Source organism: Carya illinoinensis, chromosome 11, assembly GCF_018687715.1.
Source record: "Carya illinoinensis cultivar Pawnee chromosome 11, C.illinoinensisPawnee_v1, whole genome shotgun sequence".
NCBI lineage: Eukaryota > Viridiplantae > Streptophyta > Magnoliopsida > Fagales > Juglandaceae > Carya > Carya illinoinensis.
This window is the reverse complement of record NC_056762.1, coordinates 5,017,419-5,089,507: the sequence shown is the minus strand read 5'-3', so window position 1 is coordinate 5,089,507 and position 72,089 is coordinate 5,017,419. Positions and strand designations below refer to the sequence as shown.

At 34.8% G+C, this 72,089-nt stretch overlaps 5 protein-coding genes and 1 long non-coding RNA gene across 14 annotated transcripts in view; 2 read left to right on the top strand and 4 right to left on the bottom strand.

The window, feature by feature from the left end:
• Positions 1-6,333, bottom strand: part of LOC122280504 (probable alpha,alpha-trehalose-phosphate synthase [UDP-forming] 9) — a 6,553-nt gene extending 220 nt beyond the window's left edge. The window contains exons 1-6 of one of the 6 annotated variants that reach the window (XM_043091427.1): positions 6,205-6,333; positions 5,679-5,750; positions 1,336-3,344; positions 743-1,016; positions 371-651; positions 1-161 (exon numbers count right to left, since the gene is read on the bottom strand). The exon at positions 1-161 is cut by the window's left edge and continues 220 nt beyond it. In XM_043091427.1, the coding sequence (XP_042947361.1) occupies positions 68-161; positions 371-651; positions 743-1,016; positions 1,336-3,320 (2,634 nt within the window). In that variant the 5' untranslated portion in view covers positions 3,321-3,344; positions 5,679-5,750; positions 6,205-6,333 and the 3' untranslated portion in view covers positions 1-67. Of the gene's footprint in view, positions 652-742; positions 1,017-1,335; positions 3,345-5,678; positions 5,751-5,902; positions 6,135-6,204 lie in introns of those variants that run through there. The other 5 variants (XM_043091426.1, XM_043091425.1, XM_043091424.1 and 2 more) reach the window with 5 other exon arrangements.
• A 10,689-nt stretch (positions 6,334-17,022) lies between these two features.
• LOC122281882 lies at positions 17,023-22,407 on the top strand. Of its 4 annotated transcripts, none has more exons than XM_043093732.1 (6): positions 17,076-17,610; positions 17,897-17,939; positions 19,581-19,720; positions 19,818-21,031; positions 21,760-21,899; positions 21,986-22,407. In XM_043093732.1, the coding sequence occupies exons 1-4, from the start codon at positions 17,296-17,298 to the stop codon at positions 19,950-19,952; spliced, it is 633 nt and encodes a 210-aa protein (XP_042949666.1). In that variant the 5' UTR covers positions 17,076-17,295; the 3' UTR covers positions 19,953-21,031; positions 21,760-21,899; positions 21,986-22,407. The 4 variants fall into 4 exon arrangements, with proteins under 4 accessions (XP_042949665.1, XP_042949667.1, XP_042949666.1 ...); XM_043093730.1 differs by having other exon boundaries at positions 17,092-17,610; positions 17,897-17,977; XM_043093731.1 differs by lacking the exons at positions 19,581-19,720; positions 19,818-21,031 and having other exon boundaries at positions 17,023-17,610; positions 17,897-17,977.
• Positions 22,408-23,659: 1,252 nt separating this feature from the next.
• Positions 23,660-25,238, bottom strand: LOC122281883. Its single transcript, XR_006230337.1, has 3 exons — positions 25,082-25,238; positions 24,080-24,180; positions 23,660-23,956 (listed from the first exon to the last, which is right to left on the bottom strand). It is a non-coding gene; the product is annotated as an uncharacterized LOC122281883 (long non-coding RNA).
• Positions 25,239-39,813: 14,575 nt separating this feature from the next.
• On the bottom strand, positions 39,814-44,212 carry LOC122280891 (spermidine synthase 1-like). Its single transcript, XM_043091996.1, has 9 exons — positions 43,664-44,212; positions 42,460-42,536; positions 42,207-42,329; positions 41,873-41,977; positions 41,551-41,623; positions 41,379-41,450; positions 41,035-41,233; positions 40,315-40,450; positions 39,814-40,192 (listed from the first exon to the last, which is right to left on the bottom strand). The coding sequence occupies exons 1-9, from the start codon at positions 43,980-43,982 to the stop codon at positions 40,124-40,126; spliced, it is 1,173 nt and encodes a 390-aa protein (XP_042947930.1). The 5' UTR covers positions 43,983-44,212; the 3' UTR covers positions 39,814-40,123.
• Positions 44,213-52,690: 8,478 nt separating this feature from the next.
• LOC122280890 (probable cyclic nucleotide-gated ion channel 16) lies at positions 52,691-61,579 on the top strand. The gene is made up of 6 exons (XM_043091995.1): positions 52,691-53,145; positions 53,305-53,520; positions 53,614-53,924; positions 54,916-55,027; positions 55,246-55,482; positions 60,500-61,579. The coding sequence occupies exons 1-6, from the start codon at positions 52,702-52,704 to the stop codon at positions 61,259-61,261; spliced, it is 2,082 nt and encodes a 693-aa protein (XP_042947929.1). The 5' UTR covers positions 52,691-52,701; the 3' UTR covers positions 61,262-61,579.
• A 581-nt stretch (positions 61,580-62,160) lies between these two features.
• On the bottom strand, positions 62,161-70,925 carry LOC122282141 (protein FAR1-RELATED SEQUENCE 5-like). Its single transcript, XM_043094099.1, has 7 exons — positions 70,041-70,925; positions 69,576-69,881; positions 69,238-69,476; positions 68,813-69,105; positions 68,507-68,691; positions 68,242-68,376; positions 62,161-62,250 (listed from the first exon to the last, which is right to left on the bottom strand). Exons 1-7 carry the CDS (start codon positions 70,923-70,925, stop codon positions 62,161-62,163), a joined length of 2,133 nt encoding a protein of 710 aa, XP_042950033.1.
• Positions 70,926-72,089: the final 1,164 nt, after the last annotated feature.

The window sequence follows — 72,089 nt, the reverse complement described above, 5'->3', positions numbered from 1 at the left end:
ATGGTGCCCAATAAGCGCTGATGGTACGCAGACCGGCCCACCTTTCAAGTAAACGAAAAATTCTATGTCAGTCAGTCGGTGACGATTCCAGACGACCATAATCCCAAGTGCTCATCCGCCCCTCTGAAGGAACCATGAGTTGCATCAAGCAGCCCCCCAACCTTGTAACAAATAAGTTAAAATGTCAAAAGCAAAAACCAATCCCAAATTGCTGTAGTATGTCGGTCTATATCACATGAAGGGAAACACCATTTAAGAGAGTAATCCTTTTCAACACGTCCATATCCACGCCGTTGCCTCTCAACCCTACATAAGGCTGTGCGCATTTCAAGCAGAATTTTGGAAGGAAACTTGAGTTTCTGAACTACACCTTGGCTTGGTATTTGAAGCAGTGGCAAGACCTTGAAGCAATATCACAACATCCACAGTATCATCAAGATAGTACCTAGCTTTGCTTGGTTTTTGGCCAACAGTGCATGCAAAGATCTCTGGAGCTGCCGGTAAACATAAGCTATAAGACGTGGTTGATATGCTTTCAAACATGTCCTCGTCGGATCTATCATCCCCAATGCACATCACAAAATCTGGTGGTTTGCCATTACTGATCATTGTGGAGAGAACTTTCTCTGCAACCAATCCTTTAGTAACTCCCTGCAACGTAGATGGCAATGTTAAACCCTATGAGAAACAACAGATGCATGGAAAAGAGAGAGAGAGAGAGAGAGAGAGAGAACATATATACCTGTGGCTTTACTTCAACAATATGCTGGCCCCTCTTAACAACTACAGGCTCATTTGCAAGGACATTTTCAAGATGATCCAAAAGCTCCTTGGCCTGGCAAGATCCAAAGTCCGGATCAGCATCTTGATGGTGCCACACCAAGGCACTCTCCTTGGACTCTATATAGGAGCCATCAGTTGTCTCGGTATATGATGTCATTACAGGTTCAGCAATTCTTTTCCAATCAAAATCTGTGGCAATGGGATTGGTTTCCCACTTGGATGTCCTACTCCACCTATGGGAAGAATCACAGCAACTGTTAAATTAATAAAAGTTGTTGCTAATTATCTGAAGACTATTATGTTGATTTGATAAAGGGGACAACTTCAAATATGCACTTAAAATTAACCTTCATTATACGGAAGAAAACAACTACTAAGAAAAAGATGATATGATCTTCAAACCATTGAGGAACTCCCATTTCTTTCAGAAAAACACATTTAAAAGTTTGACAGACAACTAGCCACGGTTATTAAACAACTTTCATCATATGACACCATTTTTTTTTTTTTTTTTTTTGAGAGAGAGAGAGAGAGAGGACATGACACAGGCACCTTATGAAGTATCCATGCTCAGCCGCAATACCCAGATTCTCACATTGATCAAACCATTCACCAAGTGAATTTTTCCCCCTACCACTAACTATAAAAACAGTGTTCTCAGGGTTATTACACAGGTTGTTCAGAACAGAGATGACTTCAGGTGTTGGGGTTTTAATAATTGAAGCTTGGGACACAACTGTTCCATCATAATCCAAAAAAATTGCCCTTCTTTTCGTCCTCTTATATGCAGAGACAATATGGTCAACCGAAAGCTTCCGAAAACTGGGAGATAGGGACAAAATTCTGAAACTAAGACCAAAACCAATGCCCCAGGATCGTTTACTATAGTGATCTTTGCAGGCCCTCTCCAGATCCTGCAGGAAGCTGCAAGACCAATAAGCCACATCATGAGAACTAATGTAGCGAAAGTGCTTCTCATGCCGCAACTGCTTCTCTAAATCAGGCATCGTGATGGCCAAATTTAGCGCATCGGCCACAGCATCAATATCCCATGGGTTCACCCTAATTGCCCCACTTAGGGATGGTGAGCATCCAATGAACTCAGAAACAACAAGTGTACTAGCACGAGGGGATGCAGAGGCAATTCCCAAAGCTTCATCCATTTTTGCAGTCCCTTGCCTACAAACAATGTACTTGTATGGGACTAGGTTCATACCATCCCTCACAGCATTGACAATGCAACATTCTGCCAAAGCATAATAGGCCGTCTTCTCATATGTAGGCATCTTACAATCAATAAGGATAACTGGTTCATAACCTGGAAAACCAAAAACCGCATTTATCCTTCTGGTAGTCATATATGTCTCCCTTTTTGCCTCCTGAACATCCTTTCCTGTGCTCCTTGCAGGATTTATGATTTGCACCAGAACAAGTTTTCCCCTTAACTCTTGATTCTGCAGCAAAAGCTGCTCCATGGCTAACAATTTTAGACTAATGCCTTTGAAAATGTCCATGTCATCAGCACCAATAATAAGCTTTTTCCCCTTGAATTGCTCTGCGATCTCTTTGGCCTTGATGGAAGAAGAAGGGTGATTCAATGCAGATTCAAGTCGACCCATATGAATGCCCACGGGCAAAATTTTGATATAAATTGTGCGTCCAAAATATTCAAGTCCAATGTGGCCCCGCTTAGATTTATACTCCAAGCCCAGCATTCTACTGCAACAAGAGAGAAAGTGGCGAGCATAGTCGAATGTGTGAAAACCAATCAAGTCTGCATTAAGCAGTGCTTTCAGAATCTCATCTCTGACAGGCAGAGTCCTGTAGATTTCTGATGAGGGAAATGGGCTATGAAGGAAGAAGCCAAGCTTAACTCGATTGAAACGCTTTCTCAAAAATGTAGGGAGAACCATGAGATGATAGTCATGAACCCACACATAATGATCTTCAGTATTGATGACCTCCATAACCTTATCTGCAAATATTTTATTCGCAGAAACATAGGCATGCCAAAGCATCTGGTCAAAGCGATTACCGTGGTCCGGGCAGAGGGGCAGCATGTAGTGAAAAAGGGTCCACAAATATTGCTTGCAGAACCCATGATAGAACTTTTTCTGGAGGTCAGGAGGGAGGAATGTGGGCACACAATTAAACTCCTCCAGCAGTCTTTGTGAAATTTCTTCTTGCTCTCTGGCATCGATGTCAACCTTCAGAGATCCCACATAAACAACATCACTATCAGATGAGAAACCATCCTTCAGTTGCAATAAAAGTGCATCCTCGTCAAAACTAAAGCACCATCTGCCAGATTCTGGGTCCTTTTGAGCATGTAGAGGGAGAAAATTTGCCACTATAATTATCTTTTCACGGATTTTAGAGGGAACATCAAAATCTTCATTACTACTTGCACCTCTGTCTACATCAGAAATGATTCCAGGAACAGTCATCACCCTTGGAAGGGTTCTAGGAGTCTGAGGGAAATTTAACATGTCCCCAGATGCAAATTCCAACAAGCTCATGTAAGACCTTGATACCATGATTGCCGGTAGGAGTTCATATATCTGTTTATTGAACAAAAAGTTTTAGCATATAAAAGACAGACCTTTCCACCAAAAGGATTGTGAAATGGTAACCCAATTACAGAGAACCTAATACACACAGGAATGCAGGTAAAGACTGTTAAAACTATCCTGCACAATACAATGCCAACCAAACTATGCAATCAAATAAACTATATAAACAAAACATTCGATTAATTGTAATGGATAAATAAACATTTTACAGATGATTAGCTAGGGACCAAAATCTATATCAGGACTTTTTGTTCCAAGATGTGTCGCATCCTACTTTTTGCAAAAAAAGTTTCTCCACCAGCAAAAGTCACACAAACAGCCAAACTCACACTAGGCAAATCTTTCGCATGTTTCTAATATGGCATGTATACCAAATATCCCATATATTTGCTACCATAACGAATTGAGCTCTCAATCTGGCACATGCTCAGCTAGGAACTCATCAGATTTAGAGTGCAATCATAAGGAATTTAACACTTAAGAATGAAAAATGCAGGTGCCGGGGAAACTTGAGATTTTTTCAACCTAGGAAGCAAGAAAAACAAACTCTGAGTCCCAAACCATAGTAATAATAGAAGCAAGGCATGCTTAGCTGCTATTGAAATTTGATAACCAAACAGAACCATGCCAAACTAACCTGAAAACGGGAAAGAGATAATGAAGAATGAAAGAAAGGCAAAGACAGAACCTTGGATGCTTTCTAAATTATAGAAAACGAAAACAAAAAGGCATGGATGATCTTGCTTGTGATACCATCAAAATTTCAAGCCTTTTTCTTTTATCGCCGATAAACAATTTCTATTCAGAAAAAATATAACAGCATCTCCAATTTGACATGAAATGTACTCTGATGCTTGATTGTATATCAAGATTTTCAAAAGGCAAAGAAGCCAAATGCTCTTTCACTTCATGTCTTCAAATCGCATGGTTATAAAGTCCACCTCATTTGTTAAGATAATTGTGGCATGGAGGAAGTGCATAAGTCAAAATATGGATAGAGATGTGAAGTGCAAAGGACAAAATTTGTAGTTTCGGAATAAATAGAAATAAGCAGATTACAACGGTAACTACCACAACCATAGTTTCAATAGCATCAAACTTGCAGTGATTGAAATGTTTTATCTTATTTTCCATTGAAGTCTTGACAAAAAGAAGTTGCATTTATTTCTCCATGATAAGATAACTTCAAACCAGTGAATGGTCAGAGACTCAACCAAGAGGTGACTATCCAAGCCAACCCAAAAAATTCACATCGTCCATGGTTTAAGCACCAACCAAAAAAAGGAGTCAGTATGGTATAAATTTATTGACAGTTAACACAGACGATCATGTATGTATGTACATACCTAGCTTTTAGGTCAGACAACTGATGGGATTGTTTCATCGGTCTCTATGGTTCATAGTCTTTTTATGGGGAAGTGCCAATTTACTCTTGCACACCCCTGAACCGGTTTTCTATAAATTTAGGATCAGGACAAGATTTTATGGAAGGAGTGGAATGGACAAGAATATTTTTTCAAAAATGTCAGTAAATTCCATCAATATAATACTTAAAAAGCATCCCCTGGCTGCCACCAAAAGCAGTAAATCACCTTGTCCGACTTCTAATCATAGATAAGGGAATATATTCAATTCAACGAATGAGATTTGATATATGTAATTAATGATTAGATTTAGCCAATGATCTAGTTATTAGTATTCAATATGGATCGGAATATGCCATCAACCAGCCTACAAATAGAAAGAAAGATCTTTTCCATGGAGAAGTTTTATTTCGCTGATCTCGTCACGAGGCCTCTCGTTTTTAGCAGAAAATAACTCCTTGAAAAAAATTAATGAATCATCATTAAATCTGCTTATCCGTCTGCTAATTATGGATAAAAGGAATAATCTTCAATTAGAGCAATAGATAGTGTAAAAAAAAAAAAAAATTACAGCAATAGATGAGCATTCTTGGCTCCACCCTTATCTTCAACAGTAATTGAAATCTTTACTGAGCATGCCACAAAAAGCAAAATGCAGAAGAAAACCATTACCCTAATCAGCTTATTCGATGTCTAAATTTAATATTCCAAAGAATTCACGTGCAATATGTTTGTTTCGGTGGAAAATAGTTCGTTGACATTTTCTCGATATGCTTTTCCCTTCAAGGTTGCATTTATCTCGACCCCGTATTTTCTGTGCAGAAGAATATCTCTCATGTCCCTTCAGCTAGCCTTAGAGACATTCATATATGTTCAACATAGGTACAAACAAACTTGGTGTAATACCCAGAGGACCGTAAGAACGGGGAGAGAGAGAGAGAGAGAGAGAGAGAATCACCTGAACTGAGATCAAAATGATCCAACAATAGAGCTTCCAGTAAGCAACGCGATGACAGTAACGATCAATTTTCTGAGAAGAAATCAAACAAAAATCAGATAACAATGCGAGTTCTGTCTAGTCACCAAGAAATCAGGGAAACAACACGCAAAAGGATTTTTTTTTTTTTTTTTTTTTTTTTAAAACTGCATCATCTCCCAGAAGCAAATTCAACGTAGCTGTGCCTATACCTATACCTACAAAAAAAAGAATCCCGAGCACCCACTTCTCGGCAACCAAACAGGCCCCTTGTTGCAGCAATGAGAAGGAGCTTAAAAAGAGAGGAAAAAAAAAGTAGGGAAAAGAATCACAGCGTGAAAGAAAAGAAACGGTGAGAGTATATTAGGTTCGAAACTGGTGAGATTTGTGAGGAGCTTTAATGGGTTCAAAACGGACTGAGAAAAAGTGCGAGAAAATATATTATTAAAAAATATATATATATGTGTACGTATGGATAGAGGTTCCGTTCGAGTCGGTGTGTGCTTACTTTGTCATTGATAATGGTTGGTTCAACAAAGGAAGCTCTGCGACAGATAAAAACGTACAAAGTCAAGAAAAAAATATATATATATCCGAAGGAGAGATAGAGAGAAAGAGAGAGAGAGATAGAGATAGAGCGTGATACAGTTGGATTGCAACTCGGGTTGGTCTTACGTTATAGTCTTGTGGATTTGGTCACCCACAAATGCCCCTGGACTTCAACTTTATTTGGTGTGGTACCCTCTCTTTTTTCTTTTTTCTTTTTTATAATTATAAAAGTTCCCCACGTGATTTGTGGTATTTTGAAAAAAAAAAAAAAGCCCAATGGAGAGCAAATATGACTGAGGAAAATATATTTTTTTCTAAAAAAAATGACTAAAAAAATAATTTTAAAAGATAAACAAGATGGTTGTGAAATTAGAGAACTATCTCATTTCCATTGTATATAGAGAAAGAGAAAAGATATTGGAGTAGAAGATAACAAATAAAAATAATTTTTTTTTTTTCAAGTTGGTGTGACATTTTTTTTTTTTTATACAGAGATTTGGAGGGATTTGAAAAATCAGATTATATACCATCAGGTCATTAAGCTCTCGGATGTGTAACATTTAGTAAAGTGTTTATAAAGCATGATTTAATAATTCAAATCGTATAATTTAAATAATGTAAATGATATGTTCTACACACTAATAACTCAAAAAAATAAATTAATAATAACCTAACAAATAAATTAGTGGACTGAAGATTACAAAAAAGTATACATATGGAGCCAACATGAAGGGGCTAAATAGGCATTTGGATATAATAAAATGTCAATCTACCTAAAACCTAATTCCTTAGGTGAAAAATACGGGTCTTCAGCACTATCATTAACAATATAAGCCTAAGGATAAACATGCATTAATGGGCCCACAAAAAGTCTCATCGTGACCTTATTTTTTTTAATTAATTAATTTTATTTTATTTTTGGTCGGTCCAAAATCAAATTTCTTAGTTTTAGCTCTTGTGGTTAAGGTAGGCATCACAACTTGAGTATAAATATTCCATGAGAGTACACATCCAACATAAATACTTTCCTGGTATCAAGTATGGATCTAAAAACTAGTAAAATTTCAGTGTTTGTAAATCAATTGATTATGCAAAGGTAAATTCCATAAGCTTGTTTTAATTTCTTATAGTAGATAGACTCAAAATCTTGAGTTTTAATTTTCCTTATTATTTATTGAAATTGCGATATCGACTTGTGTAATTTTGTTTTTCTTTTTATTAAAACGCGTTTAAACGAGAGATAATTCAAATGTTTAGTATTTATATTTAAGTAGAGTATAGAACCAAATACATTGATACTCTTTAAATAAAATTATATTTTTATAGATCTTTAGGCTAAGATAAGTGTAATATTTGTTCTTATCGGTTAAGTTAAAAAAATACCCACTTGCATTCATGGATGGACAAAAGGAAAATTCAACTATCTAATAGCATATATTTTTTTAGTAATGCTATATACAATCATGAAGCATGTAAATATTGTGCAGACATTTAAAAAAAAAAAGTAAGGTTTATTATTATAAAATTAATTTTCTTTTCATATAAATCTCGTATTTATTTACTATTTTTAAAATGATTACGTAACGCTTGTATATTTACGACTGTAAATATTATTTTTCATATTTTTTTTAACTGTGTAGTTGCTATCAATGGAATGAAACGTTCAAAGGTTTGGTGAAGTAGGAAGAAAGGGACACCAATTTCTAGATTGTCCAAATCATACTTCTTTTAAAAATTAGAGAAGAAATTAATTGTAAAGAGAAATATGAATTGTTATTGATATACTAAAAATTATAAATTTTAAATTAAAAATAAAAAATAAAATAAATGTTTTACGTAAGGGTAAAATTTCTATTTGGCCACTGAGAGTTCTTAGATGAGAATTTTAAATTTTAAAATTAAATATTAAAATATTATATTTTAATATTATTATTTTTTTAGAATTTAAAAAAGTAGAAAAAAAGTTAAATTATTTATTATATTTTGTATAAAAATTTAAAAAAATTATAATAATAAGATGAAAATTTTATATTTGAGATAAAAATTTTATGTGGTCAAATAATATTTAAAGTAATAGTTAAGAAATGCGGACTATTGGGAACGAATATGGGGGCATAAAAGGGTAAAAAAGGACAATGTGGATTAAAGAGAATTAATTAAAGTGGGGAATGGGGTAAAAAGGTCAAGACGCGAGCTGTAAGCCAAAGATGAACAGATAAGGAGAAAGTAGAAACCCAACAAATTGGCACTTTAACGCTCATTGCCATAAGACGTGAAAAGAGAGACATACATAAATTATGAGTTTTGAATGTAAACCGCTCCGTAATTTTATTTGAAATAATTGTATTCTTTTATAATTTAATAATAATAATATCATATAATATTCATATCTCTAAATTATAAAATAAAAATAGGTAAAAAATTCTAAGGGATTAGTTCAAGTGGTAAAGACATAAGTTTTAGAATGAGTTTGAGTGTTGAGAAGTGTTAATAAAAGTGAATGGTAATAAAAAGTATATAAAAAATAATAATAATAATAAATAATAATAATAAATAAATAATAATAATAAAATAATAAATAATAACGAGAAATATTGAGAATACCTAATTTTCATTACCCAAACACAATTTAAAAATTTTACTCTCTTTAAAATTTAAGATTTAACACTTTATAAGTGTAAATAATCCTTTAAAACAACAGCTTTGATTAAAAGTAACGATTCAACCAGTTTGGTATTGAAAAATTTCCGAGTTAGGTGGGGAAAGTATGATAAAAAGAGTTTGAAACAGAGGGGAGTGGGGGAGAGCGTGAAGGGAAAAGTGGAATGACGCGGCAGCTCGATCACGCTGGCTGTTTCATATCTGTCATCCATTTTCTGTTTTGGATTAGAACGCACCACCACTTTTACTACTTTCCCATTCTTCCCGTAACGTTTTTCACTTTATTTATTTTTTAAATTTTAATAATATATTAATTTGATTATATAAATTTTATATATTTATTTTTTAAAATAATTTTATAACACCTGCACAATTACAACTGCATTACTTTTGTTGATGCACAAAATCGTCATTTTCTTTTATTTATTTATTTATTAAATTTGTACGGTTAAAATCCTTGGGAGAGTCTAAATTAAATATATATTTATTAGCATATTAAATTCTGTAGGTTGTAACTGAAACTGATAGGAAAGTCACGCAAATGAGCAGCAGAAGTTAATGCGTTTCACTGCTCAATCTTATCCAACTCCAATGGCAATTTCATAAGCTATTTCATTAAAAATATATATATAGTAAGAAATATTAAAAAATTCATATACCATTTTTTTCCTTTTTTATGATTGTGAAAAAATGTTTAAAAGGAATAATTATAGAGAACATCAATCTTAATGCTCGATTTTTTTCTTTTGAATTTTATTTTACCTTAACTTGTTTAAATTAAAATAATAATATTTCTTTTTTAAATTTCTGACTTTTTATTTACAGTAAACACAAGTTTAAGATTGACTTATCGAAATCAACACACAGATAAATTTAGACCCGTTTGGTTACAAAAGAGTCTCTAATTTATCTCAATTTATTTTATCTAATAATTATAATTTTTTTAAAATTTTTATACAATATATAATAAACAATTTAATTTTTTCAAAATTCAAAACAATAATAACATTAAAAAATAATATTTTATTCGACTTTCAGCTTTTATCTCATCTCAACTCATTATCAAATCCTCACCTAATATTTATATTATGTTTGTTTAGAACTTCTAAATATTTATATTAATTTAGAAGATATAATAAAATATTATATGTTAATATTTAAGAAAATGATTTGTAAGTATATAAAAGTCTCGCATATTTGTTTTAAATAAATAAATAAATTTAAAAACTACATAAAAAAATTACTTTATAATATTAGACTTTATTAAATTTTAAATAGAGTAAGTTGTAAATCTTAAAATTATATTTAGTATTATTTTAATTTTTATATGGAAGTAATACGAGAGAGAGATTTTAAAAATATTGTACAATTGTAGAAAGAAAAAAACAAAGAGGGGGAGGATGGCAAGAAAGGTAATTGTGAAGAAAACGGGGTCGTAAAATGAGAAGCGGAGTACGATGTGGATAAAATAGAGGGAGGGGGACAAGGATCTTTAGAGCCTTTTTAAAATTTCCTAGTCAGCCAGTCTACCTCTTCCATTCTCCTCATCCTCCCTGCATTATCCTTTTCTCTATTTACGTACGGACTTTTCCAGCTTTCACATTTTGATATTCCTTCCTTCCTTCCTTCCTTCTTCAAATGCCATTACAAATTTACATACCAACCCTTCCCACTTTTGCATCCAACGATCCTCTTCTATAATATAAAGTGAGAATTTCATATTCTTTTTAACTTCTGAGAAATTTCTTAATGTTGGACTTGGTACATGAGAAAAATTCATTAATGAATAAAATCGGGATACCCAAATTCGATTATTTTTATTAAAATTCTGTATATTCCTGAAATTAGTCAAAATTTTGCTTTGAATACCCAATTGAAAATAAAATATAATAAATAATTTAAATTTTTTTAATTTTAAAATAATAATATTATTAAAAAAAATAAGTTATACTACGTATAATCACTTTTGTGTATTTTTTATATATTTTATTGATGTGGTTGGTTAAAATAGTTATTTTATATTAAAAAAAGTGATACAGTCAACTACATAAATAGAAGTGTGATTTCGAGCTCTTGACTTGTGTTCGAGGAAATCATGTTTAAAGAAATCGACAGCGGTCCGAGAAAATAAAATATTTTTGAAGGTTAATTTCTTGAAGAAAGATGATAGAAAAACATGGTGTACGTGAACTTATCTATACGTACAAAAAGGTCAATGCACGTAGGAAGCTTTGAAGAGAGAAGGGTATTTGAATTTTGACTAAGAAATATTGTAGGAGGCATGCAGTTCCTATCGTGATACATGGCATGATATTGCACCATGCATGTTCAAAGAAAATTCAATACCACGTGAATTTGTGAAGAAGAAGTCATTTTTGGTAGTATATATTTCTTGTACGTTAATCATATATTGATCATGTTAATTTCTCCGATATGCATCTAAAATATTAGTACTGCATGCATGTCTTCTAGTTTCTTCGAATGCGTTACACGCTTTCATGCCCTTTTTAAAAAAGTTCGTCGTGATCAATAAATGAGAGAATTATATAAATAAGAAAGAAGACAAATTAAAGAGAGAGAAAAGAAAGAGTAATAAAATCATCAAAGTTGCGTAATGGCATAGAATTATTATAAACAAGGTTTATCATTTAAGAAAAGAAAGATAATTTGCGATAGATTATATGTAACAAAAATAATTATTTACAATTAAAATAAATTTATTTTAATAAAAAATAATAATAATTTTTACAGAAAATAATTGATCACAACTTAAGAATTTTTTTGTAGTGCTAGACATACATACATACATACATACATACATATTATGTCGACCTTCAAAAATATTTTGGATATTTAAAAATTATATTTTTAAGTCGATGTAGATAATCAAGAGTGCGTCCTTTATGTCAACTTTTAAACATAAATTAATTTAATTTTAAGTGTTTTGACAATTACCTTAGAGTTAAAAAAAAGCACCTAAAAGTATAAAACTTTTGTTAAAGACTAATTTTGATAATTCTTCTTAAAACATATATTGGGGTTTTTTTTTAATGAGTATTTCAAGTTTGCAATAGAAAGAGGCACATAAGCATTCAATAAACACTTGGTTAACATTCAATATAAGGAAGGTATATGCTTGGTTAACAATGTTTTCAAAACTTCTTAAACACTTCAAAATGGATTGTTCAACATGATAATAACAAGTGGTGCAATACGTGACACCTCAATAGAATTTTTGCGTACAAAATGGAAATGCCATAGACTACTTGATGCATACAATTGCCACAATTTCCATTTACTCATTTTGGTATTCTTTTGAGCTTTCAAAGAGAAAGTGTTGTTTTGACACAAGTAGAACTTGGAAGAGGCCCTTAAAATCCCTTCATGGTTGCATTATCTTTATGTCATATGATACAATAAAAAATTGCATTCGCAAATAGGTATGTATTTGAATTTTATAAATTAAATATGACTATTTAAATGATGTAAATGATATTATATATATTGACTTGATAATAAAATTAATCATAATATAATATATGAACATTTTTCAAAAGCGATTGGATCATTGATAAAAAAAAATTTTAATATAAAAACAAAAGAAGTTGGGTTGTTTTTCAAAACTTGAATAAAAACAGAAAAGGAACTCTTTTAATCCCTAATTCGAAGACAAAGAGGTCCACGTCATTGACCGAAAGGGAGGGCCATTGGTCAGGTGGAGCCACGTAGGATGGTGGAAGAGAATGATTCCTTACTTTTTAAAGAAAAGAAAAATCTAGCGGACATGAGAAATAAGAAAAGAGTGGGACCGCGTTATCCGGAGAAAGGCCGTGTTACACGGCAGGGTGTCGTGGGGGGCTGGGATTGCGTGTGGGAGAGGGGGAGGGTAGGTGGGGTCTACAAAGTCTTATCCATTTAAAAGATCTAGAAACACCATAGCAGTAGTGTGGGTCCCATCTAGTCGCACGTTGATGGAATGTTCCAACACTCTTATCCCAATTTTATTGTATTTTATTTTATTTATTTATTTTTTAATATGAAAAAATTGACCCTTGACTTCGCATTTCTCCTGAAGTTGGTGAAGTCACCCTCTTTACAGTTCCATGCTCCTAATATGGTAAACATGGGCTGGGCTGCTAGGCCTTACCCATGTAGGATGTGTAGAGAGAAAGATAGAGAAGTCTTTGTATTTTCAATTCAAATTTTACCTCCCTATCCTCACGATTAAATTCAGAAGACCTATCTTAGTCAAATTGATTCATCCACCACTTGGTATGTTTAAGTTAAACATAGTTGACGGGATGCCTCTTATAGGTTGTGGGGGCGTTCTGCGTTCCCATTATAGTTCTTTTATTGTTGGGTTTTTCTCCTTTTTGAACTTTCGATATTAATACTTATGTTGAACTTTCTACTATGAAGTTAGTTCTTATCTTATGTTATCGACTGAGTATTGCCTATCTTATTATGGAGTCAAACTCTCTTCTTATTGTTAATTAGTTCAAGAATAATTTACTATCCCCTTGGTCTTATCTCTAAGAGTGTAAAAATAAATCCAAAAATCAAAAAATCGGCTCGATTGGTTCGGTCTGGAATCGGTTCTTTTATTTTAAGAACCGATCAAATTTGGTCTAAAATCAATTTTACGTTTTTCAATACCAGACCGAACCGGACTAGTTTACATATTATATATATTATTAATTTTTAATATTACATATAACATATTTTATATTATATAATTATGTATAAAATAATATATTATAATTTATAACATAAAATTTTAATTTTAAACATGAATAATTATTTGATCGTTTAAAATATAAAATATATATTAAATGTATTTAATTGCCTAATGAGCTCTCAACATATTTCTTTTGATAAATACATTAGTAATACTAATATACTTAATATATTAATATCGAAAGACCGAACCGAACCGAACTGGTAAAACTAGTATTTTTAGTTTTAAAAAATGCAAAATCGATGTTACCAGGTCAGTTCTAGATTTTGTCTAAAATTAGACTAAATCGGACCTATTACATCCCTACTTATTTCAATATCTAGGATGACATTATTCATTTTAAAATTGTTTTCCAATTTGATGTATTCCATATATAAAGAGAAGGCAACACCCAATACGGTAAGTTTTCCTCCCTTTATGAATTACCTAAACACATGATTGGTATTTTTTTTTTTTAGATTGTGCAGGAACTCTCACGTTGCGTTATTAATTTTCTTTTCTTGTGTTTTCAATTGTAACTAGATCTTATTAAGGATTATAATTTTTTATAGGAGCTCGATTTTGAGATTTTTATAATTCCTTACTTCTCTTTGTATAAGATATTCTTTTGCAGAGGTAATGAAATTATAGAAATCTCATTAAATTTACATAGGACTGCAGATCAATTAGTATGGAATTGTACTAAAAATGATTTGTGTACTGTAAAAACAACTTATCATGTTGCTTTAAATCTTAAATCTGTGGTGGAGCTTGGGAATAATAGCTCTAACAGCCAAGTAAGTCATCCGTTTTGGAAGACTATCTGGAATCTTAAACTTCCTAATAAGATTAATAACCTCAAATGGAGAGCTTGTGGCAATAGCATGCCCACCAAATACAAGACACTGTTCATGCTGTATACACCTGCACTACTGTACATCGAAATTGGGTGGATCGTTTTGATGTGGGAAGGTTTGATCATAGTAACCAATTTGGATTTGATTTGCTGGTCTTGAAAGTGATGCAACACGAATCATGATGACTGGTTCTTACTCTCGAAGTTCTTGACCATTGCTTGGGGACCGGAATATGGAAATGTAGAAATTTGAGACCATTCTAGGATGCTGAGATTGTACCAAATGACATGATTGATAACTATGTTGCATATGTAAAAAGGGTTACCCGCATGTTAAAGAATGTCAGTTGGTTCATAAGAGGGAACCTTTCCTGTGTTGGCACTTGGCAGCGGCCTTCACCCGGCAAATGTAAACTCAATTTTGATGGGCTATTTTTCATTTGTTGAATAAGTCTAGTGTGGGTCCTATTCTAAGGAATGAAAATGGTGATCATATGCTTATGGCTATGTGTAGGAAAGAGAAGGGTTTCTACGAGGTAGAAGATATTGAGGCCATAGCTCCATTAATAGGTTTAGATATTTGAGAGTTAGAAAAATTTAATTGTAAGGATAATTATATCTTCTATATATAAAAAGTGTGTATGAAACGGAAAACCTTATTTTAACGGTTTTTCTTGTTTTTCCGTTAAAATTAACACCGTTTGTTTTAACGGTTTAACATATAAAATGAAGACATAAATGTTATGAGAGATAGCATTCAATGTTGTTATATGGTTTATTAATCACAATAATTATAATACTTAATAGTTTATATAATAATAAGTAATTAAAGATTAGTTATTATATTTTTCTTTTTTTCCTTAACATATACACATGTATTAGGTGCATAAGACGTAAATCCCTAAGTATAATATATGTGTACTATACGTTTCATTAACTCAGATTATTAAGTATTGCAAATTTAAAAATCCCATATAATATATAATACAAATGTGTTTAATCAAAGTGTTTTTTTTTTCCCATGGTAGTAGGACGTAGCTTCCGCTAAGTCATATTCTACACATGAGCTTGCTATGATGGGTACGTGACAAAGACCGTGATCCTTGAGCTAATCAAGAAAGAGTAAATTCGGCCAACAATTTCAAAATATATTTTAGAATTTATATATATGCTATATATAGAAAATATTATACCACAAATTTTATAAAAAGATTATGTTTTAACTTTATGTTGTCCCTAATCGACTCAACCAACAGCAAAATAAGAATTTCAATGTTATCTCTATTGATCGTCTACAGGATGACATAAATTGATGAATAATAATACAAACATCAAACGACATATATTTTGAACTACCGTTTGTGTTAGACTTTTATTAAATTTTTCGTATACATCTTTGCTAAAATTATGGGTGTTATAAATATGTACTAGATTATATGATATTTTAAACTAATTTTTTTATTTTCTCCAATATGCCTTAAATTATTAAGTGACATCAATAATTTTTATAAAATATATATTATTTTTTACAATAATCATTTCATAAAATTAGACAAACGTGCTTTGCACGTTGCTCCCACCTAGTATTAATATATATATCAATTAAATATAATTGATTAAAAAATAAATTTTATTAAAAATAATATTAATTTAAATTTTAAATAAAAAATTAATATTAACAAATAGATTAATATATAATTTTATTTATACGTGATAAAACGAATTTCTAACTTATTCTTGGAGGTGACCAGCTGTTCAGATTAAGAGCATTTTTGGAGTTACATTCAAATCGTTGCTATCTTATTTTCAAACCTTGAAAATGATGCTGCACATTTTTTGACACGTCATGCAAAATTGGTCATATTTTAAATTGAGAGTAATTTTGTAAAATTATATTACTTTTATAAGTTATTTTTATAAAAATATCTCCAATTTAAAACATGATTACGTAAGTAAACAGTTTTGAAAAAGAATATTGCTAAGTGTGTCATTTTTCTTGCTTTTAACTCATCATCTTATTCATACAACTATTTTACAATTAATTTTACATTTTCACGATGCATCTAATTTTGTTGCAAATTACTTCTACGAAACTTGGACACCTTAAGGGATCGTTTGGATTGAGAAACCATTTCAATCCAGTTATAACTCTTCTAAATTTTTAAATAAAATATAATAAACAATTCAACTTTTATAAATTTTAAAATAATAATAATATTAAAAAAATTAACATTTTATTAATATTTTATTCAATTTTTAAATTTTATCTAAAACATCTCATCTAAATATTCAAATAAAAAAAATGATAGTTATAGTTATGAGTACGCAAATACCGTATAATTATTTTAAAAAAAATGAGAATAAATACGAGACTTAAGTGAAAAAAATTAATTTTTTAACAATAAATTCTACTCTTATTCAAAGCAATTGCATAAATTTTATCTACTCTATAAATATATATATATATATAGCATAACTCATCAAACAATCCCATTTGTTAGAGAGAGAGAGATAGAGAGAGAGAGAGAGAGAGAGAGAGAGAGTTTTGACATTGAAATGTGTTCAAGGTTGGAGCTTTTTTTGACGACTCTTTAGGCTGACGACAGTTTGCAAAGAATTGATGTTACAAAAATCGTAGTCAAAATAGTAATCCAAGCCCAAGCCAAAGCCAAAGCCGAAGCCAAAGCCCAAATCAAAGGCCTAAGTTCCTAATTACCCAAGTACCAACAACTGCTTGTCCCTTTCTACTCTCTAGCAACTCAAACGTTGCGGTGGTGCGCGCTGCGACGCGGAGGAAGGAACTAGCTGCCCCAGCCATGCCAGGCCCAGGTCCTCACATGATGTACGCCATGGGTTCTGGTCTGGCCCTCACATCCCTCACCGACGGCCGTTTCAGCCCTCACCACACTCTCACCTACGCCCTCAACGCCTTCTTCGGCCCCGACATCGGCTCCTTCTCCGAGTGGCTCGGCTCCACCCTCGGATTCGGCAAGACCTTCGCCTCCGCGCTGGCCGATGCAGTCCACCACCCCTTTTATTACGTTCTCATTCTTGGGCTCCCTCTGTGTTTTCTGTACTCGTGGGTCTCCAGGTTCTTGATTCAAAAAGGGGTTCTTGATTCAGTGTCCGGGGTGAGTTATTTGCTGAGCATGAAAATCTTTGTGTTTTCGTTGTTTGGCTGCTGAGCAAATTCAGGAAACATGAAAACTGTGTAGATAATTTGATTAGGATTATGAATTCAGTAACTGGGATTTATTATTGTGGTTTTAAGTTTTGGATTTAAGTTGTGAGGACTTGGTCGATTGATTCTTTTAACAATCGTCGGAAATTGGGAAGAAGTCGTATTTGGTAAATAGTTTTGTAAGGTGGGCTACTGCTAAATGCAATAACATAATCTTGTTGGGTTTTATGCTGCAGGTGCCGCTTACTAAGAAGCAATGCTTATTGTTGATCTCAGCAGGTTCTTTAACGCACTTTTTCCTAGACCACTTGTTTGAGGTATATGGAAGTTATTATGCCACGTTGCTTTCCACATTTTTTTTAATAATAAATAATTAATTAATTTTTATTTATATTTTTTAAAGTGTATTTCTGTTAAATGTAAGCAATGTTGGAGATTTTATAGAGTAAGTTATTTGCAGTTAAAAAAACCTCAAGAATAGTGAATCATTTCTTACCGATTAAAAAAAGAATAATGAAGCATGAAAGGCTTTTGGTCATATGAAAGTCAAGCGGAGGCCTTGATATGTAATGCAGTTATAACCTGTTATTCAAATGAGCCGTCTAGTTAGGTTTGGCAGAAAGACTTTTGATGATGGAAAATGCTACATACTACACCCCATCCCACCATGATGCACCATGATGAGGAGGCATTGTCCATCAACTTTTATTTTTTATTTTTCAGATGACCCAAGGTTGATGGAATTAAGCTTTGGTATTCTTGTCTCGGACCTCCAGAAGGAGATAGAGATTGAAGTAGAGCTGCCACACTGATTGCTTTTACTTGTTTGTTTGATTGTCATATATGGCCATGAGGACCAGCCATGTTTGATAGCACTGAGTCACTGACTGGAAAGCAGTTCACTGACATGTAAAGAAAATGAGCATGGAGATGTTCATTGGATGAAATGACATGGTGAAAATTGGATACGATTGCTGTCATTTACATTTCTGAGAAGTTAGAAGCAGCACCATTCAGATAATATGGACAGAAGTTCCCCTAACCCATTTGGATGTTAAGCTGAGTTGAGTTCTTTATAAATGGTAGTGAGTTGAGAGGGTGGAGTGAGTTTTGTAGGGTCCACCTAAGATGAGTTTAGATGTGTTTGGATGTTAAGATTAGTTTAGAGATATTTATGAAAAATTGAAAAAGGTTGTGAGTCCCACGTATAAAGAGGTGTTGATTTGAAAAAGTTGTGGGTCCCATGTGTAAAGATGTTTTAAGTTGAGATAAGTTTAATAATTTGCGAATTAGGTGTTTGGATGTTAGACCCAGCTTAAAATTAGACTGAACTGAGTTGATCTCAGTAGAGTCTAACAACCAAATGGGAAATCACCATCAATACAGAATCGTGATGACATATAGTTCTGTTAACTGACTTCAATCAGTTGGGGTGAGCTGCTAGTATGTTGCATTTGCTTGAGTTGGACTTGCACAAGTTATATAGAGGCGTTGATGCGCTTTAAATATTAGATTTAACAGAGACTTGCATCCTTTAGCCTTAAAAGTTAAGTCAACAAACCATTATGGTAGACAGAAATTTCGTCTTTAACCAAATTATGTTGTGCCGTATAACACAAGCCAATTATGTTATTGAAGTCTCATATCAAGGACACAAACATTTTAATTTCCATTATTTGTGGTGTGCTGGCCAGTTAAACAGTTTGGGCATCCAAACATTATGACGACCACATTGCAATTGCAGCCACAGGAAGACAAACTCATGTTATTTGGCTGGCAAGAAAAATTCCTTTTTATGCTTAACAAAAGAAAGAACCTTGTTTGTTTCTTTTTCTTTTTTGTGCATGCTAAAATTTTATTTTTAGTTTGGAGTCATGCTCAGTACAAATTGATGGGAATCATCATTTTCTAAATGTTCAGGAAAATGGACATTCCACTATGTATACTTGGGTATTGAGCACTGGTTGGTGGGAGAGCCGAGCACCTATCAACCCAGATGCCGTTGTAATAGTTGGTTTCTTATGCATTTGCTTGATTGGAGGCTTTTTTTACATCAACAGGTATTTTCCTTTTTTTCATCCAAAGTTTAGTTTAAATTATACCAGGCACAGTTGTACTTATTGGTATAATCATATTGCTGATTCTTTTGGTGTACAGAGTGAAGCCCTTAAAGTCCAGAAGAACACAATCATATCAATCAATGATACTTATACTGATCATAGCAAGCCTATACTGCTTATGGTGTGCAAGCCAAATATACTGGGTAAATCCTCGTCGGCCGGCAGTTGGTGAAGAGGCTGATCTTGGAGTTCTTGTATTTTTAACTACTTATTTTTTTCTCCCTCACGGTTTGTGTATCATGTCCATGTACCCAAAAGATCTTGACGCATATCAAATTCCCCGTTAACAATATTTACACATATGCTATATATCCTAATGTAGCTGAACAAATGCTTTGAGTTTGAACAGCACAGAGATTCGGGGATGAATCAAGAAGCTTCTATACTTGCCAGAATCTGTTTTCATGGAGTTGTAACGAACTCTCTATTTCTAATTGTAAACACCTCCATTTCTTCTGTTTCTTCAAGCTTTCATTCAAATAAACTTCGGCATTGCCAGTGTCATTATAAACGCAGTATGAAGCTAGATGTGGATTTGCATGCTTACTTAGGGTAGTTAGTTCATCATAGGAAGATGGGGACAGAGTAAAACTATAAAATTATGAGTATTCCAATATTTCTTCCCAATCTTAGATAAAGCGTAATCAAAGTCCCAAGTCAGTTTACTTGGTTTATTTTACAAGAACACTTTTTCGATCGAGTAAGAGTTTTGATGGCCGATTTCAATTCCTTCGTACTGCTGTAATTTTCATCAGATTTTGGAACTAAGAACCTTTGTGATAGGAAACTGGAAGTTCCCCTTCTCCCTTAATTGCCACGTCAACTATATAACATCTGCAATGACATGATAATTGAGCCGAAAGCTCTCCAGTATTTTCTACATTGCAATGACATGACAAGAATTGGGTTAGAGCAACTTAGAAAGATGAATCTTAAACTTCTTCAATCTTACAAGATAGATGTAATCAAGGTATGTCCTCCACAATTTAGTTTTGAGTGTTTCTACTCATATGCCTGGCATTCTCCAACACTACGCACCGGTGATGTGGCATGTTATTTTATTTTTTAGTAAAGCATGTGTTTTACTTGAATAGTCCATCCCAAATTCCATTTGAATTTTTTCCCCTACCCCGCATCGCTCCTCTACTCGCCTTCGTCCAACTCACAGTTCGTTCTTCACTGTGTTGTGCCACCGCCGACTCCAATGCTGATCGACCAAACAAGCTCCGATCGTTCGCCACCATCTTGCAGGTGACATTTCACTACAATGAAAACCTCTATCTTCGTTGACACCAAGTAGCTGCTAAAACAAACATTAACGCCGCAATACTTATTTGTCGCTGATTTAACGTCGCTGGAAAGGAGCCGCAGTTGTTGAGTGAGAAAAAGATAATTCGGCTCAATTTTAAGACATCACATGGAAACACTTTTTAGCGGTGACGTTTGGTAGCCGCAAATATGTGTGAATGCGCCGGAAATATATACTATGCAGCACAATATTATAATCGATGTTACTTTTATGTGGTGATGTTAGTTCGCTGGAAATGTGTTTTTCCTACTGAATTTCTTTTCCTTTTAATCGCAGGAAATTATTTGAATTTGTTTTTAGTAAATGCTGTGATAATTATACAATTCCACATGCTTTCAACATCAATTTAATCTATGATACATCTGATCAATTATATTTCCTAATAAGCATTACAATACCATGAATTCATCATTGAAATATATATAAAATATATATATTGAAGGGTTAAACATCCCAAACATCTTACATTAATGAAAAAAGTTCAAATTGAAATTCATGACAGTTATGACAGTTTAGTCTAAGTTAAGCAAGAAAAATTCCTTTTTATGCTTAACAAAAGAAAGAACCTTGTTTGTTTCTTTTTCTTTTTTGTGCATGCTAAAATTTTATTTTTAGTTTGGAGTCATGCTCAGTACAAATTGATGGAAATCATCATTTTCTAAATGTTCAGGAAAATGGACATTCCACAATGTATACTTGGGTATTGAGCACTGGTTGGTGGGAGAGCCGAGCACCTATCAACCCAGATGCCGTTGTAATAGTTGGTTTCTTATGCATTTGCTTGATTGGAGGCTTTTTTTACATCAACAGGTATTTTCCTTTTTTTCATCCAAAGTTTAGTTTAAATTATACCAGGCACAGTTGTACTTATTATTGCTGATTCTTTTGGTGTACAGAGTGAAGCCCTTAAAGTCCAGAAGAAAACAATCATATCAATCAATGATACTTATACTGATCATAGCAAGCCTATACTGCTTATGGTGTGCAAGCCAAATATACTGGGTAAATCCTCGTCGGCCGGCAGTTGGTGAAGAGGCTGATCTTGGAGTTCTTGTATTTTTAACTACTTATTTTTTTCTCCCTCACAGTTTGTGTATCATGTCCATGTACCCAAAAGATCTTGACGCATATCAAATTCCCCGTTAACAATATTTACACATGCTATATATCCTAATGTAGCTGAACAGATGCTTTGAGTTTGAACAGCACAGAGATTCGGGGATGAATCAAGAAGCTTCTATACTTGCCAGAATCTGTTTTCATGGAGTTGTAACGAACTCTCTATTTCTAATTGTAAACACCTCCATTTCTTCTGTTTCTTCAAGCTTTCATTCAAATAAACTTCGGCATTGCCAGTGTCATTATAAACGCAGTATGAAGCTAGATGTGGATTTGCATGCTTGCTTAGGGTAGTTAGTTCATCATAGGAAGATGGGGACAGAGTAAAACTATAAAATTATGAGTATTCCAATATTTCTTGCCAATCTTAGATAAAGCGTAATCAAAGTCCCAAGTCAGTTTACTTGGTTTATTTTACAAGAACACTTTTTCGATCGAGTAAGAGTTTTGATGGCCGAATTCAATTCCTTCGTACTGCTGTAATTTTCATCAGATTTTGGAACTAAGAACCTTTGTGATAGGAAACTGGAAGTTCCCCTTCTCCCTTAATTGCCACGTCAACTATATAACATCTGCAATGACATGATAATTGAGCCGAAAGCTCTCCAGTATTTTCTACATTGCAATGACATGACAAGAATTGGGTTAGAGCAACTTAGAAAGATGAATCTTAAAATTCTTCAATCTTACAAGATAGATGTAATCAAGGTATGTCCTCCACAATTTAGTTTTGAGTGTTTCTACTCATATGCCTGGCATTCTCCAACACTACGCACCGGTGATGTGGCATGTTATTTTATTTTTTAGTAAAGCATGTGTTTTACTTGAATAGTCCATCCCAAATTCCATTTGAATTTTTTCCCCTACCCCGCATCGCTCCTCTACTCGCCTTCGTCCAACTCACAGTTCGTTCTTCACTGTGTTGTGCCACCGCCGACTCCAATGCTGATCGACCAAACAAGCTCCGATCGTTCGCCACCATCTTGCAGGTGACATTTCACTACAATGAAAACCTCTATCTTCGTTGACACCAAGTAGCTGCTAAAACAAACATTAACGCCGCAATACTTATTTGTCGCTGATTTAACGTCGCTGGAAAGGAGCCGCAGTTGTTGAGTGAGAAAAAGATAATTCGGCTCAATTTTAAGACATCACATGGAAACACTTTTTAGCGGTGACGTTTGGTAGCCGCAAATATGTGTGAATGCGCCGGAAATATATACTATGCAGCACAATATTATAATCGATGTTACTTTTATGTGGTGATGTTAGTTCGCTGGAAATGTGTTTTTCCTACTGAATTTCTTTTCCTTTTAATCGCAGGAAATTATTTGAATTTGTTTTTAGTAAATGCTGTGATAATTATACAATTCCACATGCTTTCAACATCAATTTAATCTATGATACATCTGATCAATTATATTTCCTAATAAGCATTACAATACCATGAATTCATCATTGAAATATATATAAAATATATATATTGAAGGGTTAAACATCCCAAACATCTTACATTAATGAAAAAAGTTCAAATTGAAATTCATGACAGTTATGACAGTTTAGTCTAAGTTAACATCCCACAATATATTAATATTGTTTCATAGGTGTCCTCCCATCTTCAATATAGGGTAACTAAGGTTTCCTAAGCATGTCGTGATCATCCATTGGAAGTTGTCTTCTTCATGATCTCAAAACTGCATTCTTCAACTCTTCTTCTCAAAACTGGATACCTTCATTGATCCTAGCTGCTGCAAACATGTACATTTTTTTTAGTTCTCAAAGTCAACCACAATGTACATTCTTTAGTAGAATATTGATTGGAATTTCTTTCCAAATAATTTATCAATGGAAAAAAAGAAGAAGAAATAGACCAAATAGAGGAGCTCGTTTCATGAGTATGGTTTTATCCCAATGCCAGTTGCTGTTTTCTTCTCTTCCATGGAAGTAAAGCACACCAAAGCTGCAACATTAACTGTGGGTGCATAACTAAATGAGTATACAAACTTAAACACTGATGCAAAATAAGAGCACATCATGAGAACAGTAACGTCAAAGATGTGCATCTGCACTGAAACAGCAGAAGAGGCTAAGTTTCATGAGCACCAGAGATAATTGAGATAATAATACTCCAACAATCCAGAACTGCAACTCCTCTTCCCCTTTATGTATGGTACCTCTCTTTCTTCCCTTTATCCTTGGATTATATTCCCATCCCCAGCTATTAAAGAACAAGCACCCCCACTTATTAAAACCTCTTTATCTCAAAACTTCTTAAATTATTCATATCTCTCAACTATCTAGTTAGCTAGATTGAAAGTTTTTCAGTTGCCTTGACTTTCCAGGAGGACGAAGTAAATGAGATATCAAAAAACAGCCAAGATTTCGAATCCAAAGAAAGTGAATATGATCATGAGAACTTGGGGGAATTGTTGAGTTTAGGTATGAATAGAATAATTAGAAAAACTAAAATAAATATGGGCATTGCTCTTCTAGAATCAAGTTCTAACCATTAGGCAATCATCAATCATGTAGAATCCATTTTCCACTCCCTTTCTCCGACTTTCCCACTAGCCAAGAGCATTATAAAAAACCTAATGTTAAAATTGAATCTAAGCCTCTATGTGTGTGTTCATCAGAGCATGCCCATGCAATGAGAAGATAAATACAGTGAGGAATATATGCCCTAATTCGTGGTACAAGTTAGGGCATATATGCAATGAGAAGATAAATACATTTAAGCTATCTGATTTCATATTCTAGAAGTGTTAATGGGACATTTTTTGCCATTTCAGTAACAAACCAGCCAAGCCCTTAGCAAGAGAGAAAAAATGAGAGATGAATGGAGATCGAGTAAGAGATTTAAAGAGACTCACTGGCGTTAAGAGGAGGCGAGAAGGCACAGGTGAACTGATGGCGTCCCCGATGGAAAACTGCAAAAAGACGATGGAGGAGAGAGATGCAGAGGGACGACTAAGCAGAGGGACAACAAAGAAGGAGGGAAAAACAACAGTACGCGGGCAATTTGGGATTTTTCCCCAACTTTATGTCATTAAAACACTTATTGCGGCGGTGATTTTTCACCGCAGTAATATTTTAAATGAAGTCAGCAGATCAATATAAATTTATAGAGGCGACTTTAGATTCATGTCGCAATTTGGAAAACAATGGCCCCAATGAAATACTTATTACAGCGATATTATTTGCAGCTCAAGAGGTTGTTGTAGTAAAGCTTTTTTGCGGTGCTTTTTCGCTTTGGATAGAAGCTTTCTAGCCGAATAGTGGAAGTGGACTATCTGTCGCGTTTTTTCATGCGCGGGGAAAAAAAAAAAAAAATCGGAAAAACCACTTTTCCTTGTAGTGAATTTCTCTGTCTCACTATACATGACTGAGATATTTTTAGAGTTATTTTACATATCATCTCTTCTTTCTTTCAAAATGTTTGTGTATGTTTGTACATGATTGAGTTTTTATCGTGAACATGCGCGGCAGATTTTATGTAAAAGTAATGGCTGAGTTCTTATTGTGTTTGTCTATCCTCTTTGTTTGGGTTTTCCTATACAAAGCAATGTAATTTCTTTAGTAGCTCTATATATATATGTTGTCCAGATGACTAGCATAAGAGGGGAGTGAATTGAGTTGTATTTAAAAAAATAAAAATTATAAATCAAATATACAATATAAAATATAAATAAAATATGAAATAATAATAAATATAAAGAGTAAGGGTAAGAGAGAAACAAACTCAGTATGTTAATGAGGTTTGACCCCACTGCCCACGTTCTCGCCTCAAGCTACCTCTTGAGGATCCCTAAATTCACTATTCAATCTCTTTCATATGGGGATAAAAACCTATTACACCTTTGAACAACACCGCTACAAAGGATCCGTATAGAACACCCTCTACACTTGCAATCACCTTATACGTGGTGATTTAACTATGCCCTGTGTAGAACACTTTCTACATGCACAAGGGTTATACACACCCTTTTACTGATATAAGAGCTGATAGTGGGTAGGTTATCAGAAAACGCTCCTCAATGAGTGAAATAAGAACAATATAGTGCAAACTATATCTCTTTCAAAATGAACAAGGATTAAGGCCTAATGCTTAGAGAAGAGAGAATAAAAGTTTTGAATGAATGTTATATGCTCTTTATGTTGTAAATGTAAAACTCTCAAATGATCTATTTATATGCATATAAGACTTCATATTCAAATTTAAAAGATTAACATGTCAAAGATAACATCATTCACTTTTTCAAAAAATTCAAATAAAAGGTTCTTCTTTTTTAATTGTCAAGAGACAATATCATTCATTTTTCAAATATTTCAAACCTAATATTTTACTTTTGGCATATGACAAAATGAACACACTTTATTTTTTAAAAAATTCAAACCTAATATTTTACTTTTTGCATATGACAAAATGGGCACACTTTACTTTTTAAAAAATTCAAACCTAATTTTTTTACTTTTTGCATATGACAAAAGGAGCACACTTTACTTTTCAAATTTTTCAAACAAAAACATCTACTTTTTGCATAAGTAAAAAAAAGTATCAATCACTTTTGAAAATATTCAAATAAAACATGCACATGTGAAAGATGACAATCAATTATCTTTAATATTTTCAAAATTCAAACTTTTAATCAAGGTATGCACATATGAAAGATGAAAATCAATCATCTTTCAAAATTGTCAAATTTAATTTTCAAAATATTCATGTACATGTGGAAAATGTATTTTAATGCTTTATGATAAAATATTAATTTTGAGCCTTAATCCTAATTTCGAATTTTTAAGAGATTTGCAATATTACTCTATGACTTTCATGTGAATTTGTTCTCTTCTTGCTCATACTTGTTTCCTTGATGTGCTTGACTCTATTGTGTAGACAACTTGAGCTTGAGATTCTTTTATTTTTTGAATTCATTTGTTATCATCAAAATCTATCTGTAGATATATAATTACACAAAATTTAAAACTTTAGGTTCAACAATATAGAAAGATTGGGTGGAGCTTTTGTTACTAGATTTTTTCTCAGTTTGCATGTTTCTTGAATTGATTATTGAGATGGTTTTGGTTCAAGTTTGAACCTTTTTTATGTCCCCAGAGCCATGCATGTTTTTGAACTGATTATCCGTAAGAATGACTATATCGTCATCAAGAACATGAGGCCTTGCAAGGTTGTCTCCATTTTCCTTTTCCTTTTCTTTTATTCTTTTTGTTTAGTTTGAGGAGTTTTTCTTTGGGCTTATGTTATTCTACCTGATCTTTGGTGGGTTTGTTCTAGTCTAACGATATTTGCCATTTCGTGCTTTATTAGTTGTTGGGTACACTTTTTTGGTTTTTCTTTACGGGGAGAAATTGTGTGGAGATTTTCTCTTTATGTAAGAATAAATTTCATGTAATTTCTGGTTAGTTAATAAATTTGTGGGCTTTTGGTTTAAATGAAGTAGGCCTGAAAACCGACATTTTCGGTTCGGTAAAGGGCTGAACCGACGCCGACCGACGCCGACTGTCCCACCCAACTTTGCCGACCGAGAACCGACCGTTCAAGGGGCTTGAACCGGCCGGAACCGATTCCGGTCGGTTCAGCGGTTTGGGCCGGTTTGGGCCACTCTTTTGGGCCTCTTTTAGGCCCCTTTCAGAAGGCTTTTTTTGTTCATTTTGGGCTTTTTCTACTCAATGTAGTGAATTTATTAGTCAATATTCACAATATTTTAAATTTTTATTCTTGTATTTTTAAAATTCATTAGTAGTTTAAAACAATAAAACTAATATTGTTTTAGAAACTAATAATAGTAACTAGTAAGTAATAATTACTAAATAATACTTTAAAATCTAATAAGTTAGTTAATAACTAACTACTAAGTAATCAATAAAAGTATCCACTAAATGAGTAGATGTTTAATACAAATACAAACCAACACAAATTGTTTTAAGCAATAAACAAGCAACTAACACAAATTAAATATTAAAATCTTGGATCCTTAATTCTTCATTCCATATTCAAAAAGTCTTCAATCTTCAATAGTTGTGACGCCTGATTGTGCTCCCATTTCTATATAAATATGAAAAAACAAATTAAGATTAAAGTTAAACATCAAATTTTAATAAATTTGGATAATCAATAAATAAATGAAATTAAATTATAAAAATAAATTAATATTGAATGAATACATTACCAGATTCTACTACAAAGTTCTCCACATTATCCATGGCCTCTCGAAGATCAATTGGCGCCGACGGATGTCGTAACCAATTCTGAGTACAAATAAGTGCCTCAACTGTTTTCGGAGCCAATGAACTTCGAAACTGATCAAATACACGCCCTCCTGTACTAAATGCTGACTCTGAAGCAACAGTGGAAACAGGCATGGCTAACAAATCTCGTGCAATCCTTGCAAGTATAGGATAATTAACCTCATTCTGTCTCCACCAGATCAACAAATCAAAAGATGAACTGAGTGCCTCACAACCATCTGATAAATATCGGTCCACCTCTGTTTTAGCAGCAGTTGATTCAATCTCGTTATCTGGCTCATACCAATCCATATACAATTGTGACTCTTCTTCACTTTCTATTGAGGGTATAGATGTCGAAATGGGCACATGTTCTCGGCTACTCGAAGTAGAACCAAATGTAGCATTGTACTCATCGTATAAGTCGAATAGTAACTGTCTCACACTAGACACCAAATGTAATACTCGAGTCTCATCATAAATTTTTCTCAAGTTGCGGGTGAGAAGGCCTAACTTATTTCGAGGATTAGGCACAACGGCAACCAACAACAACAAGTTCAGCTTATCCAATGAACCCCAATACTTATCATATTTCGTTCTCATGCTTATGGCCATGTTCATCAAACAACGATTAGAACTCTGACTGAGCCTAACCAATTTTTTTTGGAGCATGCAAATCTCCACAAAACTTGTATTTGCCGTGACATGAAGAGACCCAGAAAAGCAACAAGTGGCATCATAGAACATCTTTAAAAATTTCACAAAAACCCGCACTGTCTCCCACTCATCAGCTCTAGGAGGCCCTATGTGTCCCTCATTAAAGTAAGATAGAAAATTATAATCCTCACTCTCCATCCGCCTAAAAGCCTTTTCAAATTTCTCAGCCGCATCCAACATCATGTAAGTTGAATTCCATCGGGTTTGCACATCAAGACACAACAATTTTTTGCAATCAATTTTTTCTTTTTCTGCACACTTCTTAAACTTGTCTAATCTAGCAGGAGAGGATCGCACATATCTAACTGCATTTCTAACCATTGTGATGGCGTCATTACACTCCTTCAAACCCTCATTCACGACAAGATTTAAAATATGAGCACAACATCTCAAGTGCATATACTTCCCACCCAACACATTCCCCGTCAAAAAATGCTTCAAGTAAGAAATTGCAGTATCATTTGAGCTAGCATTATCAACAGTGACAGTAAATATCTTATCAATACCCCAATTAAGGAGGCATGATTCAATATATTTTCCAATTGTATCCCCTCGATAATTAGGGATTAAACAAAAATTTATGATTTTTTTCTTCAACTTCCAATCATTATCAATGAAATGGGCAGTTAGGCACATATAATTCAAATTTTGTATCGATGTCCATGTATCAGTAGTCAATGAAACTCTCATCTCCCCGTCTTTAAACAACTTTCTAAGCTTGGCCTTTTCAGATGTAAACAATTTCATACAGTCTCTTGCAACTGTAACACGGTATGGCACTTTAAATCTTGGTTCAAGTAACCAAACCAACTTTTTAAATCCTTGTCCTTCAACAATTCTAAATGACAATTCATCAATAATTACCATTTCCGCAATGGCCAACCTCACTGCATCTTCACTATATTTGTGGGTTACAAGATTTTTTACCACGCTACTATCACTCTCTCCAACTTCCTCACCCGCCAATGTTTGTTGATATCTATCTAGAGGCCCGCGTTTATGAGGATTTCTTGGACATGCAGATAAGTGGTTTTGCATAGTTGAAGTCCCATTCCTCTTTGAGTGGCAAACATAAATCTTGCCACAATAGTTACACTTAGCCTTCGGATCATCTACGGGACAACCCTCAACTCTCGTAAAATGATCCCAAACAACTGACTGGTCCTTCCCCTTCCGTTTCCTAGGAAGTGAACAAGTACTACTAGGGGTACTTGAAGGTTTTGGTGTTTGGGTCTCTCCCAAATTAACGGTTTGTTCATCATTATCAAGATCAATTGAAGTTGATGAGGAATCCATCTAACATATGAAACATTAATTTCAAAATTAATTAAGAAACATAGTTGATACAGTAAAATATATGGTGATAAAATATTAAAAATAACAATAACTTTTTTTTTTTTTTGATATGTATAAAAATAACAACCACTAATAATTTGCACTAGACATGTTAGTTTCAATAGTTTCAAACTTTCAATAGGTTATTTGTCCCTTTGGTATTGTTTCGGTGTTTCCAGCTATGCCTATTTCTGCAATTATTCTTTTGCATAAACCAATGGTGACTCAAGCTTAAGAATGGTCTCGTCGAGACTACGATGAACAAGATAAATAGGCCAAGTCTTTCATTGCAGTCGCGAAATATAAAATGGCAGCACAATATCTATATGACTATGCGAGAAACGCAAGCATCTAGCTAAGGTCAGCAATAGCAAGATCCTATCCAAAAAAAAAAGAAACTTGGTAAAAACTAAAAGTGGTTTTACTTACACCGAATCACCGATAGAGGAAGGGGCGTCGCGCCGTCGAGCAGAGGCTGGGAAACCGAGAGAGGCCAGACGCAGGGGCTGAGCAGTGACCTGGAGACGGCCAGACGCAGGAGAAGCGATCACCGAAGGGGGGTTTCTGTTTTCAGAAACTGTAGCGGCCAGACGGAAATGGAAAGGCCGAAGGGGGAAGGGGGGGTATTTTACCCTAATACCAAACGGCGCCGTTTGGCTTAAGCCAAATGGTGCCGTTTATATTTAAACTGAATAAGTTAATACGTCAGAGAACGACGCCGTTTCAATTATTAAAGTGAAACGGCGTCGTTTTATATGTATAAAAAGAAAAAAAAAATATATAGTTTAGCGGTCGGTCGGTTTAGCGGTTTATTTATCCCTGAACCGCACGCCGAACCGATCGATGTCGGTTCATGAGAAATTCTCTCGACCGCCGACCGGTTCTTGGGCAGTTACAGCCGGTTCCGGCGTCCTGAGGTCGGTTCCGGTCGGTCTGGGGCGGTTTATCGGTTTTCTGTACACCCCTAAAATGAAGTGATCATGTGGGCCCATTTCCAGAATCCTTTTCTTAAATCATGAACTTTTATGTCAAAATTTAGTAAAAGCGTATGTGAGCAGATTTGTACATGGGTCTTTGCGTCGTTAGTGATGAAATTCGATGGTTAATGGAGATTCCCAAGTCTACTTCATATCAAATTGGTAATTATGAATGGAGTCTTGAAGGTGTGAGCTTTGCATGTTGAACAAGTTTGATGGCTCGAGTCTTTTTGAAAGACATGCATTTAAATTACATGAAGTAATTGTTAGGAGTGTTCAACCAGGTACTGGATCAAGTACCCAAGTATACTCGGCCCGAAACTCAGGTTTTAAACTTGGGTTATAACTTTGGCCGGAACCTGGATTAATTCAGATTTTTACAATCCATAAATTCAGATTCCAGCCTATATCAGGGTTCTTTTTTTTTTTTTTTTTTTTTTTTTTTTTTTTTTTGATAAAAGTCCATATTTCAATTTAAAAGCCTTTATTATATTAAAGATTTTTCAATAAAAATCCATGTTGAAGAGCATAATTCAGTTTATGTAAAAGCCTATATTTAATAAAAAAAATATTGAAAATCATAATTTTTTTTTAATAAAAGCCTATATTTCATGAAAAAAATTTCAAAGTCATGTTAAAAAGCATAATACTAACATTGTCTAGAATAATAAAAATATATAAAAATAAAAAACTAAAATGCAAGCAATTCACTACATATTACATTATCTTGTAATTTATATATTAAATTACAAAATACAAAATTACAATATATGAATTACAAAATCATTAGTATAGTCTTTTATCAATGATTTAATCTCATACCAAGTAGCAACTAAGTGATTTGACTGAAAGAGATCTTGCAAAAAATAAAAGTTTTAATACTTAGAAAAGCTATGTAGTCTTTACCCTCACACCAAAATGTAATGCCAAAATTGTTGATGAGAACAAAATTTACCTTAAAGGTTGATAAAGCTAATATCTGAAAATATGAAAACAAACCCTGCTTTGAACTGTAACCAAATCAAATATTTGAAAATTTGATAGGAAAAGCATGCCATAATGCTAAACCAAAGCAAACATGTTACAACATAAGCTTTTCTCATGGTACTAGCAATGTCCAAGAGGCAAACATAATTAACACTATGTAATACATTGACAATCCAAGTGGGCTTGAGAGTTGTAGCTCACGCAGAGTGTTTTTTTTAAAGGTAATACAAAATTTTATTTGATCAAGTAAATAGGCCATTAATATCAATTAAGCTATGTCAAGGAATACAAAACATAGCAACAAACTCATTCTTCAGATTTAAACCCATTCTTCCAAATAATAATAACCCATAGCACTAGCATTTTGCAACTAAACAGATCTAAACATAATACTTCTCAAACATTCAAACAAATCTAACTTATAAAAATACTCCTCAGACATTCTCATAAAAAAAAAAAAACCCCAAAATCAATAGAGAGAACACAACAGATGGAAGAAAGAAAACATACTCAAATGGAAATACGTTCTAGTCTCTTGGATCCTAAACTCAAGTACTTCCACCATTTGGTATTGCATATAGTAGAGTGAGAGATAGAGCAGATGAGAGAGTGATTTCAAGAGGGACTAGGGCATCGCAGAGAGAGAGAGAGAGAGAGAGAGAGAGAGAGAGAAGTCTAGGGGAGATGAAATCTCAAGGGGGTGGCTACTCATGCAAATCAGTAGGGTTTTTTCGTTTTATAAAACCCAGGTACCGGGTTTTAAACCCAGATCTCGGGTTTAAAATCTGGTACCAGGCCTGGATCATCTGGTTTTCCAAATCTGGGTTCCGGCTTAGGCTGAAAATCGAAACCGGAACCAAGCTAGGCCATGTAGGATGAAAAGTCCTAGTAATTTCCATCGAGTCTTTTTTCTTGTAAATATTTTGCTAAAATATGGATGGCAATAATGAGCCTTAACTTATCATAACTTCATTGTGGGTGCTTTGCATTGTTGCATTTAAGCATTTGGTTGCTATCCATTGAGAAAAAAATTAATGAAAATACTGATCCTAAAACTCATTTGAGATACAAGTATAGTTGCACCTCATAAACCTATGACTTTTGTATATTATCTAGCTTAGACTTTCATGTTTTTTTCTTTCACATTTGAGATACAAGTATTGTATAACTGTCAATCTTTTTTAAGTGTACAAGATTTAAATAGTCCTTCTACATCAATTCCATTGACACAAGTATGATACACATTGATCATTTAGAAATGTACACGTGTTCGATATTTCTAATTAGTTAATATATTTTTATTTGTGTATTGTAGGGATATTGTGGTCCAAGAAATTCATACTAGCCACCATTTTATAATGCATCCAATACATATCCAAGACCATATACATATGTATGGGGGTAGCTAGGTAGATTTCTTTATTATAAGCTTTTATTTTTTTTAAATTTCAGACATGTATTTGAGTCGTTCTAACCTCGTCCCTAATTATAGCCCTCATTAATGCCATCTTTTGGACCACTGATGCTCTACCCTCCGTTGAGTAATACGGAAGAGTTGGGGCAAGTTCAACATATTATCTAGGTACATTCCTTTCAAACTTTCAAAATATTCTTTTTTTCTTACATGCATTTGGCCTGTTCTAACACCATATCAAATTATATCCCCCATCAATGTCACCTTTTGGATCACTAATGCTCTACTCTTCATCAAGCAATGCCAAGGAATCAAGGCAAGTTTAACATATTATCCAAGTAGATTCCTTTCGAACTTTCAAAATAGTTTTTTTTTCTTACATGCATTTGGCCCGTTCTAACAGTGTATGAAATCACAACCTCCATTAATGCCACCTTTTGGACCACCGATGCTTTACCCTCTGTTGAGTAATGCTGATGAGTTGGCGCGAGTTCAACATATATATTATTCATGTAGATTCCTTTCAAACTTTCAATTTTTTTTTCTTACATGCATTTGGCCCGTTCTACCACTGTATCAAATTACAGCCCCAATCAATTCTACCTTTTGGACCACCAATGCTTTACCCTCTGTTGAGTAATGTGGAGGAGTCGAGGCAAGTTCAACAGACGATCCAGGTATATTCCTTTCTAATAGCTGTCATATTTTTTTCTTACGTGTATTCGAGCCGTTCTAACACCAAGCCTAATTACAGTCCCATCAATGTCATACCCTCCATCAAATAGTTAGAAGGAGTTGAGAAGATATGAAAAGACCCCCCAACTAGCAAGTGAATCATCAACCATGCCATTTGGATCTGAAAGTGATTTTTTTTTTTTTTTTTTTTTTAAATACATCACACATGACTGATCAAAACTATCATATGAGTAACGGTACTACATTACTTTTAACCTAAGGAGTAAATATCCAGTTTATGTATATAATATAAATGCTAATATGAATCATGCATTTTTATTTTCAGAAAATGCATCGGACGTAAATAAAGAGGTAGAGGTCAAGGGGACTAATGAAGTATCAGATAATAATGAAAGAGTTGAGGAGCCAAAATCTAGTATGGAGTTTGCCACTGATAAAGAGCTTATGGCTTATTACAAGCAATATGCCAAGCAACACGATTTTGGTGTTATAACACAAAAGATGAAGAGAGAGGTAGATGAGAGTACGAAACATCTGACAATTGGGTATGCGCGAGGCGGCGGGTACCATCCTAGCCATAGTAATATCTTAGGGCCACCAACAACTAAAACAGATTGTAAGGTGAGAATAAATGCTCACTTGGTGAAGAGTGTATGGGTGGTGACCACTGTTGAAATTGCCCATACGATTAGTATTGTTTGCCTATAAAAGTCTAGGTCTTTTAAATCGCACAAATATTTAGATGAATAAAGTCAAATGATGTTGCATTTGAATGACAGAGTAGGTATTTTAATGAATAAGAATTTCGGAGCACTTGTTGCTAATGTTGGGGGGTTTGAAAATCTTGATTTTCAAGAGAAAGACTGTAGAAATTTTGTCGACAAAGTCAGACAATTAAGGTTACGTAAAGGGGGTGTTGAAGCACTTAATGATTACTTTGTGAGGATGAGGTTGATGAATGATAGTTTTGTTTCTATTATGGATGTGGATGAAGAGTTGAGACTCATAAATGTGCTCTTAACTGACACACAAAGTCGAGTAGCGTATGAGTATTTTAGAAATGTTATCATCTTTGATACGACATACCTAACAAATAGATACGGTATGCCTTTTAGTCATTTTGTTGGGGTTAACCATCATGGACAACCTATATTGTTAGGGGCTGGCTTGACTTCTAGCGAGGACACAACTACTTTTGTTTGGTTGTTTCGAGCATGGTTGGAATACATGGATGGTCGAGCTCAAAAAGCGATCATAATAGAACAAGACCAAGCAATGAAGAGAAAAATTGCAATATTTGTATTTACAAACACTAGCCATAGATATTGTCGATGACATATAATGCATAAACTTCTCGAGAAATTGGGATCACACTGCTGATTCAACATACGGTTAAAGACTTCCATTCGGAAGTGGGGGCAATTAATTCAAAAGTATGACTTTGGTGATAATACATGGTTACAAGGGTTGTACAACGAGAGATTGTTCTAGGTACTGGCTTACTTGAATGGTGTATTTTGGGATAGCATGAGCACAAAGGATGATCCCTGAATTTTGCCATTGAACTAAAAACTTAGGACCGGAGGAATAGAGTTTAAAATTAAAAAAAAAAAAATGAAAAGAAGAGCACTCAAATTACAGTATCAATCAAGGAAACTGAACTTTCTGTATAATTTTTTTGAATAAGAAATGGGATAAGACTGTTGACTTTCCATAGCTGACTATAAAGGACCATCAGGAGTTTCTAAGTCAAAATATCATTGGCTTTCTTTGTACCCTTGCAGTTGCCACATTTTCTATGGTTTTGGAAATGCAAATCTACACATCACTCATTGCCACTTGTGTCTCTATTGTGGGACTTTTTGCAAGTGGGGAATGAAAGACTTTACATGGGGAAATGGAAGGTTTTGGTACGGATAAAGTTTCCTTTGTACTGAATTTGGTTTGGACAGTCGTGGCTTGGCAGGTTTGTTCTATTGGTGTTGTGCAATTGTAGATTTGAAGGTTCAAACCACAATGAAATGTACCAATTTATACACCAGTAGAAACATGGAGCCCATATCATGTTTATTTGTACATAAAGAATGCTCACCCTTGACTGGTGAGTGTTGTATGGCTGTCAAGACATATGGCCGACATAATTTGTGGAATCCTATAGGGTTGGATCATTTATGCCAACCCTTAAAAAACAAATATATGAAAGTTTTTATGAGTATGCATGAGCTCACTATCAATTTAACATTTGTACTCAGTACATGGAAAAAGAACAACCTTGTCATGAATATGGGACTTAGATGCATAGAGTCCAAAAGCTTAATACAAAAATACTTAAACTTGCTCTCTTTAGTACCATTTCCAACAATCAAGTTTTCCATATGGAATTGCACAACTTTTGGGTTTTGAAGTTGTTAGTACAACAAGAGGCATATAGTATGTACAAAAAAAAAAAAAACTATATTGTTATTTAGTTTATTTGATCCTTACTCCTCCATATATTCCATTTAGCTCAATAATTCCTTCAAACAGTTGACTAGCACAACAACAAAAATCAAAATATTTGACCAATGATTTATAGAAAAATCTTCCAAACAAAAACACTAAACACAGCTGTGATGGGGAGGCAAAATGAAGGGTTCGACCGAAAACTTACCATGATGGAGGCAATTAACCGTATGTCTTCGACTCAAAGATTTGGATGCAGTACTTTCCTCCAGCTCACTATCAACTCACAGATATGGGACGCAGGTATAAATCGAGGCTATGAGAGGGAAGTTCTTATCGTGAGAGAGGGAAATAGGGTATAGTAGTTAGATGGTAGAAAATGACAGAGCACAACAAGGGTTTTTATAGGAGAAGAGACTGAACATTTTTTCTATGTGTAGGAAAGGATGAAGGAGAAGACGAGAGACACATTTCTTTGCATGTAGAAGAAGATGAGAGAGTTAGAGATTCCTTTCTCTACCTGTAGGAGTAGATGAAGGAGAGTAAGAGATCCATTTTTCAGTGTGTAGGAGAAGACAAAGGAGAAGACGATGGAGTTGAGGGAAAGGGGTGTTCTGGCAATGGAGTTGGATGAAAACCGTGACGTGGCGACTAGACCGGATTCACCATGTGAGGTGTGTGGTGTTGGAGTGAAAAACCAGCCTAAGAGTATATTTTCTGTTTAGTTTTTCATCTCTATTCACGTCTGAAATTTCATCTACTATTTAGTTTCTATTTATTATTTATACAAAATTTCGAAACATTTCCTTTGCTCATAATTGTCATGTCAAGCACTATTAACCTAATTAATTTTATTATAATTAGTTAAACAATTTTCATTTCTTACAAGTAATATTCCTTATTTCTCATTTAATTTTTATTTAAATGACATTTCAAATATACACAAAAGACCATTAGGTTCTTATTCCCATAAAGGCCATTCAATTTCTACTTTCTAAAATAACCGATCATAAATCTAAAGTCATGGAATTTTTTAAGTAAAAAAGCACTTCCTCTTTCGTTCATAATATATTGTCTTCTCTCGATTGAACACATCGATCGATATCCATACACAAGAAGACGTTATATGACCATACAACTAAAATAATTGAAATGACATGGAATTTTAAGGTCAAAGCACCTCTTAATAGTTATACCGAAGAATATTCATGAATGTCACCACCTTCTCTTGTAACCAGTATACTCTTATCTTTATATCCTCACCACTACCGCAATCACTGTAATCTCCAACAGTATACCCGTGAAAGCACTAAAATGTTTTTTATATATACAGGCTGATCATGTGGAGGCTCCGACATTAACTTCTATGTACATAACTTTTGCGTACGTCAACGGTGTATTGATGTGTGTCAATAAACATGCTTGTAAATACATTTATTTTCTTTAATTTGCTTATGTAAAGAACATATATTGATATTATACCATCACCAACAGTACTTGTTATAGTGCGACTGCTACGACCCCACCTCAGAAGATAGCATATTAGAATCCAAATCACATGATGATCTTTTTCTATCTTTATAGTGTCTCAAAGGGATCAGATCTAGAGAACAATTGGCGTTGAGATGTGGTTCAAGTAAATTTTGCCGATTACGTTCAGTACCGGAAACAAAGGGTTCAGTGAAAACTGGTTTTGTTGGGTTGAATCCAAGTTTCAGTGAGCAGAAAAATCTCTAATCACTTTCAGCTGGGAAACAGTGGATTCAATTATCTCTATATATGCTCGATCCATGTCGTCTCCATGAGGGACAGAAACATGCACCAATGTTAGTGGAGTACTTTGATCTGCTGCAAACATATACATATCTTGCCGCTTCTGCCACCTTACTTGATCAGAATATGTTGGGGAATTCATGAGCATGAGCCACCTTCTAAACTATGACACAAACAACCCCCCTCCCCACAAAAAAAAGGGTCGAAAATAAACTTCGAATTCCTACTGATGATCAGCATTAATGGCATCCTTGGCCATAGTTAATTGGCAGCATTTGCTTGAGTTAAGGGGCCCAAAATTTTCTTTTTCTTGGATGATCATGATCTTTTCATTTTTCATATCATGGGAAACTAGCTTAGGTTCAAATTTGTGCTTTTTAAAGGAATAATAAAAAATAAAAAACAAAAAAAATTCACCAAAAGGTTTAGAAGGATCGATCAAATTGTTTAAAAGTAGGTACGTATACTACTGGTAATGAAAACTTTCATGTGTTCGTAAGGCAACAAAGTATATAGTACTGGTAGTCATAATATAAATATTTAAACAACTTAAAATCTATATTAACTATCCAAACCAGGCCTAAGTTGGTGTGACTGCCTTTCGAATTCCAAGAGAATATCAAAGATTTAATAAAAAATTATAAGCTCTCATGTGTCCTTCCTCTTGGCTTTTGAAAATGATGGTTGCAGCTCTAATGATCAATAAGCTCCATGGGAATTAAGTGAGAAAAAGACCAGCTGATCCTTAGCTTGCGGCCTTCATCCAATGTCGAAATAAAATAATTCTTGTTGTTTTAGTATGAGTACAAACTCTTTCTTAGAAATTATTTATAATATATAACACGTCATGATAGAACCATGGTTTTGGACATGGCCAAGTTATTAACAACACTAACTCCCAACGACGGTTATGATCACATTATACATGCTTGTTTTCTTGGCAAAGTAAAGTTATAATACAATCCGTCATGTGTAGTGGACTACTGCATGCATGGATTGATCATATATACTAGCAAATTATATATATAATTTGAATTTGCTAATTTCAAGCCAACCAAATTGATTCACACTAGCAAATGATCTAACAGCTTTTATGCATATTGGTCAATACAATCTAAACACAATTATGATGTCCGAGTTGGGTGAGATTATTGTCGGAGTGTGTATAAATAATGATGGCAAACAATGCTTATAATCAAATTGCCTTGATCGGTAGCTGCTGGAGCATGCTGCTGGATGATATTGAACTTTCACTACTTATTTCATATCTTTTTGTAGTTGTACCAACCCCATTCATGATCATCATCATGCTGCCAGCTACCAACTTTTCATGAGTACTCGTCCTCGATCACCTTCTTCTTGGCAAAAGATGGCAAGCAAAATGAAGCTGAATGTATCTGCAAGCAGGGAATATAACCAATATCATCTATATATATTATGTATATTATCGAACAATTTATAAAAAGAACTACTTGCAGACAAGGGTATGTAATATCCATGGAATAACTAAATAATTAACCTCTGAGTTGTAAAACTTCAATGGCGCTTTTGCTACTCCAAAACTCTCATTTAGATGATGATCAATTGGATTAATCGGACTTTTGAAGTTGACAGATGGCCCCTCCGAGGAGCACAGCAAGAATCCAATAACTCCACTGAAAATCAGAGTAACAATCTAGCTATTAGCCGCTACTACTACTGCATGATAGGTCTACATCACATGCATATATAAATATATATATATATATATATATAAATGTTTCACACTAATATTAGTACTGATCGAGCACAGTTCAGTATTATATATCTCAGTGTACTTATTATATAAATATTGTAACTATAAATTCTATCTTTTTTTTTTAGTTGAGCCAAATCTTTAATTGCGATGCATGCAGCTACTACTACTTCTGTTGGATAAGATGCCAAATGAGGATGGAGGAAATCATGAGAACTGCATGCAACATTACTTTAAGAAGGGTATATAATATCGTTTTATTACCACATGGCATGATCTTTAGTTTATTTATATATATAAATAAAATAATTACAGAATTAAGTGACTTTATATTATGTTTTGTATCGACATTAACAAAAAGGAAAAAGAAATCTTTTATTAGTAATATTAAAGAAAAAAAGCTGAGAAAATAAATCCTAGCTATAGATCAAACTTGCTAGTACATGAAGTAGAACTGATGATGATGATGAGAGTTAGGGAGGATGATATATATGTATATATAACCTTGGATATGTAGGAACAATAGTCCATGCATACTCCACAGAGCCTTTAAATATTTGGCGACATTTAGTGGCAATCTGTTCAATGTCAAGCTGGGAATCAAACCAGATGCTCTCTGCTTGGATGCACAATACTCCTCCCGGGCGGAGTGCTTTCACCACCATTTCAAAAAACGACGTTTTGAAAAGATCATGATCAGGCCCTGATCATCATATATCAATTGTATCAGCCTATCTATCAGACATGACTTAATTTGTCAAATACCTTATTCGAAATTAAGGAATTATTGCAGAAAATTGAGAGAGAGAGAGAGAGAGAGAGAGAGAGAGAGAGAGAGAGAGAGAGACTTAGTGGGTCGAACGCGTCCACTATTATTGCATCATAATTTCCTCCCGAACTAGACTCCAAAAATGCAATCCCTGTAGAAAAACAAAGGGCGCCGCTGGCTCATGTGTTATACTAAAAGGGACCGCCGACAATGAAGATATTGCTAAGACAGCAGAACATGTATATATCTACCGTCTGTAATATGCAATGAGACACGAGGGTCCTCGTATCCAACTGCAATATCTGGGAAGAATTCCTTATACACCTGAAAATTCAAACCAAAACCATGTAATATAGCACTCAAAAGTTCTTGCCTATATCAAAAAATCCTGCTAGCTAGCTAGTTGTTTATACACCTTTTTTTAATAACTTTAGTTTAGTTTTTTAGAACTGAGACAAGATTTTTTGCTGCATGCAGCATGCGTTCAGAACTTCAGATAACATCCATTTATACTGTATCTAATATTTAAATTCTAGAATAAGATCAGGCTTACAATATTATTAATGTACTCACATCAATCAACATTGAGTCTATTTCACAAATATCAATCTGCTCAACAGAAGAGTGGCGAGAGATTTCTCGTAGGATACCTCCATCTCCACCCCCAAGGAGCAATATCTGAGATCAGGAAAAATGATGGATCAGTAAAACGGGTGGGACAAATGATTAACTTGGAGTTTTTGGTGGAAAAACAAGTTTTTTGATACCCGACAGGTCATGGAGCTAGCAGTATCTGTTGGTAATTTCGACATAATAAGAATATTTAATTTCTTGCATTTGCTAATAAATTAATCATTACTAAAGTGGTAGAATATCTAGGTAGAGATGGAGGAGCTGAGTACTTAACCTTCTTTGGGTTGGGAATTGAGCAAAGTGGAAGGTGGGTAATCATTTCTTGGTAAGAACATTCATCCTTCTCGGTAAGTTGTAGTGCTCCATCAAGGACAAAAACCCTACCATATGCTGATGACTGCAATAAATAAAGATTTTCATCAACATATATATATATATATATTCTATGTAAGTAGTCGCATTAAACACATGCTAGCTAGCTTTTGCATTACGATCAAAGGAAAACTCAGGAACAAGATATTGCATACCTGAAACACCATCATGCTCTGGTACTTGGAAGATCCTTGAAACAGAATTTTCTCGACTTTTAAAAAGTGTGCTTGTCCTACAAGATGCATTCATATCATGCAAGTTGTTATATATGGTCCATTAGTGCAAGTGGAATAAGAGAATTTCAAAGCAAAATTATATATATGTATAGGTAGCCAACTTTAAACGATATTGAACTGGATACGCATGCGCGCAAGATCATTGTCAACTGATCTTCACCGATTAATACACGATCACTCCAAAAAAAGGAATCTCATATTTTGAATAAGTTTTTGTCTGGTTGTTGTTTTTGATCATGAGTTTTTCTTTAGAAAAGGATAAGATTATGACATTATTAATTGGTAATGCGCGCGTTTTATAAGCTATATATAATGTCTTTTATTTATTCAAGAAAGTAGTGGAATGGTCATGAGGAAGTTTTTCAAGTAATTAAGAAGAGCCACATGTACTGCAATTTCTTATCAAAGCCTGCACGCACAAAAAGCACACACCCACAAGTGCTCAACGTGTGACACGTGCTCATGTTGGATGCATGGTAATGTGCGCACATTTTATTTAATTTAGATGACAATTATAAGATCAAGCCTTCCTAGTAGGCCTGTATATATGGTAGTACTACTGCAAGAGCTAGCATTAATTAAGAACACTACAAAAAAGAAAAAAAAAAAAAGAAAAAAAATACTGACTAAATTATTGAAGACCCAAGATGGATCGACATGCACGCGATGATAATGCTTTAAATTAAACCATCCCATAACTACAAATATTTTCGGAAAAATTAAGGTTCATACTCAACATGCATGCATGGTCAGTAACTTATAAATTACCTGGAAAAGCCTATATATATATATATAAGAAACCAGTTTCCATCATACATATATATATATATATATAGAGAGAGAGAGAGAGAGAGAGAGAGAGAGAGAGAGAGAGAGAGAGAGAGAGAGAGAGAGAGAGAGAGAGATGTGTATATATATATTCGAAGTGATGCTAAAGTAAGGAAACAATTAATATTAACTTATTCTGATCATGTATTGCGCTGAGATTTATCAGAAACAGAACTTAACATATAAATGTATCTAAACAAAGGGATATTAGTCCATTAATGTATAGATATAAGAAAGTCTAATAGATTTTGAGGACATCATTGAAAAGTTCATTAAAAGTAGTCCTGAAACTCACCTGGCCAAATTGGAGAATCCTCCGCAAACCAACCAGGAATACTTGGATGTTTGAGATCATGATCATGATCATCACCAGAATAATAAATATCTTTGTTGTCTGCTAATATTTCAGCAGAGCTGATCACCGGTTTATGAGCAGAGACTGATCCTTTTTCACCATTACTGACCACAAAAACTTCATCATGATCTTCTTTTCGCAATATTTTTGCGTATGAATTCATAGAGATTGCAGAAGAAACAACGCTAGTCGTTCCCATGAGCTTCTTCGTTCTCACCACCTTGCTCTTCAATACGTTATGATCTGCCATCTCATGCATAGCATATATATACTTTTTGTGGTTTGCCTGTGTATGTATGGCATCTAACCTCGGCAGCTTGAATATATATCCTCTCTCCTTTTTTTTTTCTTTTTTTTTTTCCCCTTAATCCTAGTGTCCCAAGCTGTCATTCTCTGTAACTAGATATGGAAATCTGTGTTGACTATAAATGTGCCACAGTATTTTGTTTTCCGTGTGGTGCCTATGATGGCGTCCGGCCAATTCTTAAAAGTTAAGATCTCTTGAGAGAGAGAGAGAGAGAGAGAGAGAGAGAGAGAGAGAGAGAGAGAGAGAGAGAGAGAGTATAACTTTGTCATTATGTGACATGGCAATATTTAGCTTAGGTTGAAAAGCGCGCATGTAAAGCATGTAATTAATTGAAAAGCATGACATGGCAATATATGTGGGCGTAAATTTTTCTAAAGTGTAATATTTATATAAAATAAATAAATAAATCTTATATTTAAATATTACACGATAAAAGTAAAATAATAACTCTTTATAGAAGTTATATATCGGTAAAATTACCTAATTTAAGGGAGTTTTCATTTTGAAGATAAAAAAATATAACTAGCCATATAAATGTAAAAATACAATTATAAAAAATATAACTTATCACCCCTTATAAATTTTTTATGATAGTTTTTTATGGAATAATATTCATTTATTTTCAATTTTTGTAATGATATTTTTAAGTTTTGCTATGTACATTTAAAGTCGTGTACTAATCTGTATATCAATATTGATTCATTTATATTCAAAATTAAAATTAGCACTGTTTTCAATAAAATCTACTTTTTGATCAATCACATTAAATTGATATACATATTAGTGCGCAGTTGTGCTTGCAACTAGATTTTTCCGATGTTTTTTTTTTAAAAAAATTTCAATAAAAAGTATCATGTGATTTTTTATAAACTCATATTTCATTATAGTAAGCAAGTTAGTTTATACAAGTTTTATGTAAAATCTGAATATTTTGGTGCCACATTAAGTAGATAATGTTACAATTGAGACCTCAAAATAAATTTTTTCTTGTTTAATGAATTCTAAAAGATAAAAGTTCTCAACCATTTTTTTCATACAAGATATATGAACCTTAAATGATTTTTTTAGTGTTTATTTCACTTTGGATTCCTTATTAAGAAGTTTAATATTGTATAATCAAGAACTTTGAGGTCCTGACAGATAATAAGTTTAATATTGTATAATATTATACAAACATTTAAAGAAGTTTAAGCATCAATCCCAAGTGAAATGGCTAAAAGAAGGGGATTCGAAATCCAAATTTTTCATGTAGGGCTTTAGACTAAAAGGAATAGACAGATGTTAATGTAAATGATGTGTCCCACCACCAAACGTAACCATTCACATGCAAAGTATCAAGGGATGTTGGCGTTGTACTCCTACAATTACTTTGATTCTTAAGTCAGTGAGGAAAAAAATATAATTACTCAAGAATCCAATCAGAGATATCTTAGGATTTCCTGGTATCTATATATATAGGCGTTAGACTGAGTTGAATCAATACTGCAGTTGGATCACGCTCATGTGATACTTATCTCGTGTGATGCTTATCAACTTAGATTACTCCTGAATAATATGAGCAATCATAAACACCATTCCGAACTCTTATCCTTCCATGTGAAGCGGAATATAGAACCTTGCTAACCATCAATTTGGGCCATGTGACTGATATAATTTCTTGTTGGGCTGAAGTACTAAATAGACCCTCCAGTTACAACATATGATTTTGGAAGATGGAATGAACCTCAACTCTCCTCAAGAGATTCATGAGGAAGTTGTTAATTATTTTCAATCTGTTCTTAACACAGAAGGGATGCACCATATGGATACTTGGAAGGACCTGTTTCAATATGTTATTATAGATGAGGAAAATGATTCTCTTTGCCAAAGTCCTTCATTGGAGGAAGTCATTAAAACTACTTTATTTGACATTAAAAAAGATAGCAGTCGGGGACCTGACGAATTTGGTTTATGTTTCTTTATGCATTGTTGGGATATTATTAAGGAGGACATGGTAGAAGCAAGTGCAGTTTTTTTAATGGTAACCCCTTCCTAAATTTTACTTTTTCACTTCTATTGTTATTATTCCTAAAGAAGACAATCTCTTGAGTTTTGCAAAACTCAGGCCTATTAGTCAGTGCATGGTGCTATATAAAGTCTTCTCCAAGATTTTGGTTAATAGGCTCAATCCCTTACTCCATAAAATTGTTTCAAAAGAACAAGGGGCTTTTATCAAAGGTCGTAGACCCACAATATAGATGAAAATATTACTCTTGCCCAAGAGATACTTCAAAGTATAAATGCCAATGTGCAGGGAGGCAATGTGATGATTAAAGTGGATATGACAAAAGTATATGATAGACTCGAATGGAGTTTTATTTTGGAGGCCAAGCCTTGGCCTCCTTTGCAAAGTGGAGACACCTGACATCTAATTGTATCACTGCTCTTTCTTTCTCTTTATTAATAAATGGCACTAGTAAAGACTACTTCCAATCATCACGGGGTTTTAGACAAGGGAATCTAATATTCCCGCATTGATTCATTGTTGTTGAAGAAGTTCTAAGCCAACTAATTAATAAGAGTACTGTTTCATATGGGAAGATTCTTGGATACAAGATGCATAGAGGACGTCCTACTATTTCTCATATTCTTTATGCAGATGATCTTATGTTTTTTTTTTTTAATGGATCCAAGAGTTCTTTGAAGGCATGCATGGATACATTAAGGTTGTATTAAATTATTTCTAATCAGAAGGTGAGTCATTCAAAATTTGCTATGAATTTTGCTAAACAGACTTCCACTACTCGTAAGAAGATTGGGATTCAAACTATAGGGTTTAATGAAGGCTCTTTTTCTTTTTTCTATTTGGGTGCACCAATATGTACATGTAGTATTCGTGCTATGTATCTTGAGCCTTTGATCCAAAAAGTGCATAAGAAATTAGCCTCATGGAAAGGAGCTTTACTCTCTAAGGGGGATAGACTAGTGTTATTAAAGCATGTGTCGTCCAGCATTCTCATTCATCTTCTAGCAGTGCTTAATATGCCTTGTAGTGTGCTTTATAAACTTAAATCAAAATTTTGCATATTTCTTATGGGGTAGTAAGGATGGCAAGAAGAAAAAGAAATAAGTGGCATGTCTTGGGAAAAAGTTTGCAAGCCTACGGAAGAAGGTGGGCTCGGAATATAGAAGTTAGAGGAAATGGAGAAAGAACTTCATATGAAATTTGTGTGCCAGTTCCTCTATGGTAACTCTCTATGGGCCAGCTTTTTCGGTGCCCAATATAGAAATATACACCACACTTTCCTAAGTGATCACATTTTCTATGAATTTAGTTTTTGGAAGGCATTAAGACCGTTGATGAAAATTTTTATTAGTGGTGTTCTTGATGGATTATGAATGAAAATAAGATATCCTTCTAGTTTGAAAACTAGTTGTCTTTGGGTATTCTAGGGAATACCATTACTAAAGAATTAAAATTACAAAACATTAAGTTTGCTACAGGTCTCGACATTCCTATATGGAGAGCTGAACAGAATGGTGACTTTTCTACATTTTCAGTTTGGCATTACACTTATGAACACAAAGAGAAAGTGGAGTGGACTAAATGGATATGGCATACTTTACTGCTTCAAAAAATTTATACTCTTATGTGGAGAGGTTTGAATATTGGTTTGCCTTTTGAATAGAATATTGTGAATAATGGCTTCAAAATATGAATGTTGTAAAGTGGCTTCTTGTGAGTCCTTGGATTATGTGCTTCTGATGGGTGAAATCCCTAATTATGTCTAGATTGCATTTGAATCAACTTTGGGGCTGAATATTGGGCCTGCTCATACATGTTGGGGAGGGGGGGATACATAAGTGGTTATCCAAGGCTCAGGCAGTATCACAGTTCAATGTTGTTATAGGAATTCTCCCTTATATTATCAATTGGTTTCTTTGGCTATTCAATTGCAAAGCCAGCATGGAGGGGGGTTGTGGATGCAGTGGAGCAAGTGTGTTATAAAATCAAGAGCTTTTTAGCTCAAGTTTTATATACTAAACCGAATAAAACATTCATCAAGGGTTCAGATAGTATAGTTTTAAAGGAACTTGGCTTATGGACTATGCCTGTCAGGAATAAGAAAATTAGATTTTGAAATGGATGCTCCTTGCACACTTTGCGAAGCTAAATGTAGATGGGAATTAGCATCGGGAACCCTAGAAGAAGTAGAGGTGGAGGAATCCTTAGATGCAAACGGTCATATGATATTTACTTTTGTCAAACATTACGGCATCAGTTCCAGTAATATTGCTGAGATTCGAGCTCTTTCGGATGACTTGAATATTTGTGCACAAATGAATATAACTCATGTTGAAGTGAAAACTGACTCTAAACTTTTAGTTCATTGGTGGGATAAAGGGGGATAAAAGTAGGTCTATCCCTTGGAGGAGTCAGACATACTAGAATCAAGCTAAATTGATGGCGAGGCACTAGTGGTACGGATCTTCCATTGTTTTCGAGAAACAAATCATGTCGCAGATAGATTAGCCAAATTAGGCTCTAGTGGTAAGGAGGCATTCTTTGAGTCCAATCACTTAAAGATATTCTGGGAGCTATTCGTATGGATCAAGCTTGTTTACATGTTCTTCGTCATAAATAACAGGTTTGTATAGATGTTTGTTTTTAGCTTTTAATTTTCTTTTGGTCTGCTTTTTAGTTGTTATTTCTATATTTTTATTTACTTGTATGTATTGTGTAGTGATAAGTTTTTATAGTTGGTTTTAATGCCTGGGTTTGGCCTTTATGATTATTTGCACTACAACAAAATTGAGATTTAGTAACGCTTTAGAATTAGTGATAGTCCCCAAATTGTCACAAAAAATCAGTTTTTGTGATGGTTTGTATAAATCGTCACTAAATCTAGATGAGAATTCGTCTAACGTTCGAATGTAAAAAACTGTACGTTCGAACGTTACATGAACGTTCGAACATTAAAGATTTTTACGTGCAAACGTAATATTTTTTGGCACCAACGTTCGAACGTTAATCAGTGACGTTCGAACGTTGATCAGTGAAGTTTGAACGTTAATCAGTGATGTTCGAACGTTAATCAGTGGCGTTCGAACGTTAGTGGGTGAAGTTCGAATGTTAGATAAAGTATTTCGTAAATATGACTATAATTTAAATTTTATGTAGTTTTTAAATAAAATAATGTATCCTTTGTGAATAATTATTATAAATTTAAAGAGATTGAAATTTGAAGCGTAATGATTTAATATTAAAATTGGATAAGTTAACTGTAGTATATTATAGACTATATATATAATATATAATACACTATATTATATACTAGTATAATATATATAGTCTAGTGCTATATTATATTATATAATACACTATATTATATACTAGACTATATATAGTCTAGTATATATTATATAATATATATAGTATATATCTATACTCATTATATATTATATATAGTCATTACATATAATATATTATATAGTTAATATATTAATATATATAGTATATATTATAGTATATAGTTAATATTATATATAGTTAATATATTATATATATTATTATATATTATTTATAATAATAGAGTATATTTCTTTCACATACGTTCGAACGTTAAATTTTAATGTTTGAAAGTTACTTTTTTCACGTTTGAACGTATATGCAGATATGTTCGAATATTAAAGAATGTGAAAAGTTTCTCACTCATTTTTAAATAACATTCGAATGTTAAATTTTAACGTTCGAACGTTACTTTTTAAACATTCAAACGTGAAAAAATGCGGGAAATTTCCCACTCATTTTTAAATAATGTTCGAACGTTAAAATTTAACATTCGAATGTTACTTTTAAACGTTCGAACGTATATGCATGTACGTTCGAACGTGAAAAAATGTGAAAAATTTTCTACTCATTTTTAAATAACGTTCAAACGTTAAAATTTAACATTTGAATGTTACTTTTTAAATGTTCGAACGTTACTTTTTAAACGTTCGAACGTCATATCAAATTAGAGTGGTTTTAATTAATAAACGTATGGGAGAAAGCAGAATAATTTTTTCTGCTCCTCCCGTGCGTGAAAGAGAGAGTGAGAGTGAGAGAGGGCTGTGGGTTAGAGAGAGAGTGTTTGTTGGAGTGAGAGACAGAGAGTAGAGTGAGAGAGGATTAATATTTTTGCTCTCTATTGATTTTGGTAAGAAAAAACTCTTTTTTCCTTTAAATATTTTACAATTTTATGATATTTATTTTGTGTTTTTATATATATATGTCTTTAACTAACTAGTGTTGTGATTTTTTTAAAAGATTGATTGTTGTGACTTGTTCAAAACTTGTGATTTGTAAAAGGATATTGTGAGTGATAGGTATATTTCTAAACTTTATTAAGATGTTTATATATTTTGTTATGCTTTTGTTGTGGATAATGATGAATGTTTTTATGTGTATAATGTGAGTTGATTGTGGATTTTGAAGGATTAGATATGGATATAATATTGTGAGTTGAGTAATGAATTTTGATTGTATATATTATGAATATGTTTTGAATTGGATATTATTGATGAATTAGAAGGAATTGAATTGTTTATGTTGATGAATTAAAAGCAAATATTTGTGATATGGATTACGTAATATGATGAATTAAAATGAAAAATTGTGTTATGTGTATGCTTATTTTTAAAATGAAAATATAAATATTTGTGTATATTTATAGGTTAAAATGAATATGTTTTACAATTGTGTATGTGAATTTGAAGCATATGTTGTAGTTATTTTTTTGTGACTATGTTTTGGCATTTGTGAATTAGTTATTATTGTGCATATGTATATGTGATTTGTGAATTACTTTAGTCTATGGAAAATATGTTTATATATTGTGAATTTGTGTATTACATTATTTATTAAAATTGTTGGGAATATGTAAAACATTATAAATTTAGTTGTGAATATGTTTATATATTGTAGAAATATATGATATCATTTTGAATAAATTTGTAAACTTTTATTGAATATGTTGGGAATAATTTATTAAATTATGCAACATGTCATTAATTTAATTTTTATTTGTATTTCTTTTAAATGTTACTTATTTTGCAGTATTTTTTTTTTTATCAAATGAGTATATGAGATCAAGACAACAAGAGTTGGAGTCTCTCTTAGAGCAGCAGTCTGATTTAGAGATGCGTTTGCAGGAGCAACATATAGACCAGGAGGAAAGAATGTGCAGTGAAGTTTAAGAACAAGTGCAGAGGGAGATGAGAGTCCAGATAGGGTGTGTTATGTCACTATAGTAGAATCGCGGTGGGCGAGGAAAGAAGAAGAAATAAACTCAATTCATTTTTCTCATTGTATAGAACTTTTAATATCTAATTTTACAACTATATAAAATATTGTTAGTTGTTAATTTGATGGTGTAATATGATGATACAATTTGTATATTTTTTAATTTTATGAAAATAGTATTTTTGATCTATACGTTCGAATATATATAACAAACGTTCAAATGTTGGTTCACGTTAGAACTAACGTTTGAATGTAATTACACAAAATTATGAAATAATGTTCGAATGTACGACCCAACGTTTGAACATATTCACTTTCAAAACGAACACAACGTTCGAATGTTTTGTTTGACGTTCCAACGTAAATATGATATGTTCGAATTATAACCAACGAACGTCAAATTTTCTTATTCGAATGTCAATCAGTCGGGTTAACGTTCGAACGCTCTGTTGGACGTTCGAACGTTACATTTTGTGACAGATTTTAACTGTCACAAAAAATCCCACGTTCGAACATGACATCAAGTGGAAGACCTCCAACCGTCACTAAAAATGTTTTTTGTGACGATTGAATAGTAAATTATCACCAATTATTTTCTGTGATGCACATTAGGTAACGGTACTCGTGACGGTTTCGAACCGTCACCAAATGTCTTTAGTGACATTTTAGTCATTTTTTGTGACGTTTTCCTCTGTCACAAAAGACCAATTGTGTTGTAGTGTTGTAACCTTTACGTATTCGGTTATAATCATAATATTTTTCTGCCATAAGTGATGATTATCAAAAAAATTAGGGTATTGTCTTCTTCTAAAAAAAACTTTGGGGCCCATTTCAGTTTTAAGCTTTTTTAGAATTTATCCATAAATTGAAAGAATTGTTGGTGGCAAAGAAATTAATTTTGAAGGGACCACTTTGTAATAAATCATGATGAATAGAAATTAAATAAAATTTTGGACAATGTAGGAAAAAAATGGAGACATTTCTACATGTATACATATCTTATAAAATTTTGGAGAATAAGTAAGGGTTATAATTTTCGGGGCGGGGCAATTTCTATATATACATGAAATTTTGATAATAAAAAAAAAATAGGGGAAGATTTTGAATTTTAAAGATTTAGAGGGGGGAATTCATCTCTTTAATAAATATTTTAAAAAATGTTTTGTTTTTTCTCAGTAATGAGTAACATTCCAATTTCTACTAAAAAACAAAACAAACAAACAAACATTTTATAAGTTTGGTATTTTGGCGCGGAATTGTCGTTGGACATACCAACTGCCATTCAGGAAGCAAACCGAAAATACCGCGACTTCCAATGGCTGTCCACAACTCTCTCTCTCAAACCCCTCTTAGATTCTCCATCTCTCTTTCTCTACAACTCTCACTCTCTCTCTTCCTCCACGGAAAATGCATAGCATCCACCCCCTTTACGCTACCTCCTCTCGCTTCCACCGCTTCCCCAAGTCCTTCTCCCTTCACCGCAAGGTCCCCTGGTGGGGCCAGATCCTCGACCCTGGCTCCGAGCTCGTCACCCGATGGAATCACTTCTTCCTCGTTACCTCCCTCCTCACCTTGTTCCTCGACCCTCTCTACCTCTTCGTCCCTGTCATCGGCGGCCCCGCCTGCATGCAGATCGACCTTGGACTGGGCATCTTCATCACCTTCTTGCGAACCGCCGCTGACCTCTTCCATGTCCTGCATATGATCATGAAGTTCCGCACCGCCTTCGTGGCGCCCAGCTCTCGAGTCTTCGGTCGGGGCGAGCTCGTCATGGACCCGTCCGCCATCGCCAAGAGGTATTTGAAAACGGATTTCATGGTTGATCTAGCCGCCACGCTGCCGCTGCCACAGGTGAATCAATCAAGACTTATTTCTTTTTATTAAAAAATTACTTTGGAAAAAGTTTTGATTTTGCACATGTTTGGATGGTTAGGCCTTAGTTATGCTAATCGAATCTCGATGCTAGTTTTCTAATTTTTGCACTGGTTGCTTTCTTTTTTGCTTTGGCAGATTGTCATATGGTTTATAATTAATCCAGCAATGAAAATCCCAACAGCTGCTCATACGAATCACACTCTTTCTCTGATTGTCCTCGTTCAGTATGTTCCACGATTTTTTGTTATTTTTCCTTTGCACAGGCGGATAATCAAGACTTCCGGATCTATAGCCAAAACTGCTTGGGCAGGGGCAGCTTACAATCTCCTTCTCTACATCTTAGCTAGCCATGTAAGGCACTTAATTTCGTCATTTTTTCTCCTACAACGCCTACTGGGAGGACCTCACTATTTATCATTACTGTTTTGTAAAATGTCAGTGCAGATTTTCGGAGCTTCGTGGTATGTGTTGTCGATTCAGAGACAGCATCAGTGCTGGAGTCTACAGTGCAGAGAGGAGATGAATGCCACTCACTCTCCGTCTTGTAATCCATTGTTTCTTGATTGCAATAGTATGGACAAGCCCGAACGTCGTTCTTGGCTGAATGTCACTAAAGTGCTCTCTAGTTGTGATGCTCAGAATGATTACTATTTCCAGTTTGGAATATTTTCTGACGCCTTTACAAATGAGGTCGCTTCCTCGAATTTCATTGAGAAGTACTTTTATTGCCTCTGGTGGGGTTTGAGGAATTTAAGGTATTGTTTGTTTAACCACATGTTCAATTACTGGTATTCCCCAAATATGCCAAACTATGTATTAAAGTTGACCCTTTTTTTTCTTCACGAAAGTGCATTGGTACCACTGGTAACTCAAAGATCTTAATGTTCATATAAGAAGATTGTTGGATTGTTATATGTAGAAGTAATTTAGTTAATATATTTTGACGGGTTTTTGGTATGTAACAAGTCCTTAATTCATTGGTGGTTCTTGCATTGGGATCTTGTTTCATTTTATTTTAGGTATGGATAGATTGAGTATTTATGTTAGACGTTAGGAGACGTTGGATGCTACTTGTGGGTATTTTTTTTTGGGTTGGGCTGTCTGGCTGTAATTATGGTGATTCCTCCACCCGAGTAAGGATTTTTTAATAAATGTGGAGGTGACGTCCTCCTTTTGTTAAAAATAATAATAAAAAAATCTTATTTTATCTTCTAATTGATGGAATCATTCTCGCACATTCAAGATGTTGGGAATTGCCATATATTTCCTTTGGCAGCCCATGGGTGCTAGGATTGGATTCTCTAGGATCTCAGCTTGGTTTAAGGATTAAGGTTTCATGAAGAGTGACAAGCTTCTATATTTTCACATGATTTTTCTCTGAATGACTGCGTGAAGCTTTTTCATGGTGCAATTCATGGTCAAAATTAGGTTCTACCCAGGATCACAATAAATTTCCAATACGCTAAATGGAATTATTAAGGAAGTCAAATGTTATGAAATCAGCCAACGGTATTGCTTATATTTCTATGCGCATTAGTGAAATCTCTGGAAAGGCAAATGGATTGTCCATGTCTAGAAGTTAATAACCAACATCATGTGAATTTCTTCCCTACAATGGACGATATCTAGTTTTCTCAATTTTGTAAGATTGTGTAGAAAGTTGACCGAGGCCTGACAATTTTACATCAACATAGTTACTTTTGAAGATTGTGCTAATAGTTTGCTCAATAATGCTTTCATATGCAGTTCGTATGGGCAAAATCTTGTTACAAGCACCTTTAGCGGTGAGATTTTGTTCAGCATGCTTATCTGCATAGCTGGCCTTGTTCTGTTCTCCCACCTCATAGGCAACATGCAGGTATTTTTTGCCCTTGCCAAATACTTCATCTGCATCCATGGTTTTGTTTACGTGCTAGTTCCTGATCCGCCTTCATCTTGTAAATAGGTTCAGGATAAAGGCCCACCGGTTCATAATTCATAGTTAACTGCATGAGAGAACTATCTACAATCTACAACATTATTGTGAGTTTTGATAAACTAGTTGTCTATTTCTGACACGTTTTTGTTTTCTTGAAGAACTATCTACAATCTACAACAGCAAGACTAGAAGAATGGAGGGTCAAACGAAGGGATACAGAGGAGTGGATGAGGCACCGTCAACTACCTCCAGAGTTGCAAGAACGTGTTCGTCGGTTTGTTCAGTACAAATGGCTTGCCACGAGAGGTGTAGATGAAGAATCCATTTTGCGCGCTTTACCTTTGGACCTTCGTCGTCAAATTCAAAGACATCTTTGTCTGGCTCTTGTTCGCCGTGTAAGTCCTTTTTGCATGATATCCATATTTTCAAATAATAATTTTGAGAATTAAAGATATAACTAGTGTTGGGGTAGTTTCTGAAATGTCAGCCTCTTCACAATCAGCAGCTTATGTTTTGACAATTGAAGATTTTTTGCAAAACTCACTCTCTGATACCCTCAAAGATAAACAGCTGCAAAAGAATGTCCAAAAGCAAATCATATATCAGTATCTTCTTTATTATGATACTTGTAATATGACTATTACTAATTTTCTAAGAGCCAACTTGTCATATATAATTCTTGGAATGGATAGAAATCTTATGTGATGCAGAATGTAAGCTTCAGTCTTCAAGGCTGCAATTTTAGTAACTTCATGGAAGCTATTGAATGGCAACAATATCTTATTAAGCAACTGGGGTATATGATCTTAGAACTGAAGTCCTTAATCTACAGCCTTCTTGAATCTCATGTTGTAAAGATATTTCAAAGTAGGTATGAATGTGTATGATTAGGAACTTAATACAAGGTAAGTGGCTGTTTAAGATATGCCAAAGTGGGCTGCTGTAATCCAGAAATGAAAATATTGCCTACTGATGTCTACTTACCAAATTGGCATGCCTTGCAAAGGAGGAGAAACACTAGCTTCTAATTACTGTTGGAAGCCCCCCAAGTGTGAAATGCCCAAGTGTGAAATGGTTGGTAGATTTACAGCCGCCCACCCATCCACCGTATTCTTTGTGGCAGCAAATATTGACCAAGAGAGCTCTTGATCAAGCTGCACCGAAAGAAGACTTGAAAATTGTTATGTTTTGTCCCCCATGGTTTCTCCTATAAAAGGAGGCAATTTTTGAAGATTAAAATATCCTCACTGCGGTAAGAGATCAAGGCAGAGGGTTGGGCAAAATTTGGGTTCTGGGGAAACCCAGAATAGAGGCCATTTGAGAGAGATAGAGAGTTGTTTATGAGTGTTTGTAAAATTGTACAAACATATTAAAAATATTGATTTTCCGCTTCAGTGGATGTAGGCAAGTTGCCGAACCACTTAAATATTGTCTCTCAATCGTCTTGTGTGATTTTTGGACAGGCCGGAGGCGCAACAATTGGTATCAGAGCTCTAGTTCGAGCTGTTCAAAAATTCAAGTTGCTCAAAATCAATTTTTGACAACTCCAGGGTGTTCCTCGCGTCGAGACGAATCTGTTGTCGTAAATAGAATCGAAAACAGAGGTCGGAGGAGCCCACACGCGCCCCTAGAATATCGGCGCATGCATCTGCTGCAACTCACGCGCCCCCATGCGCATCAGAGGTTGAAGACTACTGATTCACAAGCGCCCACGCGCTCCAAAGGAGGAAGACGCGTGTCAAACACTCGCCCACGCGTCCTCACGCGCCCTACACAGGTTCAGCGCGTGTTATACACGCGCACGCGCTCCCCACGCGCACACAGAACTGTAGCGCGTGTGATCCATGCGCCCATGCACCGCCCAGACGCCCTACTCCGCACGTGCATCCCATGCGCCAGACAGATTAGAACCGTTCGTTTTTCAGATCTTTTTTGGGCTAGATCTAAGCCATTCGGAGTCCGATTTCGACGATCAAATAGTGCTTTCTAACTATTTGGATCATTCTGAACTCATCCATATGGTGGAAATATTGAGATTCACCATCAGTATAGTCGATCTGAACCGTCCACGTGTTGCAGATCATTTTTGGCTAGATCTACGCCAGTTGGAGTTCCATCGCGATGATCAAATAGTGATGACAAACTATTTGGATCATTCCAGACTCATCCGCACGGTGGGAATATTGAGATTCACCATTGGTACATTCGATCTGAACCGTCCACGTGTTGCAGATCATTTTGGGCTAGATCTACGCCAGTTGGAGTTCCATTGCGATGATCAAATAGTGCTGACAAACTATTTAGATAATTATGGACTCATTGGTACGGTGGGAATGTTGAGATTCACCATCGGTACTTTCAATCTGAACCGTTCATAGTTGCAGATCAGTTGTGGGCTTAATCGTAGCCAGTCGGAGTCGTGATGGACTCATTTGTTTTGGGCTTGATCGCAGTCAGTTGGAGTCATGATGGACTCATGTGTTTAGGGCTTGATCGCAGCCAGTTGGAGTCGTGACAGACTCATTTGTTTTGGGCTTGATCGCAGCCAGTTGGAGTCGTGTCAGACTCATTTGTTTTGGACTTGATCTCAACCAGTTGGAGTCTTGCCAGACTCATTGGTTTTGGGGCTTGATGTCAGCCAGTTGGAGTCCAATGTTGTCGGACTCAGTTTGTTTGGGCTTGATTTAAGCTAGTTGGGATCGTGAAGTTTGAGGAGCAAATTTCAGATCATTGGACGATGCTGATTAACTTGTTATATCAGCAGGTTTTTTGCAGTCATACAACTCATGGAGCATAATGTTATTAAGAGAAGAACCGCAACGAATCTCATTGTGGCTTTCTTTGAAAAGCCAATTGCAAATAACAAAGTGCAGATGAAGAAACAGTTTAACTTCAGAAGAGGCAAAAGATATTATTGTTGCCCAATAGCATTTGACATTGTGGTCAAAAGATTGGGAGTTCATGAGAATGGCTATGAGTAATTCTGCAAAAAAGTCAAAGTTGAAGTTTCTTAATGTAAAAGATCTTATCCTAGATAAAGAGGTGCGTAGAAGAGAGTCTAGAAAGATCTCGAGTTGTTAGTCCTGAATGTTGATAGTAAGGACAGAGGCAAGTCAAGATTTGGACAACAGATGACTCGCTAGAAATTGTGGCAAGACAGACCACAAGAGACTGCTAAAATCAGGAGAAAATTAAGAATGATGCTGTGAATATGGTGACTGAAGAAATACATGGCGTTGCATTTCTTGTGGTGCACAATACTGTTAAAGACAACTTGAAGACAACAGTCATTCAGTAGTGTTTTCTCAAAAAGACATGGAAGGTCACGAATGATTCATTGGTCTTTACTCGTGTTAATGGTTGTGTGAATTAGATGAAGAAGTAAAAGGAACTCATTTTTACTTTTTCTCATCTAAATCTAAAGAAATCTCCTTAGACCACGACATGAAGTACAGGTGTAAGAGATGGAAACAAAACGTCAAATATTCCAGGGATATCTACACCTAAAGTTGGTGATCACATAACTGCCAAGACGATCAGACCTCTATGGTGGTTGCTACCTTAAACTATATCCTACTGAATGAAGGTAGTGAACTACGGTACGAAGAAAATCTTGCAAGAATGGAGATAATGCAAGTCGAAGTTAGCAGAGACTGCACACAAGATGGGCACATCAACTGAAAACAAAATATGTTAGCAGCAGGATGGGGAGTCAGTCCCCCAAGTAAGAGATGGAGACCTCAGCAACAGGTTCTCTGATATGTGTCAAGGTCCGTGCGAGACCATTGATTCCCAGTGCAGTGGGAGATGTGTTGCCCTATATAGATGTGTTAATTAAGTGCACTGTACGTGATGAACTAAAGTTATGCATCACTTTAGTTAGTCTTTTGACTTAAAGACATGAGCTGTAAAATTATATAGATGATAAGGGATCATGCTGGAGATAGAGACTAGCATGTTGAGAACCAGTCTCCAAGTTAGAGATTGGTGTGATTGTAGGATTATGGAGCCTAGTTTGAAAGCTGTAAAGGCACCAGGTAGATTGTTCTTTCGGTTGTGACTCGAGCGAAACTCAGTTTGCTCAAGGTGTACACGAGTGCGGACTCATAGACTCGAGTGAAAGAAGAATCCTAGAGAGTTGAGATTGTGCAGTAAAGTACTAGTAAATCTCCTTTGAAGAAAATCCCTTGCAAGCTCCGTTGATGTAGACGATGCTAATGCATTTGAAGATGCATTTGGAGAGGCATCTGGACATCCATTTGAAGACGTACCTGCAGATGCATTTAATAGCGGAAATCTCTCATGGCTAACAAGCATTCCAATGAAGGAGTGTAATCATTTGAAAGATGCAGCCGTTTGTAGCATCCTAGTATGGCACACTTGGGTGGAGGGGGTGATTGTTGGAAGCCCCCCAAGTGTGAAATGCCCAAGTGTGAAATGGTTGGTGGATTTACAGCCACCCACCCATCCACTAACCATCTACCCATCCACCGTATTCTTTGTGGCAGCAAATATTGACCAAGAGAGCTCTTGATCAAGCTGCACCGAAAGAATACTTGAAAATTGCTATGTTTTGTCCCTCATGGTTTCTCCTATAAAAGGAGGCGATTTGTGAAGATTAATTTATCCTCACCGCGGTGAGAGATCAAGGTAGAGGACTGGGCGAAATTTAGGTTCTGGGGAAACCCATAACAGAGGCCATTTGAGAGAGATAGAGAGTTGTTTATGAGTGTTTATAAAATTGTACAAACATATTAAAAATATTGATTTTCCGCTTCAGTGGACGTAGGCAAGTTGCCGAACCACTTAAATATTGTTTCTCTATCGTCTTGTGTGATTTTTGGACAGGCCGGAGGTGCAACAATTACAAGCTCCCTGAGATTCTTGTTCTTAATAACATGAACTTCCCACACTAAGCCAACATAGGCGATTCTAGCCAAGGATATGGAAGGACAAAAGAAAGGCTTTCATACCCTTAGATTTTGGGGTCAGATGGTGACATCAACTGCAGATTGGGGGAGTTTATAAACTATAAAGCCTATAGTGGATACTTATAAGCCTGGACTACAAATCCAAGGAAAAGGCCTTCCTTTTATCAGATACTTGAGAATTAGCACGTCTTGTTATTGACTCTTATTTATACTGTCTTGGGGTATGGCCAATACGATGGTTTACAAGTGGATAAACTGGTGCATCACCTTTCAGACAACCACATGAATTGTAATAAGAGCAAAGGCTATTACTGCAGAAAACTTTTTTGAGAAAACAAGTTCTCTATTTATGTTTGCCGATATTTTTATTTGCTATAATAACGTCTGTGTTGATACTTCAACTTATATATTCCATTCTTATTATGCCTGACAAAATTTCCCGATCTGGATCCACTGAATTAATCAATTGTTCTATTTGCAGGTTCCCTTTTTTGCACAAATGGACCAGCAGCTCTTAGATGCCATATGCGAACGCCTAGTCTCATCTTTGAATACCAAGGACACGTATATCATCCGGGAGGGTGATCCAGTGAATGAGATGCTATTCATCATTCGAGGCCAACTAGAGAGCTCCACAACTGATGGTGGTAGGTTAGGATTTTTCAATTCTATTACCCTCAGAGCCGGTGACTTTTGTGGAGAAGAGCTACTGACATGGGCTCTAATGCCCACCTCTAACCTCAACCATCCATTATCAACTCGAACTGTCAAGTCCCTTACTGAAGTCGAGGCATTTGCACTTCGAGCTGAAGACCTCAAATTTGTTTCCAGTCAGTTTAAGCGCCTCCATAGCAAGAAACTCCAGCATGCTTTCAGGTACTACTCCCACCAGTGGAGGACTTGGGGAGCTTGCTTTTTACAAGTTGCATGGAGGCGGTACATGAAAAGAAAGAAAGAAATGGAGTTGGCAAGACAAGAGGGCTTATACGATGCACATGTTTTGGACCAAGAGTTAAATTATAGGGATGGATCAGGCGCAGATTATCAGAATAGTGGTGCCGATAACTTGTCTGGTGAGAATGCACATAATGCCCAGCACTTTGGAGCTACAGTTCTGGCTTCCAAATTTGCTGCAAACACCAGAAGAGGGATTCAACACAAGTCTGATACAACCAGCTTACAGATGCCCAAGCTGTTTAAGCCAGAGGAGCCAGATTTCTCATCAGACACTGAAGACAGTTGAGCTATAACAGAGCAGTTCACAAAATACAGGAGCCAAAATGCTTGCAATACTCATTTAAGTAGTGAAAAGTCTGCATGATGTGTAGAATAGACAAGTTTATTAAATGCATATTATTGTATATAACTAAGTCTTAAGCCATTATACAATAAACAAAACCTTTAAAAAAAGTGTCATAACTACTTTTTGATCTACAAAATTTGGTTGAGCACACTGACACCCCCTCCCCTCCCCATACTCTTTTTGGTTTGTATCCAAGTGATGAGAAACCTTACAAATTTTGTTTGAGCCGGAGAGAGGGACCAAGAACACTTTAGATGATATGCAAAAGTACCATTGGCTGTCATGAATAATACTTATATATATATATATATATTAATTTTCACCTAATGACTTTAACTTTGAGTTCGTATGTGATTCCCAAAAAGAAAACAAGTTTCTGTAATCTGCTGCATAACATGGAAGAAAGTTGAGTTATACAAGAAGCATGCGATTCATTTTTCTTCCTTGTTTTTGGTCATCTACAAACAAATGTAAGTGGGATATATCAGAATATGCAGGCAGATAAATGGGCTTTTTTTTTTCTAATTTTTTTTTTTAAGCAAGCATATATTGATTAAGCTGAAAGTCCTTGAAGTACAAGAGTAGTGTTCAAAGATTACTTATATAATATGGGAGGGTCCTTTCCATTGTAAAAACTAAGTAAGTTGGGAGGATCCAGTTTAAGGGTATTGCTCTAAATAAAAATTTTTAGCAGTCCATCGTGACAAGTTGTGTGCACGTCGATTTTAAAATCGATATATTTTAAGAAAAAAGCTGCTCAACCGCCCACAATTCTACAACCTCCGCACTCCAGCCCACCTGGTGCTTTTTTTATTTTTATTTTTTAACTTTCTTTTCTTTCATTTGAAATCTGCCTTTCCAGAAACCCCCTTACGGCGTCCCGCATCTTCTCCCGTAGTCTGAATACTATCATCATCTTCGCTTTCTCCCTGCATAACAAGGAAAAACAGGAACAACAAAAACAGAGATGACAAAATGGCAAAAAGTTATGCTATTACGAATAACACCAAACAGTTTCTTGAAATTTTTCATTGCAATAGGAAATCAGAAATTTACTTGATTGTTGGCCATGCGGATCAAACCCTTTATAATACGACAGAAAATCCCGGCTACCAGCGATTATAGCCCCAACAACATCGTCACCTTCCAGATTTGACTCCAAAACTTTGATTCCAATATTGTTTTTCCTCTTTCTTTTCGAATGAAGGTTCAAATTATTGTAATCTTACTGCTATTTTCACAAAATGACAAAATATATTGACAGATCTACCAATCTTATCTAGCCCTCCCATTTTGAAATGCAAACTGACGAGTATGAACTGTAGTAAGGCGTCGATCTGATTCCACGTCAAAAGAAAACTGCAAAAAAATGGAAGTAGCTCTAATGGGCGATTGTTGTGGATCGAGACTGTTTTGAGAGAAGGAGAAACGCGCACTCAAGTTAGAACCAAAAATAAAAAATATAAAAAAGCCAACTCAGCAAAGAGTGCGGTGTGTGTCGTGAACAGGGGCGGCTGTGTAGCAAACCTCATATTTTAATTTGTAGTGATACACATCAGCCACTATTCAATTTCACACCACACACTTTTAGCTTTTTCATAGAGTGTAGGGGTACTTTTCATAGGATGTAAGAATACTTTTTATAGGATGTAGAGGTACTTTTCATAGGGTGTGTGGTGTGTAATTATGAATAGTGGCTGATGAGAATAATTATTCTTCTTTAATAGCTTTCCATTCACAAATTGCACAGCAAGTATTTGATGTCAGGCAGATAAATGGGTCGTTGTCAACATGAGGCTTTTATACAATTTATCATTTTTTTAGCATCCTTTATCAGCTATTTGTTATTAATTACTTCTCTAACAAATCAGAAAATAATGAAATAGTCACGATTAAGAGACTTATATTAATCCATTACCGGAGTTAAAAGTGGATTGACCCATTTGTCCCACTTCTACTCTGAAATGGGACGATGATAGATGGTACAGTACGCTCGCTTTATCGTATGATAGCAAAAAGGAAAGCTGAGGGATTCCTGCCTGAATCGCACGGACGGACGGACGGACGTCCTTTTCGTCAATACCACTATTTCTAAAGTGTACAAAAGGACGGTGCCAGCGGATTGCTTAACGTTTACAGCTGGTGTATCACTAGTTCTTATTATTGTTTCTTTTAAATAATTTTTTAATATTTTTAATTATTAAAAGAATTAAAAAATTTATATAATTTTATTAATAGTCATTTAAGTAAAAAAATTAAAAAATTAAAATATATAAACAGTAATTTTGAGTGATAACATGGGGATTAAGAAACATTTTCTGTTTATAATATTTACATATATACAAAATAGTTTTTATTTTTATTTTATCTAGGCTTTCTCACATAATCCAAGAAAAAATAGCTAAAAGTTCAAGCCCGAATGAAAAAATAAAATTTAATTATTGTTAAAATATAAAATAAATAATAAAATCTATCTCTTTCTATCAGTTTAAGTTTTTGGGATGAGTAGTGATTTCATATGGTATCAAAATAGAAATTCTGAATTCGAACACAGTCTCTACACTATATCCTATTTAATTAAATAATCTACATGCTGAACCATCCATTGAGAGAGAGTCTGGTCTACACGTGAGAGAAAGTGTTAAAATATAAAATAAATAATAAAATTTACATCTTTCATCAACTTAAATTTTTTAGACAATAACTATAAGTAGTCGGGTTTTTCCGTTCATTTGATTAAAATAGTTCTTATTTAATTATTATAATTTTATCAAATTTTTATTTAAAATATAATAAATAATTTAATTTTTTAATTTTAAAATAAAATTAATATTAAAATATTATTTTATCTAATTTCAAAAAAATTCCATCTAAATTATATAATCCAACGAGGCAATTTATACTCTCGAGGTCAAACAAAAACTTGAAAAGAATCTTTTTCATCCACTCCTCTAATTTATTTTTATAACAAGAGACAAGATTTTACAATTCTCGATGAAACGTCATCTTTTCATTTTATATGAAGGAAAACTCTGGATGCAGTCGTTTTGAGTAAACGGCTTGTAAGCGGCTTGGCCACGTGGATTAAATCGAAGACGCACCGTTTTGACCCCACGAAGCTGTTTTCCCTCTCGATTCACCCCATTCCCTCATTTCCCTCTCGCTCTCTCTCTCCTTCTCCAGTTCGCCGTCTCGTTTGAGTCTCTCCTCTCATTTCCCTCTCGCTCTCTCTCTCCTTCTCCAGTTTGCCCTCGATTCTGTCCCTTTTCTCCTTTCCCTCTCGCTCTCTCTCTCCTTCTCTCGTTTGCCTTCAATCGTTTCCATTCTCTCGTTTCCCTCTACTTCTCCCTCTCTCTCTGTGATATCTCACATTCCGTATCGCTCCTCTGTCGATTCAGTCCCTTTGGATTCTCGAGTCCATCGTGATCTCCGAAGGATAGCTCGAGTCCGGCGGACTGAGAAGTGCCGGCGTTGACCGAGGTTCTCCCATTTGCAAAACCCTAGCCCTAACCACGAAATATGTAACCCTAACCCTAATTTTTCCCAAACCCTAGCCCTAATTTTTCCCAGCCCAGATCTTACCCTAACCCTAATTTTTCCCAAACCCTAACCAGCCCAGATCTTACCCTAACCTAACCCTAACCCTAACCATTTGCAAAACCCTAACTCAAATCGAACGCGATTTCCCTAACTCTTCCCAAAGACCGAAACCAAAATACTCTGTGCAGCCTAGATCTAACCCTAAACCTTTATCCAGAAACTATCCAGGTTATTTGCTAATTTTATATTACTGTATTTGTGCAATAATCTTGTAGTGTAGTTATGTATTTCCCCTTACATCTCTCTGTTTATGCATATTTGGGCTTTGATAATATCTCTTTTTGTGTATTTATGTATAAACCATGGTGATATCTCTCTGTATTTATATATTGGGCTTTGATAATATCACTGTATGCATATTGGGCTTTGATAATATCACTGGATGTGTAGTTATGTATAATCCATGGTGATGTCTCTCTGTTTATGTATATTGGGCTTTGATAATATCACTGGATGTGTAGTTATGTATAATTCATGGTGATGTCTCTCTGTTTATGCATATTGGGCTTTGATAATATCACTGGATGTGTAGTTATGTATAATCCATGGTGATGTCTCTCTGTTTATGCATATTGGGCTTTGATAATATCACTGGATGTGTAGTTATGTATAATTCATGGTGATGTCTATCTGTTTATGCATATTTGGGCTTTGATAATATCTCTCTGTGTGTATTTATGTATAAACCATGGTGATGTCTCTCTGTTTATGCATATTTGGGCTTTGATAATATCTCTTTTTGTGTATTTATGTATAAACCATGGTGATATCTCTCTGTATTTATATATTGGGCTTTGATAATATCACTGTATGCATATTGGGCTTTGATAATATCACTGGATGTGTAGTTATGTATAATCCATGGTGATGTCTCTCTGTTTATGCATATTGGGCTTTGATAATATCATTGCATGTGTAGTTATGTATAATTCATGGTGATGTCTATCTGTTTATGCATATTTGGGCTTTGATAATATCTCTCTGTGTGTATTTATGTATAAACCATGGTGATGTCTCTCTGTTTATGCATATTTGGGCTTTAATAATATCTCTTTTTGTGTATTTATGTATAAACCATGGTGATATCTCTCTGTATTTATATATTGGGCTTTGATAATATCACTGTATGCATATTGGGCTTTGATAATATCACTGGATGTGTAGTTATGTATAATCCATGGTGATGTCTCTCTGTTTATGCATATTGGGCTTTGATAATATCACTGGATGTGTAGTTATGTATAATTCATGGTGATGTCTCTCTGTTTATGCATATTTGGGCTTTGATAATATCTCTCTGTGTGTATTTATGTATAAACCATGGTGATGTCTCTCTGTTTATGCATATTTAGGCTTTGATAATATCTCTTTTTGTGTATTTATGTATAAACCATGGTGATATCTCTTTGTATTTATATATTGGGCTTTGATAATATCATGTTTATGCATGTTCGGATTTGATAAAATAGCTTACACTTGTGTATTGATATTTCTATAGATCTTTTTGTTTAACCTGTTTGGGATTTGAAAAAACTCCTTTGAATTATTTGTTTTCATGGCATTCTCAAACTACAGTTTATATTTCTTATCCCATGCACATATCTACTGTTTGATTTTCAGTTATATATACTTATAACATACTGATCTGTGGGGTCGTTTACATACAATATCCATGATAGCAAATGAGTTCTGCTTCTCAGTCCGGGTCAAGTTTGGAGAGACTACTTTGCTATTGTGGCTCCCAAGCGAAGCTAAGGATTTCTGGAAAAGCGAACTCTTTTGGTAGAAGATTTTTCAACTGTCCAAACTATAAGATGAAAAAACAATGTGACTTTTTTGAGTGGATTGATATTCAAAGTGAGCAGAACAGTTGCTGTAAAATGACGCTGGAGTTAGCTGAACGGAGGCACGACAGAGTACTTAATGAGCGGCTACGCATCGAGCAAGTCAAATTCAATGCATTGGAGAAGAAGTACAAGGGAGTCTTCAATGTATTAATCCTAACTTGGTTTTTTTTAGTAATAGTTTGTGGTGTAATTTTGATGTATCCAGTGTCTGTGTATGAATCTCGGCCAATGCTACGACTGATGTAGCTCCACTGAATATTTGTTTAACCACTAGTATCTCATTTTATGTACTGTTGATCTCCAAGATTATTTGGAGAACATTCACACTTCTGGAATATTGGTAATTTTGATGTATTAACGTGTTGGTCATTATGGCCTCACATCAATGTTGTAGTGAGGTGTACTGAACCTGTGACCATTTGGGTTGTAACTGCAAGTGATTTATGACTAAGTAATGGAGGTGATCCAGATGTTTATTATGTTTGTTTTTGGACTGAGCAGTTTAGAAGATTGTAAAACATCTTTGGCATTTCAAATTGATTTCAATTTCTGGTATCTCCATAGTAGTAGGAGTCTTAAAATGACCAAGATATGTGGTGTCATTGCCATTCAAATGATCCCAGTTTTGGCAATCATGGCATTCGGGCCTAACCGTGTATACAACAGCGCACCATCAAAAGTCATATGTTGAAACAAACTCTTAAACCAAAATATTACCATTCACATCTGCATCAACATATACGCAGATTTGCAAGCACGATTACTGCACCTGCCCAACAACCACGACTACTGCACCAAATAATAAGGGTCATTCACAGCTTTTTTGTTAAACGGAATTTCTGCATGACCTGTAAGGGTCATTCACAGTTTGTATCACGTTGTTTTTGATACAAACTCTTCAGTACCTCATCTAAATTGAGATAACCTCATCTAAATAATCCACTGAATTTCTTCATGACCTGTAATATTGACATAATTAAAACTGCAGTTTATACCCACTGTTTCCATCACATCAAATAACACAAATTTGAGTAGGTGATTTTGGCAAATCACCTACTCCTTGCCACACAAAAATACACCAAATAATCCAACTTTGATATCCACATACATAATTACATTATGTACAGAAAATCCTGGCCTCACATCATGAAAGAGTTTAGTCAAACTCTTGTGACCCATCTCCACCCAAAGAGCTCCGGTTGTGGTCCATCCAATCAAAAAATATCTGATCAACAAAAGTCCACGAAATTAAATCTTGCGGAAATATTACAAGTGATATGTAAATTAAAAAAATCCACAAAGCTTACACTTTCTTGACTGGAAAGTATGGGATGAGGTTGTGTGGTTTCAATACTGTTAAACTCCACAGAATGATCTAGAACTTGCTGTATCCACCATAAACTTTCTAATCACGATTCATACTTTTAATAAAGCATTAAACTAGTAGCCAAAAAGTGCATTATGTTCTACTACCTGCAGTTGAACAGGATGGGTGAGGTCTACTTCTGATGGCCCAAATAAATTCCTTCGAGTGAGCATGGGTGCTGTATCCCTCTCATCAAACAAAGTCATGGGCGTGCCCATGGATCCCGTATCCCTCTCATCTCGCTAACAATTAATAAAAAAAACATCGACATGAATAAAAGTTTACAAATAAAGCCATTTCTGAACCTGAAACCCTAACTCAAAAAGTTATTACGATTTATTGTTGCACCCCAAATAGGTCAAATCGACGCACCTGTTTGCGCTTTCCTCCAACTTGCGTTTTCTTCTGTTTGGCTTTAAGCTTCCTCATGTCTATCTCCATCCTAGATGCTCTTCTAAGAGATGGGGGTCTTCCTTTCCCTCTGACAATAACTGGACTCTTAACTTGTTGGGACCCACCAACTGTAGTCTGACTTGTCGTACATCCAGATACCAAACCTGTTTATGGTAAGGAGATGTTAAATAGTACAAAAATGAATAATTATACAAATTGTGACCAAAATACGCAGATTTTTCACTCGAGAAAATCCACAAGTGAAAAGGTACGTCGAGCTCGAACCTGTTTGGGTACTAGATAAGGGGCGCTGGTTCTGACGATATGTAACAGTCATCTCCTCAATCCTTTTCTTTGCATCTTCAAATTGCTTATCTGAATCCACCGCATAATCTATCATCTCATAACACAAATTCAACAGGATTGTGTGTCTATTACCGTTTGCAATCTGATCCCCTGCATCGTAGCTACTTCGGATCAACGTGTATCTCCTCTTGATGTCCTTCCTCCATCGATCTAAAATGTACTGGTTTGGCAATGACTTTATACCATTAGCTTTGAATGCAGCCAAAATATGCCTACACAGTATCCCTCTCATCTGAAATAACCCACATGAACACTTGGCATTGCAGTCATCCACAGTAAACTCCACTGAATATGTAACCTGTTTTGTGAACTCCTAAATACGGACTTCATCTTCTACCAAGTACCTCCTATTTACACCATCAGATGCCTGTAGAGATATTTCCAAATCAATCAGACCGATTACTTGCTGTTGGACTTCCTTAAATTTATTGTTGGTGTACAGCTCTTGAAATTTCTTTTCAATTGGAGATCTTGATACGCAGGGAATGGTGCCGCTGAATGATTGGAATTCCGCCTGATTTTCATTTTCAATCTTTTTCTTCAATGCATTGTCAAACTGGTCTACAAACTCTTTCAAGTTTGTCTTTGAATGGACATAACCGTCAAAAAATGCATTCATACTCTCGCTGCGCTGGGTTGTACTCATTCCAGCCCAAAAGTGCTCTTTCAGGAAAACCGGTACCCAATGCTCACGCTCAATGTATAAACTTGTCAACCATGCATTATCATGTAAGTCGTATGTATTAATAAACCCAGCCCAACAATTTTCAAACTCCTCAATCGTCTGTGTGTCGTACACACATTTCATCAGCTCTGTTTTCAACCCAAGTCGGTAAGTCGCATATGATCCAAGCTTCTCGAGGACTTTCTTAAGTATATGCCATAGGCAACATCTATGTCGCGCTTCAGGAAAGACAATAGCAATGGCATTTTTCATTGTTCTATCTTGATCAGTAATAATAGCCTTCGGAGCTATTCCATCCATACACTGCAACCAGGTTTGGAACAGCCATGTAAATGTCGCCGTGTCCTCACTGGAAATCAATCCAGCTCCCAACAGAATCGACTGCCCGTGATGGTTGACACCAACAAATGGTGCAAAGGGCATCCCATACCTATTAGTCAGATATGTGGTGTCGAATGTCACAACATCACCAAAATACTTATAGGCTGCCCGACTACGTGGATCAGCCCAAAAAACATTTTTTAACCGCCCGTCATCGTCTAAATCCATCAACGCAAAAAAGCCGTTATTCTTAAACTGCATCCTCATAAAATAATCACGAAGTGCTCCAGCTCCACCTGCACCAAGTCGCAGATGTCGGGCTTTCTCGATGTAATTGCGACAATCCTTTTCTAAAAATGGGAGATTCTCAAAGCCACCTGCGCCAACCATAAGAGATCCGTAACTCTTGTTCATTCGGATGCCAGCTAAGTCATTTGTGTCTAGGACTCTTTTAACAGTCTCACTAACTTCTCGATTACACCGAAAGAAGCGGGATTTCTGTGGGCTGATTACATGATTATGTGCGTTATTCACTGTTGTCAACCGCATCTTTCCCTCAATTCTTAGTGCATTAATCTGGGCCTTACAGTCAGTCTTGCCCGTCGGACGTGGGTTCGCCGGATTGGAACTCTTAATCCGGGCCTTCCCTCCACGTGCACAACCAAGGGTGACATATCTGACACTTTGATCATCAGCCCTCTCACTCCTTTGTGTCATCACCCCAAACCCACTACTTTTTGCATACTGTTTATAATAGACCAACAGATCTTCAAACGTATTGAACTCCATCCCTGACTTCGGCTCCTCAATGATATCATCACCACCATCCGACGATGTGACTACATGTGGTGTACCGGGGGAAACAGGTTGAGTTACAAAATCATCTACTCTATCTGGGCGATATTCTTCATCAACAATATCGGCAGTACATGCTGCTTCAGTTTCATCACAATCGGGTCTAATTTCTTCACCAAATCTTTCGCTGGTCGTAGAGCTAGTAGTGAAAAATGGCCTTGCCGGTTCCATCCCAGGTTGAAATGGAACACTTGCGTTTTGCTGCCCTTTAAGAAAAATAAATAAATAATATAAGTTATTTAAAATTTAAACCTAAACTGCAAGAACTAAATAATCAATGTTGTTTTAGGTTTCCATTTATTTTTATTGCTATTAATAAAGGGAACAAAAAATCTGGTTTCCATTTATAACAATATTGGGATTTCATCAAATAAAGTATGCTAGCTTGGTTCATTAACCTGTTTATTTGTTAATTTTATAGCTTAAATCTCACTGAGGTAGTTGAAGTGCAATAAAATGATAACAGTATATACTAATCAATTTCCACACCTTTTCTCATTTGAGTTAAAACCTGAATGTTGGAAGCCAAGATTTTATTTTCTTTTTCAATTTTTCTGGAAAAAAATATTAGCAACAAACAACAATACATCAAATACTCAATTTTCAAGCTATTAGTCATGGTATTCCCCTTATGTGTGAAACACAAATGCCAACAATTATCATCATAAAAACCTATCTCAAAAAGGTAAATATGAACTTTGAGCCAGATTCTTAGTATACTCATACTGCCGGGAACATTTGCATGGTCATTATATAATAATTTTTGGTTGCATCTCAATTTCAGTAGACTTATGGAACGGATTTAAACTCCAATCAACCATAAGCATTATGCAATTAGTGCATTTATCTCGTCCCATTTAAGCACTATATATTATGTTAGGGTTAAAAATAATACACTAGTATACAATCTTTTGCACTGGAAACATTAAATCTTCCAATCATCTCACTGACCAAGACATAGTCCCCTCACTCTTCTATATAGTGCAACTAAAACAATTTCTCATTTACCAAATTGAGAAATAAGGAATCAAGTTGATTGACCAAATTTAGCAGCAATATATGATAATAAAAGTTTCTAATTTTAGATGCTCTTCATTGGTTTTATTTTTATTCAGTCAGCATAATTAAAAATAAATAAATTTGGATTTGTTCAGGAACAATACTATGTACCTTCATTCCAGCCTATTGGGTTAGATTTATTTTATCAACTAAATTAATATAAGACTGTCATTCAATCAGTGCTATAATAACGCATTGAACTTGCAGTAACACCATACCACTTGTGGTGTTATTAATATCTTTGTAAACACTCCCAAGTGAGCTCATGTTTTTGTT

Bases quoted from the DNA above. Each gene is read 5' to 3' on its own strand.
- LOC122281882 (XM_043093731.1), top strand. From the start codon at position 17,296: ATGCCAGGCCCAGGTCCTCACATGATGTACGCCATGGGTTCTGGTCTG. The intron at 17,611-17,896 runs GTGAGTTATTTG...TTTATGCTGCAG, and splicing joins TTCTTGATTCAGTGTCCGGG to GTGCCGCTTACTAAGAAGCA. The intron at 21,900-21,985 runs GTATTTTCCTTT...TTTGGTGTACAG, and splicing joins GGCTTTTTTTACATCAACAG to AGTGAAGCCCTTAAAGTCCA.
- LOC122280891 (XM_043091996.1), bottom strand. From the start codon at position 43,982: ATGCATGAGATGGCAGATCATAACGTATTGAAGAGCAAGGTGGTGAGA. The intron at 41,451-41,550 runs GTAGATATATAC...GTTTTTCTACAG, and splicing joins CTCATTGCATATTACAGACG to GGATTGCATTTTTGGAGTCT. The intron at 40,193-40,314 runs GTTAATTATTTA...CCCTGCTTGCAG, and splicing joins TGAAGTTTTACAACTCAGAG to ATACATTCAGCTTCATTTTG.
- LOC122280890 (XM_043091995.1), top strand. From the start codon at position 52,702: ATGCATAGCATCCACCCCCTTTACGCTACCTCCTCTCGCTTCCACCGC. The intron at 53,521-53,613 runs GTAAGGCACTTA...ATGTCAGTGCAG, and splicing joins TCTACATCTTAGCTAGCCAT to ATTTTCGGAGCTTCGTGGTA. The intron at 53,925-54,915 runs GTATTGTTTGTT...TTTCATATGCAG, and splicing joins TGGGGTTTGAGGAATTTAAG to TTCGTATGGGCAAAATCTTG.
- LOC122282141 (XM_043094099.1), bottom strand. From the start codon at position 70,925: ATGGAACCGGCAAGGCCATTTTTCACTACTAGCTCTACGACCAGCGAA. The intron at 69,106-69,237 runs GTACTTGGTAGA...GATACTGTGTAG, and splicing joins TCTGATGGTGTAAATAGGAG to GCATATTTTGGCTGCATTCA. The intron at 68,692-68,812 runs GTTCGAGCTCGA...TACCATAAACAG, and splicing joins CTTATCTAGTACCCAAACAG to GTTTGGTATCTGGATGTACG.